We start from the raw sequence: 60,948 nt of genomic DNA on the forward strand, positions 1-60,948 counted from the left end.
CACCCATCAAATCTATTTTTTATTTCCTTTTAATATCTAAATGTCTTTTTTATTTACGTTTAATCTCCAACCGTTTTGTAATAATAATGTAATAATTAAATTAAATTATTAATTAACATGTGATTAGTGTAATTATAAAATATGAAAAAAATAAAAATATTTTTATTAAAAAAAATAATATTATATTATTATTTTGATAAATTTAATAACTAATTTAACGTGAAATTATAATTAGAGAGATTTAAATTTATAAAAAATATATATTTTTATCAAATTTTAAAGATAATTTTGATCAATGCTAATGCTCGTGAGGCACCTCGTGATACTTCTTTTCGTATTTCATTGCAACCTTTTACGATCCCTCTCTTTCTTTACTTGTCGAAAAGATTTCCTCTCTCTCTCATATATTCTTGTGCAGAGAGCCACTCTCACCAGAACACTTTATCTATCTATAAATACCTTCTCTTTTCTCTCTCTTTCTTCCATTGCTTTCGTTCTGGTAGTGTTTTCTCCCTGGCTGGTTCGACTGCGAGAGAGGAAAGAAAGCGAAAAAGAGGGGAGCGTTTTTTGAGTTTTGTGTTCATTTTTTTGTCTGAGTTCAGTCTGTGACATAGATACGATAATGTCGGCTTGCAGAGAAGAAGACCCTCGTATCCATGGCATCAAAACTAAGATTCGGGTCGTCCCCAATTTCCCCAAACCAGGTTCGGCTTGTCATTTCCTCTCTTTTCTCTGTTTGCTTGCTGAGAAAATGTAGGAAATGAAAGTAGATGTTGGAGTTTTTTTTTAGAGTGATCTTTGAACGCTACTAAGCGCCCTTGCTAATAGTATAGTGTTGTACGGTAGGTTTTTCACGTCTCTTCTTTTTCATGTTTTACGACCTCATAAGAGAAATTCAACTAAGCAACACCTTGTAAAGCTATTTGGCTCGATTGAAATGGGTTTCCATTTTCCTTTTGAAGAAGTAATGGTCCATGAGACAGCGAATTCAAAATTTCTCTATCCCAAAACAGATTGTTCAAACGTTTATATTTCTTTCAATTTCGTTTCTGTTTCCTGGCTACCGCCTGATATCAGGTTTGTTTTTAATTCTTCTTCTGCTTCATTTGTTTGGGTTATTTGGTTTCGCATTTCTGTTATTTAAATGGAATAAATGGAGCTGAGAAAAAAATGGCCAAAATGGCAGGTATTATGTTCCAAGACATAACTACTCTATTACTAGATCCGAAAGCCTTCAAGGACACAATCGATTTGTTCGTAGAGCGATACAAAGGCAAAAACATTTCTGTCGTTGCAGGTAATAAAAAAAAGACCCTCCTTTTTAGTGGAAAACGTTTTGATTTTCGTGGGTTAGGATTTTGATCAAAATCTTTTTGGGGTAGATCTTTTTACATTACTGTGATAAACTTGAAGGTGGTGGGGGTCTATTGCTTACGTCAAAGTAGGCCTTGATGATGCCGAAAGTGCTATCTCTATCCCTCTCTTTTTCCATTACATAAGTTTCTGGTTGTCTTTTTGAATGCTATCAAGGGACATTATGGAATGGAAGTGACTGTGTTTTTGGGGGAGTATTTTTTGTTTGACTATGGGTTTTGGCAGTGGGGTGCGCCATTGATTGCTCCCTCCGAAGTCATTCTTGAGCGGCTCATATTTGCGCTCTCTCTCACTCGCCCTTTCTCTGAACATGTGCTCTGATTCAATTTGCATGTATGGTGGTTGGTGATGGATGCCCACCTTGTTAAAATGTGGACCCGCCTGATGCGAGTTTCAATTGGGCTGGTCTTTTGGCTCCATCCTAATTTGGGTTTTACATTTCACTGTCAATTGACTTGATTCTATGCCTAATTTGTTTTTAAAGAAAATTATTAATGTTCCTACGGTATGATGACTTGGTATTCCCATGCTATCATAAAATGCATTGCCATTAAAATTCTTACATATGCATTAATTTTAAGAACAAGACATCATGTGATAGGTTGAGAGTAATAGGTATCTAAACTTTGAGACTACCTAATAATTAGTTCTATTTTTAAGGGTCTTTTTTTCCTTTCCATTTTTTTATGGTTTTCATAATTTATTTTTTCAGTTTCAGCCTTTTGAGATTAACCCAAACTTTAATAATTAATTCATCAAGTTACAATAATTTTATATTTTAGTCCTTGGTTCTTAATTGCCCTTTATGTAACAGCAACCTTTGATTTCATAGATATTTTGTTCTTAAAATTTGATAAATACTGATGAAAATTATAATCTAATGGCAACAAAGTGTAGCAATCCTGGTTGCAGTTGGTTCGTTATGAGTACATCTTGTTACCTTGGACCCTGCGGAAAAATCTGTATATACTAACATTACATCATAGATTACAACTAACATTATAAACTATCATTCAATAATTGATATTTCTCTGCGGAAAAATCGTACATCAACAAGGAGATCATCTATGTAGTATCTCATTATTGATAGGGTCCTTGGTCTCTCTCTCTCTCTGTTTTCTGTTGGTCTCTCAATTCAGAAATGGTTCACATAAATTATGTGTTTGGTGCTCGTGTTTATGAATCTGTTTCTTAGCGTGCTTTGTGAACTGTATTCTTGTCTAGAATTTACAGGAAAATCTATGGAATATTCTCTTGCAAAATTCAGCCTCAGATGAATAAGATACAGTTCCTTCCCCCTTACATGAAAAAGCTAGGAACTTCTTGTCTCTTTGTCGTTGTGGTTGATATTTTTTTGTTGATTGTGTTGATCATTACAAGATCTAATCTGTTGAGTGCATCACAAGCGTTTGTTGCAAGCTTGCACTCAACTACCATCAAAGTCCGAAATTATGGCCGTTTAGCTTGAACTTTTAACCTTTGAGAAGATGTGACGAGATTATGTTCAACAATTGCCAAGATGTGTCTATTTCATTATCTTTTTCCAGCGCAGTTCATAATTGTGCACTAGTTTTGAGTCTGTGTCACTGTCACTTTTCCATTTTTATGACTATTGATCTTTTGTATTAAGGAACTTTCCAATAATTGGTATTTCCAAGCCAACTGTGTGATTGGACATTAGTTTTTTTTTTCGAGAATAAATTATTTTCAAGGAAAAAAATGGATGCTTTAAGGAACTTTAGGACAAAAGCACAACAACTAATCTAGGCTCACACCCTTCTGACATTTATTTTTGATATACCAGTGCCGCTACCACCCATAGTAATTTTGTTTCCCATTGGACTTTGTAGTTTGTATGGTCATAAAAGTAAAGTTATTACCATAACATGCTCATTTCTGTTGTCAATTTTTGACAAGATTCTCAGTGGTTCAGCACTAGCAATTGAAGGGTTTCTGTCCTTTCATTTCAGCATACAGCTTGTCATTGGAAATTTGCTGCTGTGGCTTCCAGTTTTACATAATTCATTGAATTTCCCTCTGCAAAATTGATGTTACGTGGACAGGCTTTCTCCAGTTGACAGCTGGACTGAATAATTTCTAATTGGTCAAATATGTCAGTTCATAAGATAGTGTGAGATCATTTTGTGATTCGCATTCCTATTTGATAGCTAGGAGAGTCCAAAAAATCTTAGCCCACTTGGTCAAAATCAACATTTTGTTGTCATCTTCTACATTTTGTAGTTGGGTGGTACGTTTTGAATTATTTATGGCCCTGGAGTTTTTCTTTGGTCAACTGATGGAGCAATAATTTGACTAGAACACAATCTGAAAATAATTTCTAAAGGGAAAGGGGTGGTTTATAAGTTATTTCTGTTTAAAATTCATGGGGAAAGTATTTCTAATGATTCTCTAGGTTGTGGTACTTGGCTACAGTTGAATATTTATTTGCTCTGATCGTGGTTCTTGGTATGAAATTTAAGTTATGAATCCAATATATGGATTTCCTTGGATATGGGCTTCAAGTCATGGCCATTGACTTCTGTTTTTCCTAGTTAGGTGGATCTTTTTCAAAATTCCCGCGTCCTTGTGTATCACATTTTTTTCAGCGCAATAATTTATTTATTTATTTATTTTTTTTATGTTACTTATCAAGACAGTCTTGGCCATTGAAATGTGTATGCTTGTATCAGTTAGGGGTGCTCCTGATTCTACAATAGATTATTTCTGATTTTCGAGTCCTTGTTAGGTATAGTTCATGTATACACCTTGTGTACTTGGCTATGCCTATTATTATAAATAAAACTTCTGATTGCCAATCGATAAAAGAGTTTCTGGTTTTTGAGATCATATTCTTTCACTCATTGCTGATGCAATCATTAGAAGGTTTGTGAGATTGAGTTGTGTATTATGTATGCCTTAGTTCTGTGTAAACTTTATATGGATATATATTTTGAAAATGTATTATTGGGCTCACAATGCACTACTCATCTTTCTTAGTGCCATGTAAGGATTCAATGTGTTCTAAATGTTATTATTAATACTGGTACGTTACTGTTGTTGTTTATATTAGAAATTGCATCCTTTTACCTACAAAAAAGAGAAAAGGTTATTGTTTCTAAATTGCCCCTTCACCAATGAATTTTTATGCAATTTTTGGATCAATTAGGGAGAAGATACATAATATTAGCTGTCTATATTTTGATATCTTTTATTGTTTTTTTCTTTCGTTTTGTTCTGTCTTTTTTTATTTTGTGGATTTTGAATATAAGTATATTGCTGTTCTTGTAATTATTGTATGCTAATTTTGATATCCAAAATTTTACAGGTGTAAATAACTGATCTCTTGCATTGTGTTCTGAAATTTGAGTGCCCTGTTGTTTTGTTTTGTTTTGTCCAGGGGTAGAAGCTCGTGGATTTATATTTGGTCCTCCCATTGCTTTGGCTATCGGGGCAAAGTTTGTTCCTTTAAGAAAACCAAGGAAGCTGCCTGGTACTTTTAATCTTGCTACAGTAAATTTCTGTGTCTCTATATGAGTGTATTATTATCCATTTCAATACTGCCCAAAACTATTTCCACTTTTATACATGTTTAATGCCAGTCTTTTCTTTTAGTAGCTTGTTGGTTCATGTCAATGCTATTTGATTCAATTCATGGCCTTTTTAAGAAACAGATATCTGCTTCTTGCGGTAATTCTGGAAGTTGTAATTTGGACTCATTTCGTTTGGTCCTCAATATTTTTGCCGATTTTAAATTATCAAGACTCCAAACGTTTTTTATTATTTTATTTTTTGGATACCTAGTGCGCAGAGATTACTGAAACTGCACGATTATAGGAATTTGCCATAATAGTGAGCATAGGTGGTCCCAGTCCTTACAAATTCCATTGCATGTGAAGCTGTAATCTATTTTTTTCGAATTGATTATTTTAAATTACCATTTTAGGGAATATCTTCGGTATCTACTATTCAGATACTGTAAATTCTCCAACTGTATGCTGACATGATGTGTGTCGGTTGTGTTAACATGATGTTCGGGTGTTCTAGAATCATGGTCTCTCTTTGGATTTAGAACATTTAGAACATTAGTGTGTTCATAGGGTTCTAATATAATCTTTACCTTGATGGCAGGTCAAGTTATTTCTGAGGAGTATATTTTGGAATATGGAAGGGACTGTCTTGAGATGCATGTTGGAGCGGTGGAACGTGGAGAACGTGCTTTGGTGGTTGATGATTTAATTGCCACTGGTGGCACACTCTGTGCAGCTATGAACTTATTAGGTAATTGCATTATAAATTCTTATTGCCATCGTTGGTGGATACTTAACATGCATAGATATTTTGCTTCCTCAGTGAGAATAAATGTATGAAAATTGATTCATATCTATCAACCGGTGATATACTTTTTTCCTTTCCTTTTCTGCTCTGGAGAGCCATTATCTAGTGTGACTTGGATAACTTTTTTTTGGGAGAAGAGGGCAACTAGACTTGCTACTTTCATGGTTAAGAATGCCAAAAAGAAATTGCATGTGTTTTTTTCATGTGGCCTGTTCTTGTGGGTTCTCACTTTCAGAAAAATTTTGATGTGATTGGTTGCTTCACAGAATGCGTTGGAGCGGAAGTAGTTGAATGTGCATGCCTGATTGAGTTACCTGAGTTAAAGGTGTGCATATTACTAAGTGCTTGTGTTACCTATCTAGTTGCTTTCTCTGAATTTATATATAGAGAAATGATTGGTGTACATAGAAATCTGCATGGATATGATTTAAATTTGCTGAACGCTGCAGGGACGTGGGCGCTTGAAGGGTAAGCCATTGTATGTTCTAGTGGAGTATCAATAATCGTGGAAGATGTACAATTTGCCTGCAATTGTTCACCATAGGGATATATTATTGGGTATATCCAATCTGGAATCTGATTTTCATCTCCCCCCTCTCTCACCCTTTTTTCCTTTTCCCTCTTCACCTCCCCCTGTCTTACCTCTTTCTCCCTTTTTTTCACTCCAATTTTAAATGGATTTTGATGTACCTGGATTATATTGATAAGTAGCATAGAACATTGAAATATGGAAAGGGGTTTATTTGAGAAATGCTTGCGGTAGAGCACATTTTTTCCTTTTTGAAATGAATTCATATACCTCTCAAGGGTCTCTTATGGCTTGGATATAGCTTTCATGCCATGAGACTGTTGTTAGGCCTTCTTGACTTTGACGCCGACAGGCTTCGAGCAACGGACGTCTCTTGAAACATTTTGCAGCCTCATAACACACTAGATGCTCATTCTCATAGTTGCACATTTCTCTCAAGCTTGCTATAGTTTGAGGCCTAGTTTAGTTTTGCAAATTTTTCAATCCATCTCATCTCAGTATTCAAATACCGTTGAAACATAAATATTTTACAATTTCAAATTTTTAATTTTTTATTTTTTCATCTATTTATTATCTAATTATTATAATTTTTCTAAATTTTCAAACAAAAATAAAAAATAATTCAATTTTCTTAAATTTTAACATAAAATAATATTAAAAAATAATATTCTAATTTTCTTTTAATTTTAAAATTTTTTGTTCAGTTTTTTCTCTATATTTTTCAAAATTTCATGAAAATCTTAACTCAAATTATTTTATTATTTTTCATTTAATGTGTTATCAAAAAACTCTTCAATCATAATGTGGGCAGATTTTATTTTCCAGGATACGTTACAACAGGTGTAACTGAACTTTGAGATAACAGATTTGAGCTGTGAAATAAGGAATAATATTACGCTCATACTGCTTATTTACTATTTTTTTTTGTATTTAATTTTTTTTAATTTTTAATTTTACTTAATAGTTAAAGATGTGACTATTTGTAAAATTATATATTTTTTTAGTTTTTTTTTAATTATTAAGGCTGATAAAAAAGTACTTAAGAAAATGATAAAAAAATAAAAAATTTCAAATATACTATAAGTAGTAAATGAGTAATAAGAAGCTAGTAATCCTATTATTACCCGTGAAATAAATAACCTTGAGCATTCATACTGAAGTTTAGGCAGATTCAAGAATTACTCTCTCGTATCATTTCAGCATTACAATTTTTTAAATTTTTATGTAAAATATAATAAATAATTTAATTTTTTTAAATCTCAAAATAATAATAATATTAAAAAATAATATTTTAACAATATTTTATTCAACTTTCATATAAAATTATCTCATTTTATCTCACTATCCAAACCCCAACTTAATGATACCTCATGTTTTGGCTCCGTTCGAAGGGATCCCTTGACTTGCTAATTTTAAAAATTAAAGTATTTACATTTGTCTTCCTATTAAATGAGTCATCGTGTCCAAATTTCTATCTGTTTTTTCTTTTTTTCTTTTTAAATTTTCCGTAAATATGTTAGGTGTACATGATTTAGACATGTAATGTTGGAAGTTTGGTTTGAGTGAGGAACCAATGCATTGGGCTGTTGTTATGTTGTTATTATTAACGAAGACAGGTAAAGAGACGCAGATGATCATCTGATGGCGTGACTTGCGCCGTGCTTTTGCCAATTAACAACAGGTTCCGTCCAGCAGTTACAGTTATGGAGACCCCCTTGCTCTTTAACGGTCCCTATCCTCTTGTATGTGTTTAAATAAAAAATAAAAAATGACAAATTATATGTTGTTGTGTGGTGTAGAGGATGATAAGTAAAATTTTTCTAATTTTTATTTATTTTTGTTGAAAATGATAAATTCTCGTTTACCCTCTCAAATTACTCTCTATTTTCTAATTTGACCAAAGTTTCTGAGTTCGTCAATTTACCCGAAATTCAAAAATTAAGTTTCAGTTTCTCTTTGTTGATCTGAACGTACGTTGGATAAATGAAAAATATGTAACGTAACGTAATATGTAACGTCGAGAACCTGCTTAAAGGAAAGCTAATAATAGATTAAATATGGCAGGCTTGATAATTTTGTGTATGAAGTGTAAAACCTTTATAATTTGAAGGTTCAAAATATATTTATGGTTATTTTTTTTTTTTAAAACCCAAAAGCAGCTGTGTTTGCCATAGCCATGCATGTTTCTCAATAGATTTTGCTATACATTATCTACTATTCACCCTCCACACTTCACACCTGACAAATTTTTTTTTTTTCATAAGGTGCGGAGTGTAGAGTAATAAATAGTTACTGATGCAAAGAATTATTCTTCTCAATAATATTTCAGACCATGCACCTAAATGCTTGAATGTCCATTTAAAGAGTATCAATTTAGCTATTGCGTTAGATTAATTTGGAAAACATCTCATCCACTGTTAATATGAATTAATCTTCTCATCAGCCATTGTGCCAAACCCCACACCCTACCCTACGTGTGAATCGGGTTTACTAACAAGTGAACTGTAAGAAAATAAGAATAACAAACAGAAATTACAGATGGTATACAATGAGACGATTGTTAATTTGTCTCTCAGACAAATATTGCCTCCCACTCGAATTGAGTTTTGCAAAAGAGAATCTGTCAATTCTGTTCTTAGGATATAACACTGTTTATATAGTGTGCAGATTGCAATTTCTGAATACTAAACCTTAGAATGAATAGATGCAATAGCAGCAATAGCAATGTTTCAATTTGAATTTAAATGAAACAGTTACTATTTGAAAATGTATAGAAATAAATGTAATTGACAGTTAACAATAACTGTCAAAAAAGATGAAATTTCGTTTATGTAAAAAATTCTATCACTTGCGACAATGCGTATGTGCTAGGTACATCTAAAGCATCAAGGCGTCTATGCGTCATGCGCGCGCGCGTGCGGTCAGTGCGAAGCACTAGGTGACACTACTATTGTGTGTCTATCCTTGTGTTCCATATTATGTATAGTGAAACTCATTCACTTATAAACCACTAAAAGTTTCCTTGTCTTTTCAATGTAGGATATTTGAAATAATCCAATAGTGAACCGATTCTGCGTTTTCCCCCTTCCTCGGTGAATCCACATGCTCCCTTCTTTAACCTCCTCTCTGATTACCTACGAAGCTTCTTCTTTTCTCTGTATTTCCCCCTCCCTTCTGGCTTATCTCCCCGTGCTTCATCTCTATATTTCCCTGCTCTGTATTTCTCCGTGCTTCTTCTCCCCTCCCTTGAGGGGAGAGAGGACTTGGGGAGATAGAGAGAGAGAGAGAGAGAGCTCAATGAGAGAGAGAACTTGATGAGAGAAAGAGGGGGTGGGGGTTTAGTGACAGAGAACTTGAGAAGAGAGGGGGGTTTGATGAGAGAGAGAGCTTGAGGAGAGAGAGGTATATATAGCTATGCTGTTTATAGAGCTATAATTGGCTTCTACGTTTGACCATTATAAAATGTAGTACTATTTGAGTGTAAGTACTCAACCTGACACATACTTTGCAAGAAACTAAGGAAGTTGCACAAATATGATAAACGGGATCACATGCATGATTCCACTCTCTCTCTAGAGTTTCTCCTCACTCATGAATTCCTACTTCTCCATTGAGTCTCATTCTACCCTCACCCATCCCTCTTCTGCAATCCTTCTCCTTACTCTATTAGCTAGCATTAATGGACTCATTAATTTCACAGACTGAAGATCTTTCATGGCATGATCTCAAGCTATAGAACCTGCAGTGGAAGAAACAAAAAAACTTTAGAGTTATAAGCACTAATAGCTCGCCTAGTAGTTGCACGGCCACTAAACAAATTTGCTATTCATGCTAGCATAAAGGCCGCATGGAACTTCATTAAGAAATTCCATATTGAAGACTTAGAACCAAATTTATTTTCATTCACCTTCCAATCTCCCCAAGAGGAATGTTTTCATTCATTCATTTGCTAATCCTCAAGTCGTGGCCTCCTAGGTCCACTTTGCAAGAAATTCGATTGAATTACTCTCCATGTCATGTGCAAATACACGGACTGCCTTTGGACCACATGACCCTTGACAATGCCACTCAAATAGGAAAAGTTGTAGGCAATCTCCCAGAGGTTGAAGAAAAGAGAAATGATATTTACAATCATGGAATACGCAAGTATCGTAATCTTTTTTAAAAAAATAGTAAATATGGGACCCATATAAAAAAAATTAATTTTTTAATAATGAATCTCACTCTTTTTTTAAAATAATTGTGCAGTAGTTGCGCACTCTACAACATTACTTTGTAGAAAATGAACAATTCGGAATTACTTGCAGAAAATATATAAGGATTAAGGTGGAAATCAATATTTCATTTCCTCTCAAGCAGGGATTCAATCTACCGAGAGCCAACAATCTTGGGACTTGGGTTGCCCTAAAATATGAGAGATTATCAGGTTTTTGTTGTGCATGTGGTAGACTGAGACACTTTCAGATATTTTGCACATTCCTAAAGTTCATCCCATCACACCTTCCGTTCGGTCCTTGGCTTCGTGCTGAAAACCCTCATCTGATCCCTCACACCCCTAACCAAACAGAGGAAATTCAGCAACGTTCGGCCCTGAATCTCTTCCCCTCAAAGCACACATCGCTGAGTATAGAATCTCAACAAATTCAAGGCAATTTACTCCAAGCACAGATGGCAAAAGGCAAAGGAAAAATGGGGGAATTCATACCTGAAGTTGCCGATGTTCACTTTCCCAAATCACACAATTTGGAGTTTACCTCTGGAGTTAGCCTGAACAAAACCGGATGGAACCTCGTGGACTTAACGTTGAACCAGCAGAAGATTTCACCGAGACTCCTAACTTTTCTGAGGAACCTACAGGCAATCGAAGGGACGGAGCTACAATTGCATTACAACACTATAGCAAGCTTGAGAGAAATGTGCAACTATGAGAATGAGCATCAAGTGTTATGAGGCTGCAAATGTTTCAAGAGACATCCATTGCTCGAAGCCTGTCGGCGTCAAAGTCAAGAAGCCCAGTATCTATTGCTATGATATCTCCCCCATCATCTATTAGTGGATAGAATAGCTAAAATGCTGAGCTCTCCTCCATTAATTGGGGAACCACAACCCCCGAAGAAAAAAACTCAAGCAAACCCACCCATTTGTGTAATCGACATATCATCTGAAGTGCCAATCCAACCCACCACAGATGACTCAGCTTTGGCCCTCATGCATTTGGATATGCAAGCTGGCTGTACGGACAATACCAAAAAACATAAAGAGCATCACAGATCCATCCCCTATCTCAGATCACATTCACCAATGTCTAGGAAATCCTAAAAAGCTGAAGAGACAAGCTCTAAAATGCCTCCAAAAGATAAATGAGGGAAATGGTTTGGAATTGCAAGGGACTAACTCGACCTAAACCAATTAGATCCCTAAGGGATAATATTAGAAAATATAATCTGGATATTATCTTTTTGTCAGAAACCATAGTACCTGCTGAACGTACCTTATTTATTATAAATAGTCTGGATTTCCATCTTTTTGTATATTTTCTTGCCTCAAGAAACAAATGAGGCATTTTGTTATTATGGCAACCAGGTGTAGATGTTGAACCCATTAATATTAATATGAATGATATATCTATCTATTTTGATCTACTCTGATCCTTTATATCAATCTTAGCTTGTAACCTTTGTCTATGCCCCTACTCAATGGCGATTTTAGGCAAATTTTTGGAACACATTGGACTCAATTTATAAAGCCTTTCCGGGACCTTGGTGTTGCATAGGGGATTTCAACGACCTACTTAGTAAATTTGAAAAAGCTGGGGGCACCCATTTACATATACTTCAGTGGGAGGATTGAGGAATTTAATGGAAACAAATGGCATAATTTACCTTGGATTCACATGCCCATCCTTCACATGGACCAATAATAGGCAGGAAAGAGCATTGATACGTGAGAGACTAGATCGTGGCATTGTCAACCAATAATGGACGTTGTTATTCCCTGACGCCAATTTGCAACATCTCTCTTCTTCGGCGTTGGATCACAACTCATTAATCTTAAATACCACAGTACGCCAAAGCTGAACTTACTCTTTCAAATTTGAAAAATCTTGGATCCATGAACCTCTCAGCTAGATAATCATACAAGAAACATAGAACAAGTCTTTTCAAGGCACCCCGACGTACATACTTTGCAGGAAAAACATGGCCACAAAAGAAGCGCTCAAACATTGGAACCGAGTCCAGTTTGGGAAGATCCAAATCAACATTCAAAAAATAGAAGACTTGCTTCTTGAAATACAGTGTAGCGATCCATCCTTTTATAATCAAGATAGGGAAGAACAACTTCAAATTGACCTCCAGAAGCAATTGAAAAATGAAGAAAGTATGTGACCAAATACTGCTTTACAAGTCATCTTCATCCATAATGAAATATCTTGGACTCCCTACCTCCTTCAATCGAGCCAAAAAAGAAAGTTTCTAAGAATTAATAGAGAAAATCAATAACAAATTAGAAGATTGGCAGTCGAAATTACTTTTACAAGCTGGCAAAACAATGCTAATTAGAACAGTAGCAAGCCCAATCCAGTCATATCAAATGCTATCTTTTATGCTACCAAAATCAATTTGCAAGTCACTGAATAAAAGCTTCAAAAATTTCTAGTGGGGCTTTCCCAACAATTAGGCTCAAAGGCTAACTCTAAAGTCGTGGAAATCTAACCAAAAAATGAAGAGCCTTCCTTGACTAAGGTTAATGAAGGATATGAACCTTTCGCTTCTAGCCAAAACCGGATGGGAAATGGGCAAAGAAAGCACGTGATTATGGCATGATATTCTCTCAAAAAAATATCTCAGGTCTGTAGACTTTTAGAAAGTTGCAACCAAAGCATCGAACTCATGGATATGGAAGAGACCCTTGAAGACAAGAGAATTACTTTCAAAAGGTAGATGCTATCAAATATTTAATGGAATACCAGTCAATGTTTGGTCAAAATCTTGGATACCCACATAGGAAGATTTCAAACCAAAACCACTTTGGCATATGAACGAGGTTCACCCTCAACTGAAAGTTTCGGATGTTATTGTTAACAATTTGCGTTGTTGGAACATGGAGAAAATGAGAACTTTGTTCGAGCTAGACAACATCACAAAAATTCAAAAAATTCATATTCATTTGTGTAATCAGAGACAGGACTCTATGATATGGACTCCCAACCTCTCAGGAAAATTCATAGTGAATATTGCTTATCACTTAGCAGCAAAAAACATATATACTATACCACTGCCAAACTTTCCCACTTCCAAGTTCAAAAAAATCTGGAGTTTGAAAATTCATAATCGCCCCAAGCGCCACTCTGGAAAATAATGTGGAATATGCTCCCAACAAGAAATTGGCTGGAAATGGTTATCCCAAACTTTCGACTTGAAAACTATCCCCTTTGCAATAAAGAGGATGAGACCTAACTCCATCTTTTTATTCAATGCCCTTTTGCTCGTATACTATGGAAACAAAGCTGCTACCGTTAAACCTTGATCTCTTGCAGCTAAATTCAATATCAGAATGGGTTCTAATTACAATCATTCCTGCGATACTGGGACTAAATGCTTCGAAGAAACATCCCTTTCAGCTCTTCGCGGTGATAATGCTCAACTTCATTTGGAAGCAGTGAATGAGGTAGTCCATAACCATATTACCATTTCGATTGAAGAAGCAACTGTCCGGCAAAATTTTATCAAATCTACACACAAGCATGGAAGTTGAAATGAAAAGACCATCAATCACTAAGATGGGTACCTCCACCTTTGAATCAATGGAGCTTCTCTTTTGATGCTGTAGTTAGAGACTCCTTTTCCACCGCCTCAGCTGTATATCGGGACATAGAAGGCAATATTGTAGAAATATGGGCCTCAAAAACTCCAACCACTAATCTAGTCATAGCAAAGGTGTCAGCAGCTCTCCTTGCTTTGCAAGTGGCAAAAAAGCTTCACAAGTGTTCATTTACTCTTGAAGGTGATGCACAAATTGTTATTGATGCCATTAATAACGAAGCTCCTCCTTATTGGCAATTAACTCCCATCATAGATGATATACGTCAAAATCTTCACCCGAGTGAAGATTGGAGAGTAATCAAATTATATCGTTCTCAAAATCGATGTGTGTACTCATTGGTACAATGGGTAGCGACCAATTTAATTTTTGGTCGTATACCCCCTTTCTAGTATTCCCGACTATATCTTATATATAGATAGTGGCAAGGACCCTCTTGAAACTATATGTATTTTGTACTCATTTCTTAATATTTAGCATGCTTGAAACTATATGCAAATGCAGATGCTTTTTTTTTATATATATAAAAATATATATATATATAAATATATATATATATATATAAATATATATATATATATAATTATATATACCATTTCATCGTTGAATGCAGGAGTTTTCATATGCTATTTGAAAAATGTATTTTTTTTTATGAGTCTCGCTATTATCACGTGGTGTATTGATGTGTAAATAAATGTGCTGATAAATGAATTTCCTCAATTTTAATTCCTTTCCCACCTAATATTGTAGTTGCTAATATTTCAGCAATCCGTAGCAGCGAATTAAGATGACTTTTCAGGTTATCAAAATCCTCCTTAATCATTTGATGAGGAAGTAAATAATTGCATTCCGGTATAGCTGCCCACCTTTATTTTATATCGAACCATGGACATGAAGATGATGATTCATTCCTTCCTTCTTTTATCAGCCTGTTGTATTTTTTGAAGCTGATGGTCAAATCTAAGTTATATATTTTCCACTTAAAAGAAATTAAACTTCTGAATGTAAAAGCTAGCATATATGAATCGACATACCGATCAACGATCATGGCCTCAAAACTTATATACATGCAAAGCAATAAACCATCAATTATGGCCGGAAAATCCTATTACCGACATTTATTTATTTCTCAAAATTTTAATTAATTTACCAAAAACGAAACTTATAGCACCTATATAATACAACATCACTCTTATCAACCTAATTAAGATATTGACTAATCAATTTATCAATCTAAAATACCTTTTTTTTTTTTCGTTGAAATTCACATTTTTACAAAGAGAAAAGCTCCCAGCCAGATGAGTTTGAAACCCATTTTCGCACCAACCAATAACAAAACGTCATGTAGGCATTCCAAGATGAGGAACTCTACACCCGCATGCACTCGACGCCTCTCCTTTCTCTTTGTCTCCCTCCCCCATATGCGTTTGTCATTTCGAAGCCAGTCCTCTCCTTTCTCTTCGTTCTCTCCCTCTAAACCAACATCTGAAATTTGCATTGGACTATTTAACTTAATCCAGAGATTTTCTAATGTTCTTTGTTTGAAATGGACCAAAAATGTTCACTTTCATGGAAGAACAAGGTTGTGATTAAATGACAAAAAAAGTAGAAATTTTGACAATTTCGTGAAGAATGATTTGCATGTACAACACTTCAAAATTTGACTAAGAATTTCGAAAGGGGGAAACGCTTATAGTCTGGAGATTTTTGTTTTTATGATCATTATATTTTGGAGGCAGAATTACCAAAGCAACCCATTCAAGCCAACAATCTTTTCCGAAGAAGAAGAATAACTATAGCCACAAATGGTAGCATTCAAACAAAATAAAGATGAGTGCAGGTTTGGTGTTGCCGGATGCAGGTTTGGTGTTGTCGACATCGCGTCGAGTAGGGCTTTGTCGGGGAGAGGAAGGGAGAGGGAGAGAACAAAGAGAAAGGAGAGGGTTGGCTTTGAAATGAGGGATAGGGAGAGAAAGAAAGAGAGGGCATCAAGTGCATGCGGGTGAGAGTTCCTCATCTTAAAATGCCTACATGGCTTTTTGTTATTAGCTGGTATGAAAATGGATTTCAAACCCATCCAGTTGGGATTTTTTTTCTTTTACAAAGGGTCTAGCGTAACTTATTTATTTATAATTTGTATCTAACGTTACTCTTGTTAAAAATATTAAGAGCGGGAAATTATAAAAAATCTTGATCCTAAAAATAAAAATTGTATGCAAAAAGAAATTGTAAACTGGTTAATTAGCATTTATCAACATAAATTTTCATCAAGTACTTAGAGAATACCGACCACCAAAAACGGAAAATGAAAAAATTTTGTTGATGAATGCAAAGAAGAAAATTCATCAAACCCCACCAAGAAATTTAAAAGTCAAACAAAATAAAAACGACTTGGTATTTTTACAATTTATAGATGATAAGAAAACAAGGCAACACCGCACGAGAATCCAACACTAGCAACTCCCCGTTGTCGCCGCTCACCGAGTCGAACCCGACTCGGTCATCCAGCAACGAGCCGACTCTGAAGTTCTTACAGACCCGACCGGAAATTACCCGGCATACGAGCATGGCCCTCCTTCCTCTCCCACCGCCGGCGCACTCGTGGGCCCCACCGCTATCGGAAAAAGTGCAAATCGCCGATCCCTTCGCCCCCGGAAACGTCCACGCCCTGCCCCGCGAGTCGTACATCCCTCTCCCCGAGGTGGGGCCCAGACAATGGAACCCCATCACTTCGTTCCCATCCGCGACGCACCGCGCATTCTCGTCCCAAGCAGCGCCGTCCTTCGGACCGAACGCTCCTGCCCGGGACTTGACCGTCTCGCGATATTCTTCGAACCGGTCCACGGTTCTTGACGCGTTCTGGACCTTGAAAATCATCTCGATCCCACCCGTAAAGGCTTTGGGGCTCCAACTCGTTTGGAAGATAATCTCTACGACATTACGAGAAGGGTGGCCCTCAGGGAGCTCCATCAGTGCCGGGAGGTAAGGGTCCGGAGTACGGGCATGCCCAGCAACAGAATCACTCAACCTAGACCTGCTTGGTGGGGTCTGAGTCTCCTCGTCCTTAAGCTTCGAACCAGGCTGCCTCTTGGCCGGCGGCGTGGATTTCGGCTTGTTGTTGGGCTTGTGCTTGGTTGTATCGATCACGTCCTTAATGCTCTGCACACTCTTCCTGCAACTGGCGCTGGGTAATAGGTTTTTCGGGGTGGGGTGATAAACGTCATCGAACGCTCTGGATTTGCAGTGCAGCGACTTGACCCACCCGCTCGCCATCCAAAACCAGGGTTCAGATCCTCCTCTTAAGCAAAAATCTCTCTCTTTCCTCTTTCTCTCTACAACAGAGAAAATTGGTAGAGTTGTCTTCGTTCTGGTTGGGTGCCTGCGTCTGCTCTCATGTCGCTCTGGATTAGGGCTCTGTTATGTTTTTTGCTGTGGTTGGGCGTTGGAAAAGAATGGGATGGGATGGCCAAGGCGCGATATTAAATGGTGGGTTTGACGTGCTTACGACAGGCAATACTTGTAAATTACTGCATTACCCTTCTGTTGATCTGAGTATTACTCACGTGGACTCTGTCTCTCGTCGCTCTTGTCTATTCCATTTATTAGGGAGATCAAAACTTCCTTCCGTCAATCAAGAGGTTTGTTTTGGTCATTATTGTATTCATAATGGTCTTTTTTCCATAACTTTTTCAGTTTTGTTTCCTCGATTTTAATTTTGTGGAAGGGGAGACTCAATTAGACCAAATTAAGAGCCTTAATTTGCCCATTTTATAACGTGAGCGGTGCTACTCAGCTCATTCTTACCGCGAGTTATTTTTGTAATTTTTTTATTCATATGTTTTTAATATATTTAACAAAATAAAAAAATATATCAATACATTTAAAATAACTTTATTAATCATTAAGTAAAAAAAGAATTTATCAAGAGGTACATTTGAGCATACTATTGGGACGGCAAAATAGCTTATTGTTACCCTTCCTTTAAAAATATTTTATTGAAAATAATGTTAAATACAATTCTAATAAAACGGTTCTATGCCAGATGAAGTATACCGATATTTTGTACACATAGTATTAAAATATATATTTTTTAAAGCATTTTTTTGTGTAATTAAAAAAATATATAAAAAATAAAATATTAAAAAATAAACAAGTAAATGCTAAACAAAAAGCTAAACGGTACAAATGATAGGTATACTTTGTCCATGCACCTATCAGTTTCCATTCTATTATATACAAGTCCCATGCACTCTATTATTGAAGTTTATTATTAAAAAAATAATTTTTTTATGTGTATTTTAAATTTATCTATTTTTTTTTTAAAAAGAGTGCGTAAAGCTTACATATTCTATAATTGTAAATATTATTTCTCTTTTCTTATTTGATTTTTTGTTTTAAATTAACCCACAATTTTTTTGTTTACTCTTTCTAACGGTACACTTTCTGTCTAATTCAAGGTTTACTAAACAGGCATAAGTTTTTGGTAGAAATTAGATTTGGGCTATCCACTAAAGATCCCTGACTTTTTGTGTCACCCACATTAAACGCTTGTATTCATTCATTCCATTACAGATTCTTCTTCTTTTTCTTTTCATTTTATTTTTGAGAGAGTATACGGGAATTTCATTGCTGTTATATATACAACTTACTTGTTTATAGATTCAGTTGTTGGTGAAATAGCTATTTAATCTGCTCAAGTCGTTTTCTCAAAGAAGTTTGCCGTGCCATCCAACTTTGAATGGTTCTTTAAATCAAAGCAACAATAACTATTTCAGTCGTGTTGGTGAGCTTAAGTTTTCGATAAACAGAAAAAGCTAGCTAGGCACTGAACCCACGATTTTGTCTCTAGCCTCTCCTTATTCACACAATTCAACCACTCCATTAAAGTCCCCCAAAACAGAGCATTCTTCTAGCAAAGCACTTTTATTTTATGCCAGAGATGATCAGCTTGCCATTCAAATAGGTAGCATGCATGCATTTTATTGAATTGTCGTTACATATAGAACTATTCTTTAAATTCCCTATTCTTAAAAAAATAGAAAGAGATAAGGGAATCGTGGGTGTGGAATCTTTTATAGGAGTTTGAACTGGAACAGGTAGGAAGGGGAATAGAAGAATAGAAAGAGAATGGAAACTGGCAGAGAATGCGTCTAAAAAAGCACTGAAATTCAAACCAGCAGTACTAAAACGACAGCTTTTCTTCAACTTGTTTATTATTTTATGAACAGTACTACATCCAACCCTCATTATAGGCACCAAGTAGCCATTCAGTGTGACATTGGGATAATGCATATATGCATGGCTTGTACTTAGATTGGAAGGAGACAATTACATTGAGATAATCAAGCCCACGAATAATTTTATACTTTGCATTATATATTAATTGCATACCAAACACCAAGGGGTCTAGAACTTCAGGATTCGTGATGGATATGGACAACCCATTGGGGAAAAGTTTCAAACTTAAAAATCAAACAGTCTCCAATTGCTTTATTCTATGGTCATTATGAGGTTTTTTATGGTGTTTAATGAAAAGAAGTGCATGGTTTTAGAAGGATACGCGATAATAATAAAAAAAATGTTTGGTGGGTGGGAGTGGGACTTGGGAGGTTGGGGCTGCTGGTGGAGACTTGCCAGCCTTTTTTCTCACGCCTGTGGAATTTATCTGATGATCAGTCCCGGGAACTGCGTTCTGTATATCTGGGCGGCGTGCTTCGATTTAACAGCCCCATAACTTCAAATTCAGACTTCATTAAGGTCTGTTAAATCGGTAATGCTGTATATAGTTTTAAAATGTGTAGTTGTGTATTTTATTTAAAAAAAATAGAGATAATTATTAAAAAAATAATTTTTATAGAGCACATACGAGAATTGTACATTTCAAGACTGTAAATATCATTTCTCTTGTTAAATATCTTCTTCTTGTATATGGCATTCATTTATCATAAATGAAAATTATCAATAAAATTTAGATACCGTCATCTTTCTTAAAAAAAACGTATCTTCTTCAAAAAGATAATTTAATTCCGACTTTGGACTTTCTTTTTGTCAAATTGTGTAAATTTTGAAGGCTACATTTGTTAAGCTATGATTATAAACTGTTATTCAAGTCTTTCTTCGTCCATTCCGTGCAAACCCGCAAGCTTCATTTAATTATAAGATGAATTAGCACGATCGAGGTGATGATGACAGAGATCAAATTTATTGCGTTTGGCTCACCTAGAAGACAGAATAATATTGGATGCAATTTATAAACTAATAATTATATATATATATATATATAGTGCATTAAACATCTACATAATTTTAAAACTACCGAATGTAACGAGGTTGTTATGACACCGTGTTGAATCCGCCAACGTTTTCAATTCAGATCATTTTTGTATCAACAAGCTGCAGGTTACTCATGCTTTAAAAAATAACTACTTTTTTTTTTTTTTTGTTTCTTAAGGCAAATGATAATACATTATCATTAGACAGACAGGAGAGGTACCAATACAAATGGTAGGGCAGCATTAATTAAATTGACTAATTAAACTGTCACAAAATTAATTAAAATAAAAGTCCATGACTTGAAATGGCCGCTCCAATGTTTTTTGACTAATTAATTCCAAGAATATTTGGTCGGCACAAGGATGATTTCTCAGTCAGTCCATATATAATCGGACAGCTCTTGTGTGCCTAAAAACTTATAAATGAAAGAAAGAATTTTGAGTTTCTTTTTAAAGATTATTACTTCCTCTAAAACTACATGCATGAAATAATAATAGTTCAATTATAATTTTACCATTAATGACTTAATGAGAAATAAAGAAAAAAACAAAGAAGAATAAAAAAGCAATTATATTTCTTTGATTATATATAATATTCTTTTATAGAATATTGTGATATTCAAATGGATAATTTTTTTGTTGGTTGGTCAAAATGAACTTAATTAATTATCATTTTTTCCTGTTAAGATCAATGGTACATATATATATATATATATATATATATATATATCGAGGTAACGTTAATATTCCTTTCTAGTTGTTTCGAAATGTCATTTAAAGCCAGCCTCTCGTATATAAACATATTTATCGGACCACGTACATGATCGATCAAGTCTTTGGATGATTCTGAAGATGATCAGATTATAATATTATATATGTCATAAAAATTGAGATTTCAAACTATTAATATACAACAGTACGACGTAAGTACACAAGATATTCAGAAAGGCTGGTCTCTTACCGCGCGGGCGGGGGTGATATTAATTCCTGCATGCAGTTAATTATAAACTCAAGAATAACCAGAGAGATTTCAAGATTTTCTCGGTCAACACCACTTTGGAGTACCTGAAGAAGGCAATGATATAAATTGAGTTAGAAAAATCGAGGCACCTCTGCCATTTATGCAGCTTGGAAGTTGGCTCTCGGCGGCCTGCTCCTAATCCAACCATTTTGTTTAAGTTGTTGAAAAGCTTAAAGTCTACTCTTAAAAAGATAGATACAAAGTTGGAAAAGGAACTCAGTCTGGTACAAGTGATTTTCAGTGTCAATATTGATTTTGACTGCTGGAATCATGCAAAATACTTCAAATCTGCAATAGAATCATGCGACACGCTGGGATTTTCTGCAAGGTACACGTGGAGAATTTGACGTGTATTATTGAAATGTGATTAGCAAGCTGAGTTCGTAAAGGAGGAGGGTTGGGGGTGGGACCCCTGTGTAGGTGGTCTGGTCCCTCGTGTTTAGTATTTACTAACTTCCAGGATGTTAACATCTGATTATCTGTACTACTCAATGTTGCGTTGGATTCATATATCACGTTTCAGATCTATGGAGTTACTCGTGACATTGGCCTTACAATATTGTCTTTAGCTGGGTCGACCCCATCTCAATTTGGTATATAATTATTGGGTTATGGCTGTCTTCACTACTCCGCTCCAGAGTCGGGACAATTAGCTCTCACCCGTGAATTATCCTAAAATTGATATCACTGCACAGGAATAGAAAAATAAGAAAAAGAAAAGAAATAAAGAAAGAAAGAAAAATAGGCAGGCAGTGCTGGTTTTTGGCAGAATGAAAGAAAGCTGTAACCGCTCAAAAAAAAAAAAAAAGAGCTGTAACCTCATTGATTTTGTCCTTTTTATTGGCTTTACGTACGTCTGATCTTCAGCATCTTTTTGGAAAATATTTTCATATCTTACTATATCTAATGCAACCTAAAATTGTTAGTTGGAAGTTTTCTTAATGACCGATATTAAGGAAAAAAAATTGCTCTTTAGTATATCATAAATTAATTACAAATTAATGGTATTAGAAATTATAACAATCACAAATATATAATATGCATGGAACAAAGAAAAATATTCCACCATTAAAGAAAGAATAATAGGTCGTTGAAGATCAGGCACATGCATGGTTAGATTTGATTAATACATTTGAAAGAATAATATGGGCTGCTCTCCGAAGTCGATGGTTTAATTAATTTGAATTATTGTTCTCCAAACTTTGTGTCAAATGGCCATGTTATACAGTTCATTATATTTTGTAACACACCTCAAGTTGCTTAAAGAGAAATATATAGAAATTGTTCACTTCGAGAAGAGCACCTCCATTGAAGAATGGAAGAATATGATAAGAGAAAGAGAAATAGAATTTACATTAACTTTTTGGATAGATGAATCCTAGAGCCCTTCGCTCTTACATAAAGAAGATGACCCCTACATGGACTCAGGCTAACACAACTAAATGCATACAAGAAAATAAGACTAAGGACCCAAGTCCACTAGCTACATTGTAGTCCAAATAATCTGCTAAATCACAATAAAAGCAGTTGTAAAAGGAATTAAACTGGCCCAATCACATCATTCGTGGACTGTGACAAACTGTCCCCTATAGAAGCACCTTGTCCACAAGGTGTGGTGTCATTGCCCACAATTGTCCCACCACCCAGGTCAAAAACGAGAATTTTCTTTGTACTTCCTATAACTCTCACTTGTTTCAGTTTCTTTCTTTCCTCTAGGATCCTCTTCTCTTCCTCTAGCTGAGTGTCTTCTAAACCAAACCATTCACAGGCTTGTGGGAGTTCATCTTGAGTGATGTATCTACTCCTTTCCTTGTGAAAGTGTGAGAAGGTTGCATGCAAATGATCCTCCTTCTGGATCTTATTTAGATGGAGTAATGTTTCTATGAACTCCCCATAGTCTAGGGTACCCTTGTTGTCAATATTTACAACTTGCATCAATCTACTAATTTCAAAATCCTTGAAAATGCATCACACTCTATCTAAACTGTTTTTTAGTTCCTCAAAGGTGATTTGTCCATTGCCATCTTTATCTATCATCTTGAACAATTCTTTCAGACCTGCAATTTCCTCTTTGGACAAGATTTCGGCAATGACTTTGATAGCCATTTTCTTTAACTTGTTCATGGCAGAAAATTGCTTCAAGCGAGTTAGAACTGCAGATTCAAGAGGCTTATCCAAAGTAACACCATCAACCTAAACCCAAGGTTGACAAAGAACTTCATGGGTTGTCAAGGTACCATTGTTATCAATATCTACAGCTTGCATCAATCCACTAATTTCAGAATCCTTGAAAATGCATCGCACTTTATCTAAACTGTTTTTTAGTTCCTCAAAGGTGATTTGTCCATTGTCATCTTTGTCAATCATCTTGAACAATTCTTTTAGACCTGCAATTTCCTCTTCAGACAAGCTTTCGGCAATGACTTTGATAGTCATTTTCTTTAACTTGTTCATGGTAGAAAATTGCTTTAGGTGAGTTAGAACTGTAAATTCAAGAGGCTTATCCAAAGCAACACCATCAACTTGAACCCAAGGTTGACAAAGAACTTCATGGGTTGTCAGTCGCTTCTTGGGATCTCTTACAAGCATTCTTTGAACTAGATCCTTTGCACTTTCTGATATACTGGCCCATGGTTCTGATATGAAGTCAAGTTCCCCTTTCAGGACTTTCTCAAAAAATCCTTGCTAAAGGATCCATAATCACATGGACAGCCAAACTTAGTGACATGCACTGACGACAAGATATAACATAGCATCTGATATTGAAAAGGGAAAAACAAAGATATGCTCCCTCCCTTTATCAAAGGGCTAAAAAACACCCATGAGTGGTATTTCCTCGAACATCTAAGGGGCAGACATCTTACATAGTAAGAGTATATAAAATAATGTCTCTAGAAAATCCCATCAATTTTATGATCTCAAAAACAACATCAAAACAAGCAAACATCAAGTTTCTATCACATAAAGGGTGTCTGAAGGGTAAAGGAGATCCCAAAATTCCCCAGAAGTAAATTAGGGTGAACTTGATGGCCCTAGAAAATTTAAGGAAGAACTTCCTACCTGGTTTCCACCATTTATGGGCGCGTGACTAACCAAAGAAGAACACTGGAACTAAAGGGTGCCCCATCTCCATGGCTATGCGAACAAATCCTCTTCTCGTCTTGAGGAAGGCAACCCTGCTCCATAAGTAAGGTCTCCTGTAGTCCTCTAGCAATATGATGCAACTATAACTAGCATCTAAGAGGGAGACAAAATTTTTCTTTGCTACCGGAGTAAGACCCAACCATGTACATATGTGCCTAAAAAAAAGTTTGTAGAACACAATCGTACTTGAGAGGATCTTTATCTTTGAGAATGGCATGAAACCTGTGAGGTCAGCAAGTGCAACAACCAATATTTCTCGCAATAGGAACGATGTTGTATCTCTCTTTTGATCACTCAACAATGCGCCCGAGACAACCCCAATCTTGCTCATAGTAAACTTTATCTGGTGCCAGTGGACCACAAAAATCCAAACAATGTTGCTATCATGGTAAATGGCGAGGGAGATGCGGTTGTCGGCAACTAGAGGCGAACAGATTGCATGGAGTAGACAAATTGCATAGAGCAGAGACTACATGAAAAAGAGGAGTAAGGCAAATGCTAAGGATTCTAGTGGCGATGCCTTGTTGACCTTCGGGGCATCTAGATAATCTTCAATATTACCATTTGAACCCTTCGTTTCGTGTTCTGTTCCCACCTCAATCGACAATATCCCTCATCGATCTGTTTCCATTCGATCATTAGTGAGTCGTGGGTAGAGGCAGGGATGATTAGGGTTGTCTGCATTTTTTGAGGGTTTGTTCTTCGAAGAGACACAGAGAATTGGGAATGAGAGAGATATATGGTGAGGGTGGGGAATGAAAAAACTGAAAATCGATTCCACCAGGATCAAACATCCATCGGATGGCTAGGTGTTCCCCTTTTTCGGTCAATGAATCGTTAGTGCTAGGGGCGATTGACATAAAGGAAGAAAAAAGAAAATAGTTTTTGAGAGGAGGGAAGGAAGTGAGAATCGGAAAGGGAGATTAGAGAATGGTGGAAATGGTTTCTGGTTTTTAACAGGATTTATGGTTGCTATGCATTTTTCCTTTTCTTGCAGAGCATAGAGTTGGCTTTCCATATTTGAGAACTTTTCATTGAAGTTGTTCTGAAAATTTTTAAAGTTGTTCTTGACATCTGTAAATGTCTGCAAAATAAACGTTGTTGTGATTGTTCGACTTGCTCTCTGATATTGAATAAGGATGAAAGAATTTTTTCTATTTCTATGGATTGACGGAGCCGATGCCAAGGAAAGTTTGGCTCTAAATACCACTTGTACTACACCTCAACTTGCTTAGAGAGATATACATAGAAATTGCTCATTTCAAGGGGAGCACCTACATTGAAAAAGGAAAAAGATGATAAGAGAAATAGAAATAGAATTTGCATTAACTTTCTGGTAGGGGTGCTACCCGCCCCTTACGGGGCGAGGTGGCGAGTTTCGTCCCCATCCCCGTCCCCCGCTCCCGGAGTGCGGGGGCGGGGTACCCCATCCCGGCAAATAGGGATCTGTCCCCCCCTTCCCCCTATTGGGCCAAAGGCCCGAAGCAATTTATGGGCCAAAGATGGCCCAGAAATCGCTGAAATAGGCCTTGGGCCATAAATTAGAAGTTAAAAAAAGAAATAAAGTTACATGAATAAAAATAATATATACATGATACAAATTTATATAATTAAGACTCTAATGAAGTACTACTACAGTCTACAAGTCTACTACCTAATAAACTAATAAATAATAATAATAATAACTAAGCTATTACAAAAATAAAATGGAAAGTCTAAACAATTACAAAATTACAAACAAAAAAGTGTCCAATGGACATTTTATTAACATTACAAAATTACAAATCAAATACATGATACGTACAACTGATTCAGATTTCAATATTCTAAGAAATTAAGAATCTAAAAATAGATGCGAGTTGTTTGGGTCTTTGACTATGACATTTGGGGCAGCCTGGATGGGTAGTCTTTTGAGGCTTGAGCACATATTCATATTGCAGTAGAGGTAGACATCATCTAAGTCGTCTCATGTGTTACTATAACAATCAATACTAAAATTAATACTGATGAATCAAAATGGATATAAATAAATCAACACAATACAATAAATAAATCCCTTTGAGAAAATATTCATGATTTCACAACACAATAAAAAATTATAAAATCAATTAACACACGACATAAAAAAATCATAATAATGCACCACACATAAAAAAAAAAAAAAAAAAAAAAAAAAAAAAAAGCAAAGTGCAAAGCCAACCCATAAATTGATTCAGGGGTGATTTAAGGTTCCAAATCCGAATACCCAGAAATAGTAAAATACAAACTACAAAAAAAAAAAAATAAAGGATAAATTTCAAACACATGCACAAATCAATTCACAGCACACAAATTCACAATCATTCTCATCCTCCATCTCCGATTCAACCCATCATTCCTCTAGTCTCCAATCCAAAACTAAAAAAATAAAATCTAGGGTTTCGAATGTCTTACCTTTGAGTGGCGACGAATGCGAAGTTTCAAAATTACAAGTTCAAACGACGGTGGAGTGACTGGATTCCTGATGGTGCTCGTGCAGTCGTGCGAGAGAGAGAGAGAGAGAATAGATCAAGCAAGAGAAACAAAGAGACTGAGAGAGCGTGAGAGAGTGAGAGACAGAAAGAGAATGAGTCTAAGAGAGAAGAGAGTTCGAGAAAGATGCAGGGGGAGGGGGGAATTCAACTAAAAGTGAGACGTCGTTTCACTTACTTATAGGTTATATATATGTGTGTGTGATTTTAATTATATATATATTAAGCGAGGCGGGGGAAAAGCGGAGCGAGGCTTAACCCCTCTGTCCCCCGCCTCCGCCGACCTCCTAGAGTGCAGGTGGGGCCCCCCGCACCCCGCTCAAGCGGGCAGAAACCCCCACCCCGAATGGACCGGGGTGTAGCGAATGGGGCAGGGCAGGGCAGGGCAGTGGGGTGTGGGGCCCTGCTGCCTGCCCTTACTTTCTGGATAGATGAACCCTAGAGCCCTTGGCTCTTACATAAAGAATATGACCCCTACATGGACTCAAGCTAACACAACTAAAGGCATACAAGAAAATAAAACTAAGGGCTCAAATCCACTAGCTACATTGTAGTCCAAATAATCTGCTAAATCACAATAAAAACAGTTGTAAATGGAATTAAACTGGCCTAAGATCCATGGCCCAAGCACTTCCATTCGTGGACTGTGACATATTTGCAATATTATCTTTTTGCCTCTCGATGGATCGTGATTTAAGAACTTGTTTGGAAGCACTTCAACTGGTATTTTATGTTGCTTTCAAACTTTGCATGTTAACCATGCAAAAGATCAATATCCATCATGAACATTGGCTTCTCATTTTATTAAATATCACATGATTGATTGATGCACAGTATGGGAGAGACAAGCACACAAATTGTAAAATTGATATGCAGCTAGCTAACCGGCCTACATTTTCTAGATAAGAGATTGCTTCCGTTACCGGGAAGCGGCCGGCATGCATGCAGTTGACCTGAATGTTTTGTACAATGACACGAACCATTAAATCAATTATTAAGTCATAATATAAGTTTGAAAAGATTATATGATCAACATAAATGTGTAATTTTCTAATCAATACAGATCGTTTTAGACATTGCATTCCAAACTATTAAAATTTATACAATACATTGTATGATTCAACGTAACAAAAGTTGACAAATATATAGTATTCATCGTTAAGTTTTAACTATATATTATGATGAATGAAAAATATCATGTACTGATGACGAACAATTTTAATAGATGGTGTACATTATAATTTCTTTGCGAGTAGATGTCGCTAATGAGTAATGTGTAGCGAAAAAAGTACGGAATTTCTTATATTTAGAGGGTGAAAAAGTGCGTTTTATCATTTTCTTATCTCTTATTGACTCCTATTTTGGAAATATTTATGTTAACTAACACCTGAGATTTAAAAGGAAATTAACCATATCCCTGTGTGGATTAGCTGGTCCAGGCCTGGGTCTGCGTGATGGGGGCCTAGTTAGCGAATGCAATGCCCATCTTAGTAGATGCTGAGCCCGTCTTAGAGTGTCTCTTTCTTTAACGTCAGCCCAATTTTCTAATCAAGCTCTGGGTTGACTTCCGGCCTCTCCTGGCGATAAGTATGGGTAGCGTTTGGCCCAACATGGCCCTCAGGGATCAAGTTGAGACGGAGAGACGAACAAGAGTCTCTTTGGAGTGGCGGAAAAATGGATTGAGATCAGAATTAGAGCACTCCTAATGCCTCTTGTAAAATGCATTTTTCTTTAAAATATAAAGAAAAATGGCTAAAAATCTCTTATATTGAATCATCTATTCTATTCATATTTTACATTCAGGTAAAGTAAATCCTCTACATGTAGAGGTTACTATTCATTCCTCTAAATAATTTTTTATCATTTCTCTCACATTTCATCCTCTTTATTTTTTATCTTATTTCATTTTTAACCATTTTATCACTTTTGCACAAGTTACACTCTCTATCTCTCATCTACTCTCTAGCACTCCGTTTATAGTCCTTTCGACTTTTATGCATGCAGAAGTTTTGATATTGTTAATAATAAAAACATGTATTTTTTTTATCGTTTTACTCTTTTTTTAGATAATTTAAAATATTACATTATACATAAAGAAATATTGCAAATATATGATGTATATAGAATATGATATTTGAAATAAATAAAAAAGATTAAAAAGTATAATATTTAAATGATATAAAGAAAAAATAGATAAACTGATATATGACGTATTGTAAAAGTCAGTATGTAAAATAAAAAAAGTAAATTTTATAATGATGTATTTTAATAGATAGGATAAAGAAGCCAAGTGCTCTTCTAACATTTTTTGAAGAATAAAGCTAGCACGACGTTACAGATCATTCAAATGCTTGAGTCTGTTGAATGGCAACACAATTCATATAATGATGGTCCATTGAAGCATAGCTTTTCTTCGAATGTGGCAGTCAAATCTTGGATGGTTTCTGACATACTGTTTCGTCTATCCCGTGTGCTTACCACCTACTGTCAATTTGTCTTCTTTCTTAGACATTGCGCATCTGACACCAATGCGCGCAGTAGGGTTTTGCTCCACTCTTTGAGGTTTTAGATCACTTTCTCATTCTCTGATCGGATTCGAATCGATTAAATTGCTCAGTCATCTGTTATTGCTCTGCTCTGCCACATGATCGAGTTGATTCATCTGTCTTACTTGCTTCTGTGGCAGAAAGTAATTGAATGGGAAAGAAATGGTAGGAAATCTCAGGGAAGTCAATCTTCTCCTGCAAAAACATAAGAAAGTGCACATCTGTAGAGTAGTGTTTTAAAGTTTAGTAGGTGAAAGATTGGTTGCCATAGCCTGCTTGGGATGTTTAAGAATACGTTTCTATGTTTCATTGACTCATTATTTTTGCTGGATGTATTTCATTTCTTTATTATTTCTGATTTGAACTATGGGTTGGTAAAAAGAAAAAGACTAAAATTTGCCTAATCATTCATAAAATATCTGGCTTTATGCATTGAGATATGCTTTATCCAGATTCAGTGTTATTGGTTGACTGATTAATTGATGCTTCTTGCATTCCTTTTGATTTTGAGAAAGATAATCAGATAATAATAGTAGGTTGATAGTTATCATTGCAATCTGCTGGTTGCATCATGGCCTAGTTGTTGCTATTATGATGGAAATGTGATGTACATCCAAAGATAAAAAGAAAGCTAAATCAATACCTGATCTTCCAGTTCATTGACTTGACAAGTTGGGTGGACATTTCTTCTCACAAAGAATTATAATCCACCCACCACTTAACCTTGGAAAAGGGTATATTCCCCAGAAAAAGAAGAAGAAAGAAGACCACTGATGAGTAATGATTGATGTTCTTAATTTTTTTTTTCTCTCACTAAGAAAGAAATACACATGCTTTTTTAGTTAAGGTTATGTTTACTGTGTTTTGAGATTGCATATTGCCAAAGTCTCTGTTCTTCTACTTGTCGATTATAATAATTTAGGTTGTGGCCTACAGCTAGGTCTGTGCTGGGGTCCAACCATGGATGCTGCACTTTGAATATATTTGTAGTCTGTTCAGAAGAGAATTGTGGCAATTTTGTTAAAACCATGGACCTGTGTATCAATCTTGTCAATTTGTGGGACACTTACATAGTTGCATACGCGCTTTTTTATGATCGTTACTTGAATCCAGAAAGACCGGCTTTCCTGCAAACTAACCTAATCTATGTTGGAGTACAGACAGCTTTAATAGAAGCAAACAATCATTGAAAGCTAGTTAGATTAAGCTTGTGTCGAGTCCAGATTGACTAGGTTTGCTTTTAATTTTAACTTAGTCCAGTCTTCTGTGAGCAAACAGAACTTGATCTGTTGGCATGCAGTAGACCATGGAATGCAGGGTCACAACACACAGAGGGAAATGCCCAGTATACATGAGCTCATTGTCATGGCTTTTGCACCAATCACTGAAATGAACTATTTCTTGTGAGACTCTTTAACTTTTCCTCTCATTTTAATTGAATTAGTTAACTTGTATAATCAAAGATTCAGAGGTAAGGTCTCAGTCACCGCGTTTGATTGATGTGGCTAGTGTACAACAGTACCCACGTGTAGGCTACTAAAACCACTCATGCTGCTTGATATTTATGAAACTTTTCTGTATTTTTTATTTTATTTTTGAGGAAATAATGTAATTAACGATGGAAACAAATATAATTCTTTTTAGAATTCTAGTACATATTGTCATCTTTTGTGTATTTTATACATTTCATTTATATGATTAACTAAAATAATTATTTTATATTAAAAAAAGTGACACGTCCAATTACATTAATATAATATATAAAGAGTATATAAAGATGACTGTACATAAAAATTTTATTATTTTTAATATAAATTTTTAGGACAAGTGATAATTTCATATAGTATTGTAGTAAAAATCTTGAGTTCAAATTCTAACTCTACACTCTACTTATTTAATTAAATATTTTACGTGTTGGATCTATTCATTGAGGAAGATACTGGCCCACAAGTGAGGAGAGTATTAAGGGTACATTTGAAATTTAAAATCATCTCAACTCATCATTACAATTTTTTTAAATTTCAATACAAAATATAATAAATAATTCAATTTTTTTAAATCTTAAAATAATAATAATATTAAAAAATAATATTCTAATAATATTTTATTATTTTAATTCAATTTAATTTAATATCTAAACGCGATTTAAGAATATAATATAAATAATAAAAATTTATTTATTTTTATTAATTTAAAAATAAAGCAAAACCGTACCTGAGCTACTTATGCACTGACCAGTAGTCCAGCCACATGGACTACGCCAGGTCTAAAAAGGGTCAATTTCTGAGCTGGAAGCCTGCTCTAAATATTTAATGATATGTAGCTTGGGAATGCAGCCCCATTAACTGCGATTCAAACATGCAAGGTGTACAGAATTTCTTACACATGCATTAATATGAATATTTGTATTGGGAAGCAGTACTGGCAGTAGGAACGTAGGCATTGTAACTTCAAAAATGATTTTGGACAGGGGCTCTTCAGCTCAGAGTTTGATTACCTTCTGAGCAAAAAGCTATCTGCTTTTGACTAATGAGCCAAATTGGATTGCGAACAGTACTGAGGAGGACTGGAATTGCCTTGCATGTTTTTTCTACTTTATCAGTGTCCCCAGCTGATTACTGCCACAATCGGAGGACCTGGGCAGAGGTATTCAGGCCAGAAAGACTGACACTATTCAAACAGAAACATAGCAAGAGTTAGAGGAGACGACGACACTTCATGCGCATCATTTGAAGCTCTGACATCTTAACCCCACCACTTTTTTTTTTTTTCCTCAGATAGGCTGAATTACTTTGCTCAGAGAGACAGAGAGAGAGAGAGAGAGAGGTGCTTTTAGGTTTAGAGTTTAAGCCACTCGTTTAATCATGTCACGACCATAATAAGATATTCCCTGCGGATTTATCTTTGGAACTCAGTAAAATGGATCACTTTGTACTCGGAATTTCGGAATGGAAATAGATGCAGCGGCTTATTCCGACTTCATGTAATAAGATAATCTACTTTAAATTACTCAATCTTGGCCAATTACAAAAGCAGCTAGCTAGCAATATCGTTTTTAACCATATTTGCAGTTGGAATAAATTTTTGTTGCTATCCAGACAGAGATAGCATTTTGTCTTTAATTGTTTTAACCAAGGCATTCAAAGGTATGTACATTTTCATAAGTCATTAAAAGCTACAGTTGCAGTACTGCATTCAACGTCAAGCACTAGGTGTCAGATACAAAAAGCTCGAACTTCTGGATGTGAGAATAATGAAAAACAATAAGTTTATTATCTTATTATTATCTATTTATTATTCTTTTTATATTTAATTTTTTTAAAATTTTTTTATTTTACTTAATGATTAAGAAGTGATTATTAATAAAATTATATATTTTTTAAATTTTTTTTTAATAATTAAAGATATTAAAAAAATACTTAAAATAAAATGATAAAAAAATAAAAAAATTTCAAATACATGTAAATAATAAATGGGTAGTAACTCTATCACTACTTGAGATTAATTGATCAAAGAGTAATTATATTCATAGTCCGGTTTTGAAATCACACACTACACACTTATGACATGGCAAACCCGGTTTATGAAATTGTCCGGTTTAAATCGTGAATCCCGAACTCTCCTTCGTGATTCCCCAATCGCCCTCTAAGAAATCTCTCATCCCTCTTCCTCGTGATTCGTTCAGCTTTCTACCCATCTAAGAAATCCCCTCTCCCTCTTGATTTCCAGTTGCCCATCCCCTCTGAGACTCACGAGTATTGCTCACCTATCAGAACAAAGATAATGAAGAAGTATGGAGCAGTATGGCAAGAGAAAACTTGTGTGAGCTGAGTGCCGCCCCAAACGATCGTTTTCGTCGGTCGGTAATCCTGGTCGGCTGTTTGTTTAGAGAGAGAGAGAGAGATTGCCATAGAGAGAGTACCTACATTGTTTGTTTTCTGGTTTCTGCTTTGGTAACTATGGCAGGTGAAGTACAGAGTTTGTAAAGTTAGAAACCGAATAGAAGAACAAAATATTTGTGAACTCTGTTGTTTTTTTCCTAATTCCTATCGTATTCAAGATGTGTTTGGATACTTTAGCAATTTTTTTTTTCTTTGTAGTCGTTATGATTACATGGGTTCTTTGAATTTCTGGAACTTTCTGGTTTGATGAAATTGTTCTTTTGGGTTCTTTTGAATTCAACTGAGTGAGGAAGGGAAAGGGGATTCGGCTGGGTTAGGGAGATAGTAGTCTAACGAATCGTTTTGAAAATTAAAAAAAGAAAAAAAAAAAAAAAAAAAAAAAAAAAAAGAAGCCAGCTCAGCTGGAGTGCGGTGTTGGAGAGTTAATGGCCTAAGAGTAGAATTACTCTTGATCAAAAGATACCTGCTGCATGTAGCATCATGCATGCGACAGAAATATTAATTCAGCCAGTAATTTCCATTTATTTCTTGATGATAAATATTAAGCTATATTAAAATTCAAGCAGGCATATCTTTCTGTTCAAAAGAAGAAAAGATCATTTTAACCATTCCATATCTGATAATTTCTGTACGGCCCTCAAACATGTGGAACGATATTGTTATATTTTATGGTTAATTAATGTATATAGCCATTTACTTTAAATTGTGAGATATTTTTTGTTCGTTTCTTTAGGTGACAAATGGGTGTAAGAATGCATTAATCTTGTTGATGAATAATTTCATATTATTTGTGGAAAAGGTCTTGGACATATTTATAAGAAACAATCAATCATTTCTTGTAGAACTGATTTTATGAGATGAGTTAGGTATATGAATTTCTTCATAGTATCAAAGTCTGTCATAGGACAAATGTGGGTCCACACTACTTACCTCGTGACAAGGATAAAAAAATACTAGCATGCACGTGTTATAAAGAACGAGTAATCCTCTCTTATAGAACCGATTTTATAATATGAGTTAGGCCATTAATTTCTTCAAATCTATCAAAATTAATATAACTGTCCACAAATAAATGTTTTTTTAGTTATATATATATAGAATTCGATTAGATTTTTATCAATTTCCGTGCAGATTCTTCTTGTACATGCAGGGGATAAGATAGCATTATGTCCGGTACGTCAAAAATTCAGAACTTAGAAACTGAAATATTTCTACTCAACACCAGCATGCAGCACACATATTTAGTACTACCTCATGTGCATAGCGCGCATGATGTCTTCCAATGTCGACCCCATATACGTTAATCACAAACTAGTTACGGTACGACTCGCGACCGACACCTTTAATTATTTAGATCGGATTATGAGCGACTCATTAAAAAATTGAATTTGATCCGATACAAATATTGTCACCCATATGTATGACATGTCTCTCCATGACCCCAAATAGGCTACAAACTTGTTCATTACGGCCTGCAACATGAGTATATATTAAAGACCCGCCCGCATTGTACTCCGTTTTGCACGTAACATGAATAAGGACGTGACAATGATTAATTTATTAGCATTACTCACAAAACAGGAAGACTAGGGAGGAAGTTTCAAGATTTTCTGTTGAACACGCGACCGAGAACAAAATTCGATCCTGCCCATTAAAGTAGGTTTCTCATGTCCCCAGTAGTACGTACGTGCATGTCAAGCACAACTGTGTATAGCTAGACTAGGCCTATCTAAGAAAGTTTAAAGCGTATGGTCTAAAATTAAAGCTGGCCAATCACATGACACCGATCGATCGAGTTTTCAAGTCGATCGAAGACCCGACCCTGTCACCAACAAGGAAATTGAATGACCTGTGTGCAAAGATCTTATATTAACGTACCCACTACATTTTGTTTTCCCTGGAATCTAGAAAGATCGATGGTATGGGCAGGCACATGCTTTGCTGGGCAGACACATATTTGATATGATAGAAGGACCCGAGCATAGAATTAAGTAAATATTGCTGCATGCATAGAGGACATGAGCAGCTCATCTGTGGGGACGATTGCTAGTGCTCCAATGAGTTGTTTCCCAACTGGAAATTTGGTGATCCCAATGTAGAAAAATTGTTCATTGTTTTGTACTGAAGAAACATGGATTTGATTGCCGTTTGTTGCTTTCTAACCCACCCTCAACCTACCGTCCAGTTAGCTGCGTACGTACTGCCATAATTCATTATTTTTCCCATTCTCTGGATCTAATTAAGTTTTCCATCGATCACTCCAGCTTTATTATTCTATAAAAAAGGTGGATCGGTTGAGGGTTTGAAAGCCACTCCTACACGTATAGTAGATGACCCACCAGCAGCCTCTGACAAATCTAAATTTGGTGCGCGCTCTAGGTTTTGAACTTTGAATATTTATATCTCCATAAAGTAAAACAGCTTCAGTAGTACCCCCCCCCCCCCCCCCCCCCCCCCCCCCCCCCCCCCCCCCCCCCCCCCCCCAATAATGCATGTGCGTTTCAGAATGCAGTACCGTGAGAATGCTGAAAAATATCCATCTAATTCACACTTCAATTATGGAGCAAAAGAATATGTATATGACATGCACGGGTCGATCGGTCTTCGATCATATATAGTACAGCTAGCCATTTCATTTACGGCAATAACACATCACATATATAATTGCAACATGGAATCCAGAACCCTACATCAAGTACTGAATATATAGATCAGCTTAAGCATCAATGGAACATATATTAATTAAGGTAGTCTGGAACAAATAATTTGTGCCTGTTCTTATATATGTTGGATATCAAAGAATACTAATGTTCTTATATATGTTGGATATCAAAGAATACTAATGTTTAAGATCAAGTAAAATGCTGATTAATGTTTGAGCTCGATCCCAGTCCGGTTCTCTCAAATCTCTCCCCTGAACATTTTATAAGCATGTTTCTATCTTAATTAATTAATGTTTCTGGCACCTCCATGTCGAGGTGCCAGAAAGCGTGGTAGCTAGAAAAAGAAAAGATTACTGAACCTGGTCCATCCGAATACAGCTAGAACACGATCGAGTCAGAAAAAGATTAAAGACTTCCCCTTTATATGCTTTATTGTCTCATCCTGCTCGATCGGTTCGTCGATCGCTTGCTAGCTACCATCATTAATTAGGTACCGAACATGACATATAATGCATAAAGCTTCTTTTTCATTATGCTAATAACTTAATTAAAATGCATGATTATCCCATATAACTTGGTAATGATGCTTTCACACTAGACTTGATGCCCCTCCAAATGGAAAGGTCGCGTGCATGGCGGAGTCAAATTTTTCGGATCACGGGGTGCAAGTTTTGAATTTGACCACTTGGACGTACTCAAGAGAATGATTGTTCGATCTCAACAGTTAACTATACTACAACAATTAAGTTTATTTTATATAATTAATATATGAAAAATTAATATTTATATATTTATGATCAGTACTGCATGCGCAGTTTCTTAATTAATATCAAAATATAAAAGTTCACATAGGTAATTGAGCTACAGAAATATATTCATAGACGTGACAGAGAGTTAATTAAAGAGATGTAGGCCAGGCCCAGAATATGTGGGGAGATATATAGAATCATGATAGCTATATAGGGATGGTAACGTTTTTTTTCACAAGAAAATTAATTAAAACATTTACCTTGTATTAATAATTTGTAGGGTACTGAATTATGTATTAATTTGTAAGAAGTGCTTTAGCTATAAAGTATTACATACAAATAAATTTATACACTTAGATTTATTTTATAATAAAAATAATTTTATAATTCAATATAACACGTTAAGCGACCAAGTAATTGATTTATAAGTTTGTTTTGACTTAATAAGATTCTTTTGTTGGCTGTCATGAGTTTTATTGCATGCAGGTCAATGATGAAAACATGGATACTAGGTTGGAGGTGGGGTACTTATTTTCGAAGGTCGACAGAGTCCGTAAGGCCTATATTTACTTTCTTTTATGTAGCTAGCTTTTCTAAGGCGAGCCAGGGGTTGCACCCTACCATGGACCCCAAGCCAAGGCTCCGCCATTAATGTTGATAACCCCTCCCATATACATATGAATGCTCAGAAAAAGGTGTACCCAAAATCAGAATAAAGTGGACATTCATCCAGTCCAGTACTTTCAGAAAGGTCGATCGCATGCAACTCGGATGAAAATAATAAAGGTTATAAAAACGTCGACCTAGCTATCGCCCTGTCTAGCTAAACCCTCAATTGCTACACTTCTTTTGTTTTTTTTTTTTTTTTTTCCTGGAAGCCTTGAAATGCATGCGCCTGAACTCTAAATTTTGGCACCATAACTTGAGACGGAGGTTTTTTTTTTTGTTTTTTTGTTTGGAAAACTATAAATATTTCTAGCTTTTTCTCCAGGTGACAATTCATTTTACAGTACTGGATATGAGTCATCGTTAATAATTCGTTGCGATAAAGCTGTTGCTTCAAAAGTTCAATGCAATTATACATGGCCAGGCATTATAAATCTTATGAGTGCCAAAAAGTCAAATATAAATGTCCATAAACATCCCATCTGGCATATTATATACAAGCTAGCTAGCTGCTAGATGCTCGATCGAGCAAGTGGCCGTATATATGATAGGTGTTTTACTATTTACTTGTGCATGGTAAGAACTGGGCCTTGCGAGTTGCGACGTTCATGAACCATTTTAATTTGTGGGGTTATTATCATTATTTTTTTTCTAGTGATCATCCTGTTTTAAGATTCCATTCGATCTCTATGAGTAATAAGATAAGGAAAGGAAAGCGATTGAAAACAAATAATTTTAGGAAAGAGTACTGCTTGTGTGAATAATTCTACTTATCATCCTTACATACCACACATCACACATATTTTAATTATTTTTTTATTTGTCATATAACAAGTATGTGATGTATGGATAATATAAAGTAAAACAACACAATTAGTTTAACAAGAATAAAATAAAAAATAACAATATATAAAGTGTGTGATATGGAATGACGAGTAATATCCCTCTGTGTGTGTATATATATATATATATTGTGCTACACATAATAATTAAGTGCTGCATTAACATGACCAATTAATTCTGGCTATGTGTGAAATGTAGATAAAACGTACAGAAATAGATAGAGAAAGTCTATGGTGGCATCACATCAGAATACAGTGTCGTTTGGATTCAAATATGAGTTGAGATGAGTTGAGATGGATTGTGAATAGTAATGAGATGGGTTGTAAATAGTAGTGAGATTTATGAGTTAAAATTGATGAATAGTAGTGAATAGTAGTAAGATGAGTTGAGATGGATTGCGAATACAAACTGAACAGGTCCTTTTGTTAAGGGGTTATCCTCTCGGCCATTTTAAACACATGAGCATCATGTGGATCCCAGATTCCCCCACACCCTATCAACCTCAAAAACCATGCACCCCCTGCTCTCCTCCCGGCCCGGCCAACAAGCTTCACTGTGTAAAGGTCATTATTTTATCTTGTAGATAGTATAAAACAAATTAGCATTGTACGTACCCATCTCAAATCAGTGCAAGTTGCTTTCCAAAAAAGAGAGATTACTTTATGAAGTAGGAAAGATATAAAATAGAATATGACAATCGGTTTAGGACGTTGTGGAAGTGAGATTTCATGTTCCATAGCGACACTTGAGAAACTTAAAACTTGGACTTTTTTTCCAGATGATGTATCGGAAGCGACTTATGATAGGGACCATGTTAATCTCGGGTGGGGCCACTTTTATGGGGGTATTAACACACTCTTAATACAGACACGTGGCTAGCAGATAAATTGGATAGTTTTGGTCTCACAAAGAGATGACACCATTATTAATTTATTTTTAGGACTCGGTGTCTGTGATTTGATTTGCTCGATCTCCTCCTCTTGTTGCTTTTTAATTTAACTGATCTAGGGGTAGTACTCACGATTCTATGCTTTGCGGGCCGGCTACTTGTATAAGCTCATTATAAGCATCTGATGATCAATTCGATATCTATATACTTAGTCTCTGTATTCTGTTTACATGGCATATGTAGAAAAATAAATAAAAATAAAATAAGTCAATTAATGAAAAACAAAAAATAAGGCATATAATATATATATATATATATATATATATATATATATATATCAAGGGGTTGGTTTAGTTACACAAAACCAAATTAAGTATCTTATCTTATCTCATTTCATATAATCATTATAATTTTTTCAAACTCCTACACAAAATATAATAAACAATTCAATTTTTTCAAATTTCAAAATAAAAATTATATTATAACAATATTTTATTCAACTTTTAACAAAATATATCATCTCATCTTATCTTAACTGCAACCAAACGAGGCCTAAGTCTGTGCGACCAAATATTGTCTGAGTGGCACCCATGCTAGGTTTGCTTAGAGCCACTTGAGAGCGATTTAAGTATGGTATTTGAGGCAAGTAGTGATTTTAAAAGATAATTTTTTTAAAAACTTAACGGATAGAAAGATGTAAATTTAATCATTTATATTTTGTCTTAATAGCTGTACGACCAGATTTGAGCTTTAAATTTTTTTTATAATTTTAATTTTGAAAATGGATTTTTCTTTTTTATTATTCTAATCTCTTTTCCCATTGTAATGTGAAAGCACTCTCAGTGGCATTCTTAGTAGATCATTATCAACTATTTAGTAGCAAAATGACAAAACTGATCAAAACAAAATAGATAAAAGCAAAAAATTTAAAATTTGAGTATACAGATTATGCATCTGTTTTAAAGACAAACCACATAGAGCCAGCCCCATGAAATTATGATTTGATCATCAATAGTACTGCCAAATACCAATGTCTATGTCAAAAGGTCACAGTATATATCAAAATCTTCTATAAATGGGGGTTAATATCACTTGGTTCCTCATATATAAAAGCATCATCATGATCATCTCTCTCTATCCCTTTGCCACTTTAGCATATCATGAAAGGTATATCCTCCAATAATGGATTGAGATTCTGAATTTCTTTATCTTATCCTATCTGTTTATGTCATTTTCATTAAACTCGTCCGAGTATTCAGAAACTCGTTGAATTCGAATCAAATACCATTCAAATAAAAGGAATAAAACTTAGAGTTCGATCCCATGTCTTAGCTAGAGAAGATGCTTAAGGCCGGGTGGTACTGGAATTGTGGCTCTGAAATGAGCCCTATAAACTGCATGTCTTAAGCTTATATATAACTCCGCATTCACACCTTGAATTACATCCAATGCTAATAAATTTTTTTTTTAAAAAAAAGTAATAATAAAGAAGTGATATAGCTTAAGGCCACTCAACATAGCTAAGGAACATGAGTGCAACAAGTGAGTACCAAAAAGTCCACAAACCCCATCCTGGGAAAGAAAAGATCGTGAGGTCACAAGTGCAAAAATTGATTAACCAGGGGTGCAAAGGCAGAATCCGATGGGAATTGGCGGAATAATTGTAAGGAAATTTTTCTCACTTCATAAGCTCACTGGGCCTCAGCCAAATACCCGGCCCCAGGGCCCAAGTTTATCCATGAAGCAATGTACCTATAAGGAAAAGTAATCAGGTGGCTAATGGGACAGACATGTCTGACATCTCTCAGCCACGCTCCAACCATGAGGACTTGTACTGGGCAAAATAGGAAAGAAGGTGAACTCTCAATCCTCTGACATAGGAACATCAACGGACCACTAGGGATAAAGCAAATCAAGAACCACGCCACATTAACGGCACTACTATCCGAGTTACACGCCACATTAATGATGTCGTCGAAGAGCCTAACAAAAGAAACAGTACGAAAGATATAAACTCCATAGGGACAGACACGATCTGTCCCCCTCCTAGGCTCCCGGTATAAATAACAATTCTGAGGTACGAGTAACGTTCTCTGATCCCTAGACGCTCTCACTTATTTACAAATTTTCAAGAAACTTTACTGACTTTGGCATAAGAGACTCATCGGCCCCAATGTCACCCTCTCTCAATTGCATTCTTCTCTATTTTCACAGGTTCAGTTATGAAGACCGAGTTGCTGAAACCTGACTCAAAGGCGTATGAAACACTACGTTAACAATCATCATAATCGTCTCTCTCTATCCCTTCTGCCACTTTAGCATATATATCATGAAAGGGATTGAGATTCTGAATTTCTTTAGCTTATATATATATATATAAATAACTCCACATTCACGCGGCCTTGATCAATTACATCCAGCGCTAATAAATTTAAAAAAATAATAATTAAGAAGTGGAACATATATATATATATACTTTTTTATAAGTTCATTTAAAAACAAAAATTAAAAAGAGTACGATTTTTAAAATAAAAATTCCCATTTTTCTTAAAACGCTCAACTCAAAAGACGGTATAAATTAAAGAGGACCATAATTATTTACTACCACAACATTCAATTGAAAGGGGTGTTATTAGCTGACATATGCATATGTTGGCAAGACTAGGATTGTATTTGAATGTTGAATTAAGTTGAGTTGAATTGAGTTGTAATGATAAAATATTATTAGAATATTATTTTTTAATATTATTATTATTTTAAATTTTGAAAAAATTAAATATTTAATTATATTTTGTATTAAAATTTAAAAAAATTATAATAATGAATTGAGATGAATTTAATAACCAAACGTACCCTAAACAAAATTATTGGTTACGAAGGGTTGCATGAACAATATGATTACACAAGCATATAAAGATAACGATAATAATTACAGTAATGATAAATGTATAATTTTTTTATATAATTATATTTTAAAATAAGAATATTTATATTATATTTATAATAAATAAAACCGAACAAAACAAGTTTCAACCAGATCGTTCTGCTGCTCGGGCCGGAGTCAGCTGGCTTTGACTGAGTTTTAACGAATATGTTATATTTGTGGAAGAAATATAATATTTATAGCCATAGAATATATAAATATTGTATAATATTTTTATAAAAATAAATTAATATGAGACGTATATAAAAAAAAAAAAAAAAAAAATTAATAATAATTTATATTTTTTTTAAATAATTATATAGTGTTTACGTACTAGTATTACTCTTTACAGTAAAACGTACACTGACTAGTTTTTTCAGTGGTTGTTGTTTTAAAGGTAAGATTCTTCTCATAAAATTGTACGAACTTATTTGAAAGCAACTTTGGATCTTGAGGTCACGTGGGGGCTCCATCTTCAATATTGATCAGGTACAAGGTGGTTTAAGATTTGGAAAATGATAAAAGATTACTTTTCATTTACTACTAATTTACTCTCTTTTTTATTTTTAATTTTTTTTAATTTTTAATTTTATTTAATGGTTAAAGAAATAACTATTTGTAAAATTATATATTTTTTTAATTTTTTTTAATGATTAAAAATGTTAAAAAAATATTTAAAATAGAATAATAAAAAAATAAAAAAATTTGAAATATAACATGAGTGAAGAGTAAACCGGTTGAAAGGGTGGCTTTACCCTTAAGATTTTTTTTTTTCTTTATAAAAAGCAACTTGTACTGCAAACCTGTAAAATATCAAGGACCCTTTATCCTTTTACTGTAAGTTTGGTCGTATATTTTTCAAATAGAAATAGTGATTTTATATTGTGTTTTGTTATTTTAATTTCATATAAATTAATATGTCATGTTTTAAATGATCCTTATTTGAATGATTAATCTAAAAATTATTAAAAACATACCACATCAATCAGTTTAACTAAAAAATATAAAATTAAAAATAAATAATAGTATTACTTTTGACGCTAAATGTTCATATACTAATCTCCAGTCAACTGGATTTTTAACTTTCTTTTTAAACATTAAATAAATATTGTAAATTATCGTGATTTGACGTAATAAGTTAGATTTATAAATTATTTTTATTGTAAAATAAATTTAATATATCGTATAAAGTTATATCAATTTATAAATTTATATTTATAAAATATATTTATAATTGTAACACCTATCTTTTAACAATTTACTCCATTTTTTCTTTCTAGGACTTTCTTGTCAAAATGATCGGTTGGTGCATATATTAATTTTATTCTATTTTGTGTGTGTATATTTTATGTTTAATATTTAATTTGTGGGTGTATCGAAGTTGGTAATATTCTAAAGGCATTTTAGGGGCCTGCGCTGAGATTTGCGTCACCAATGAATGGCTTAGAGTACAATCCGTGTCATTTTTGTAAAAATAATTCGAATATCTTCGTGTTCAGTGGCAAATTTCTCACACGCTCTCTCAAGGCTGTGCAGACCACAGCTATCTCATGTCACAAGTATAACATGCCATGCATGCCGATGATCTTAATATTCTAATTACCAAATTATACTGACAAAAATTATATTTAACAAATATTTAATAATTACAATTATTATTTCTCAAATATTAAATAAGTTGATCATGTAAATGGTAATATTTTCAAACGCTCATAGTTCATATGAGACTTAAAATTATAGATTTTTTTTTTTTTAAATTCTGCCATTGTTCTAGCATGTGATTGTGAGAGCTTGTTGACTCGTATCTTAAAAAATTAATCTCAAAAGAAATAAAGTGAATTTCTTTTGGTTTATGATCTGTAAGTTGGTGAAATAAAAAATATATTAAAGAAACTATTTAAATGTCCCTTACAAGTAAAACTATTTGTAAAGGACGTGTTTCACACTACTGGCTACTCAAACGACCTATAAAGAGCAACCCGACGATACTGGTTGCCCAAGATAAATCATGATGCTTAAGTTAAAGAAGTAGTTTCAATATAATATCTCAACAATACTTAGAAGAATATTTGTTACCTTCGTGTACCATTTATAAATATGCACAGGTACATATCCAGGAAGTCTTTAACCATTCGTTTCCTGTATTCATCTCTAATTACCCCTCAACCAGAGATGAAGAGATAACCGCTTTGATTTATAGGGGTTATCCATATCAAAATAATTGCTTTCATCATGGACGTTATCACCTTACAAATGATGTTGTCTCCCTTGTTGATATCATGCTCCTGTGAGCTGTTAGACCACAGCCCTGTAGGTCAACATAGCAAGTAATTGGGTCTGCTTATGAGCTTGGTATCTAGAAGACCCAAATATTCACTCCACTATTTAATTACTATGTTTACAATTATGTAATTATAGACATGATACACTGTTAATTAAATTGTAAGGAGAGAGGAGTGGAAGGCCGAGCCACATGTGCCTTGTTCATATTATATTATTATTTAGGATATAAGCTATAGTTAAAAACTTAACAGAAAAAATGTTTTATTTATAAATAAATTTTTAAAATTAAACTTACAAATTGATGTGTTTTAATACAATACATGAGATTGTAAAATTATTTTTATTATAAAGTATATATGATGTTGTATATATCTCTTTTTAAATTATAGAATTAATTAATTATAAAAAAATCCATATCTTAAAAAACTCAAAACCTATAGCAAGATATTTCAGATTTATTGCATACTGTATATATATATAGTATTTGACATTTGTTAAGAGTAGTTTGAGCTCAAACGTTGGAGTATGAAACAAACATTTGTCCTTTTTTTTTTTTTTGGGTAAAAAGAATGGCTCAACGTTGGGTATGAAACAAACATTTGTCTTTATTAAATGAGTAGTGCAGTATTGGAATGTCTAAGTGGCCGCTAATCATTTTGAAAAAAAAGTAGAATTCATTATAAAAAAGTTAAATTTTTTTATATAAATTTTGTATTTTATTTTTTTTATGTAGATCTCGTGCATGATATTTACGCATTCACGATTATAACTATTATTTCTATTATTAAATAAGATAGTGCAGATGAATTAAGACATCTTTGTGGGTGTTTTCATTGGGATCGATTCTCGGGATGTATTCTTAGTAGTTTAATAATATTGTGAATTTATTTTTAAAAAAAATATTTGAAAATACTCAAATAATAAAAAAGACCAAATTATGTCGTCGAGAGCCATCCGAGGGTGTAGCACGACTCGAGGAAAAAACCAGAGCCAGAGGCCCAGAGGCATCTTATAAAAGCTTGGAAGGTTCGAGGAAGAAGCCTACAGAGTCGTAGGGTCATACCCTAGCTCATGTAGATGGAAACTGGAGATGGAAATATGAACCATAATTGTCTCCATACCTGCATTTTTGTCATATTTATTTATTTATTATTATTATTATTTTTTGCAAGTTAAGATAGTATAGATAAACTAAACGGTTACAATGATACAAGATTTAGTAGGGTGGGAGTCCCCGACAACCTTCCCAAAACAAACAAAAGCAGCACCAAAATAAAAATAAAAATAAAGATAAAAAAAAGGGGTAAGTCAAAGACTTGACAACCCAGTCCCATAAGGGGATGCCGCTCAAAAGCGGTTTTGACATAATATGATAAACAGACTATAAATCTACGACTAAACGCCGTAGTCGAGAGGGGTGCGCTGCATTTTGTTGATCTGGTCCAACTGTAAGAAACTATCACGACCATATCATCTTGATCGCTGGTTAGGAAAAGTAGGAATATAAGATAATAACAACTAGAAGATCCAATATACCGGCAAAAGGCCGCCACCGACGACAGTGGTGCGTGTAAGGCATGCGCCACATTGAGCAAGAAAGGAGCAGACGGGTCTGAAAAATCCGAAGCTGCTGGCCATTGTGGTGCCGCGCGTGACGGCTGGAAACCCCGTCTGGTGTGGTGGTGCGTGGGACTTACGCTCACTGTAAGCCGCGCGTGAGCCGTACGCGCCACTCATCTTGACAGATTTCTACCTTCGTCTGGTAGATCGGCAGTTGGAGAGACCAATGGAAAGGCACGTGGCGGTCGAAAAAGGCTAGCAAGCAGCAAATCGGAATAACTAGTTACTATCGTCGAAAAAGATTCAAAAAAATTGAAAAAAAAAACTTATAAACTACGACTGAGTAATCGGAAAGGAGGAAGAGATGAAGCTCCACCCCCTCTAGTGGCGATGGTGTGATAGTTGGCTTGGTCGAAAAACGGGAGAGAGGAAACGAGACAGTCAGAAGGAAAATTTTTGTCATATTTAACCCATCCTTAATCGTCTCTCCATTGCAAGAAGCTTTACTTTTCTATCATTATTAATTTAGTGGGCAATTTATCCATAATTGAGAACGTAATTTATGAAATTAGTAGAAAGATCAGGAATTTTAAAAAATAATGTAGAAAATATAGTCACGAAAAGAATAATATTATATATATTTATAATTTTTATTTATAAGACTTATTTTATTAATTTTATTTTTAAATTTAAATTTTAAATTTTATAATTTTCAACATATAAATTTACGCATAAAATGTATAATATATACAAAAAATTTATGCATTTTTTTCAAATATAAATAATATTTTTGATTTTATAAATTTACGCGTTTTATAAATTTTTTTCAAATATAAATAACAATTTTGAAATAAAAATATATACAAAAAATCTCATGATTACGCATTAAATGGCATTGATAACGATGCCGCAGTAGTTAGTCATTATGATCATTGGGCTGCAGTGCCACCCAGACCAGACCAGAGTCACCGTCTTCATTCAAACTCACCGTACACTCCAATCACGCTTTTTTCTTTTCTTTTTTACCGATACTTCCGCACCCAGCACACTCCATTCCTCCAAAAATAATACCTTCCTCTCTCTCTCTCCTATGACTATGGATACGTTTGTTATCGGATTGATTTCAATTTATTATTATAATTTTTTTAAAATTTTAACATAAAATATAATAAATAATTTAACTTTTAAAATCTCAAAATAATAATATTAAAAAATAATATTTTATCATCTCAATTCAACTCAACTCAACTCAGTTTAACATTCAAACGCAGCCTAAATTGACTTGACTAAATTGTCTAGGTTTCTTTTGGTTAATAAACTCATCTCAACTCAACATTACAATTTTTTCAAATTTCAATACAAAATATAATAAACCATTCAACTTTTTCAAATTTCAAAATAATAATAATATTAAAAAATAATATTCTAACAATATTTTATCATCTCAACTCAACTCAGTTCAATATCTAAATGCAGTATGAAGGGATGGTTTGGAATCGATGCACGTTCTTGTGCACCCAGACGGTGTAGCCACCAGCCGCCACCTGGCTCACCGGGGTTTTCTGTCATTGGCAAGATGGTCCCTGACCATAGAGGTTTCTTTCCCCATCACTCCCCGCCATCGTCACTGGCACTTACCACAAGAGATTATACCAACGCAACTGCACGTTGTGAGTTCCTGCCGCCTAAAGCCACCCTCAGAGCCTTAGAGAGGGACACCAGAAAGTGCGGGAGCTCCTGTCATCGACAAAAACGTTCCCGATTACAGAACTCCCATTGCATAGTTACTCACCACCAAAACTCCACTGAAGCTCATCGCCAATGGTTCTCGCCGCTCCGAGTTGCTGCCAGTCATGTGGTTCCTCGCCACAATGACTTTAGTCCCACATGGTTCACTTACCCCACACGAGTTTCCCAACGCATTGCTCGCCAGCTTTTGGCCTATAGAGTGTTGCTCGCCAGTTGTGCACCACACGAAATGTTCCTTGCCATCTGCTCACCACGTAGTGTCCCTCGCCGTACACAGTATTTTCCGCGTCATACACATGAATTTTGCTCGATGATATAGTCCAATAGAGAGTCGAGTTACTTAACTTGGAGTTGAACTCGCCTCGCTTCCAAGAGATCAGTAACCAAACAAAAATATTCGAAGGCAGAATAATTTTCATTATTAGAAGTTCACTCAAGGATGAACAATTTCTCCAATCAAAAATTATCTAGCAGCAAACTTGCACTCTATCACTCAAATGAAGAAAACAGATCTCGAGGAGACCTCTACAAATGAAGGAGGAACTCTCCAGAGGCTCGGGACGATTTCTCTATGTCTAGACTAAATTTATCCATTGTATTGAGCCATATGTGAGGCTATAAGTGATTGTAAAATTATCAATCATAATGAATTTTACTTCCAAACAATCTATAAATGTAGAATTTTGTACCAAATCACGTAAATTTCTATATATCTTTTTATTTATTCTTATTTATTGATTTATTATTTATTTTGAAGATGAATGCAAATAACATCGTAGAATAGGAAATGATGCTTTCCTTCCACCATGTCTGTTGCGCAAAATAGGCATTAAGACTCTCTCGTCGCTTTTTTCTCTTTCCGTGTCTTTCTAACGCAAGAGGAAGAAAACGAAGAACAACCATTTCTCAAGCTGAGAACTGTGTGATTCAACAGCATTTCATTGCTGACTGCTCCTCCTCAGACCTCTCTAACTCCACTGCCATCTCTTTCTCTCTCTGATACATAGTGCTATAATATATACACACACATAAGTTTATATAAAACAAGCTTGCCATCAATTCAAGCAATAAAAAAGACCTCCTTTCCCAGTAAATCCCTCTTACCTTCTCTCTCTTCCCCAAAATCTCTCTCACTTTGAGAGCTCAGCTCGCTCCTTCACAGGTCCCCTCTCTCTCTCTCTCTCTCTCTCTCTCTCTCTCTCATTCATTCTTGGTTTCCCCAGCTAGCTTTCCACTTGCAGATTTCTGTCGTCTGCGATGGAAAACTGAACGTGTGAGGATAAAATTTAGATCTTTTACGAGAAGAAAAAAAAATGAGAGTGAGAGAATTGCACCCACTCTGCTGCATCTCGCTGGAGAGTCCCTGCGGCAGCCTCGGGGACCAATCGGCGGAGGCTACGGCGTCCTCCCTGTCCAGGGCGAGGAGCTTGCCGGCGAGTCTCGCGTCAATTCCCGGCGGATCTGACGGCAATGCGGGACGATCCGAGGCCACTGTCGCCGGTGTGCTCTATAAGTGGACAAATTACGGCAAAGGATGGAGATCCAGGTGGTTCCTTCTGAGGAACGGAGTCTTGTCCTACGCCAAAATTCGGCGCCCGGAGAATCTCAATCTGCTGACGCCAACGACTGATGACGTCAGACTTATCGGAGAAATCTCCACCAATCGGCTTTCGAGAATGGATAGTGGGAGAAGGAAGCACCAGAAAACCGTTGGCATTGTCCATCTCAAGGTATAATTTGCTGGAGTTTTGGCGGTATAGCACAAAAACAAATTTTCCATCGTAGGAAAAATTTCGATCCCAAAAGGTCACGAAGGAGTCTCACCAATTCTGTCATTTTTTATCTAAAGATTTTCCCTCTCTGGTTCTGAATTCTGCCAGATAAAAAATAATAAAGAATGAGAAAAGAGGCGCTCTGGTATCCGAGCGAGGAAGCGGAAGAACCAGGGTTTCTGGCACTTCCTCTGTTGTGGGTCTGGTGATTTCAATTTCAATTTTCAACTTTTTTACAGTTTACTGGTTGTCAATGTATAGTGGGTCACATCAGCAGGTGGTGAGAGAGTTTGTGGATAGGCTGCGTTGTAAAGACTAGGTATTACCCTGTGGTCACATCAGGGGTCGATCATTATTGGTTGGATTTGAGCTCTAACTTACAGCTCTAATCGGTCTCGGCCTGTTTCGTTCTCCGCTCTGCTTTCTGAGGTTTTCCCATCCTTCACATTGTTATCTCATCCTCGTTTAGTCCAGTCGTCTTTTTCCTTGTCGTAAAGCTTCCAATACCATTTCTTCAGTCAAGGTGAGGAAGTTGTGTTTTTTTCCCCTCTTTGGGATGCCGCTTCCTTTTGTCCTTGAAATATGGTACTACCATCATATAGAAAGACGTGAAGCCTTCTTCTCCCTCTTTAGAAAAGGGATAAGTGGAACCTTGCTGTGATCGGACGGTAGAGATGATATGTTTTCTGTGCAATTACTGAAGTGGGTTTTTGTTTGTTGCCTTCTTTTGGGAGTTTGTTAACTTCGTTTGCTTTGACTTATTGTGGCGTTAATTGGGGGGACTGAGTGGTTCCAAGTCGCTTTTTGAGTTTTATTTCGAGCTATTGATATCTGAGACTTGGGTCTGATTTGTAGCGGTTGAAAACAAAAGAAAAATGTGGGGACTTTGAGACCATTCTGTCGGATTTCATATTCAAGTCTATGCGAACACTGTTTAGGAACGAGAAAATGAAAAAAACGATACTTTTCGGTGATTTTAGGCATTGTCTCGCAGCAACAGACTATCCCTACTAGTTCCCAACGATGCCTCCATCTCTTGTTCTTTCTGGCTTCTTTTGCCCTTGAAAATCCTGAAGCTTTTAGTGTTTTGGAGATGTTCTTGGTTTAATATCTGGATCTCCACGCCGGCGTGGTGAAAATACTGTGGGTTTAGTTAGGAGTTTGGGAGCCTTGGTGCTTTTGCAGTGAAGAATTCGGCTGTTAAAGGAGATAGGCTTCGGCTACCACTTGGGCCGTTTTCTGGTTGGTAGATGGACCGAGTCTCATGTGGCTATGTCTACAATTGCTGCATATCTTTAGCAGACTATTATTTACATTATCTGTTTTCAAGGATAATATCTATCTTCTACTTACCCAAAAGGAAAATCTATATTTTATTTCATTTTCAAGATAAATTGTCTGTGATAGTTAGTCTATTAATTGCTATTGCTTTATTGAATTTATGTTACCCTGAAGAGATACATTTTCATTCCATGTGGAACAATGTCATGGTGCCAGCCTGATATTTAGAAAGATTCATTTGAAACTTTTTTTTTTAGCAGATCTCTTCTTTCCGGGAGAGCAAGTCTGATGATCGGCGGTTTTATATATTTACTGCCACGAAGACCCTTCATCTGAGAACTGATTCAAAGAGTGATCGGGTGGCTTGGATACAAGCTTTGGTCTCAACTCGGAGCCTATTTCCACTTCGACCACTGAATGACAATTTCTCCCTGGTACCAAATGATTTGTCCATATCAACAGAAAGACTTAGGAAACGCTTGCTTGAAGAGGGAATAAACGAAAACCTGGTAAGGGATTGCGAACAGATCGTGCTTTCAGAATTCTCTGAAGTACGGGGACAGCTTAAAGTTCTTTGTGAAGAGCGATCCAATTTGCTCGACACATTAAGGCAGTTTGAGGTAAACTAGTGATTCCATTACTTTGTCAATTTGGGCTGCGAACTTGAGGGTACTTTTAACCTTTTTTTGTTTTTGTTTTTGTTTTTTTTTGTGATTGCTAATAAGTTCAACCTACAAAGCCTCGTGTCACAACGTGGTCCTATTGAGTATTTTGTTGAGGGGCTATATCTTGTCAAGTCATAGGATATCATGCCTTCCTTGCATCCTTGATTTTCCTCACAGAATCTTCCAAATGGTGCCGTTACTGTTCTTTGTTAGATATGTGCGAACCATTTAACCAATTTTTTGCTGTTTTTATTTTTTATTTTTGGTTATATTTTAACATGTTCAATCTGCATTTATCTCCTCGTTTGACTCACCCAACTTGATCCGCCTTGCTCATTATATGGGTATGTTTCTTGACTGATAGTAGCCCAAACGAGGGCCTAGCTAGGAAGGCCATGATCCCCCCATATTTGAAAGACCTCTATATCTTTTTGGCAACGAGCACCTGCATTTTGAATTAGTTTCGACCATTTCTTTATGAAGTGGACATATGATTTCTGCAATTAGCTTGTGTATCTACTATATTTACTTTGCACATGCAGGCAGCTACTATCGAAGCTGAAGCCTCTGGAATTCATGAAGGTGAATACAGAATGACCAAACATGAGTTTTCCGGTCTTGGGCGTGGAAAATACAGTGGTATATAGTTTTCTTCTTAGATATTAGTTGAATGTTTGTTTGGTGGTTGTTTTTTAATGAGTAAATTTAGTTAGTTTTTATCTTATTATTTATTTATTTATTTTGTAACAATTAGAAACTAATTCCTTGTTGAGTAAACAGATCAAGTTGAACCTATATTTGGGTCATTTGATCAAAAACTCTGGAAATGGAACATTGATGGCTCCCTTCATATACATTACTTGAAGACATTTCTGATAGAACTTTAGCTGAAAATTCCTTTTTAATTTGACAACCCAACTCACTAATAAAGTATATACTTCCATCACTCCCTCCTTTGTATGTAGACTAGTGAGCTCTAGCTGTAAATGTTAATAACCTGTACGTAGGTGTCCATGTCAATACTTATAAAAAAAAGGTGTCCATGTCAAATTAGTGCTGATGTACAATACTCGTTAGATCTTTGATGTTTTCCTCCATCTAGTGTTTAAGATCTATCCTGACCTAGCAATTTAGAATGAAATGGCTGTATTTTGATCACTAGCAGTTTATCTGACAATTTCACTATTTCATGGTGTACTTGGGGGTAAGCTCTCTCTCTCTCTCTCTCTCTCTCCACAGTAAGAAAAAGATCTTTTTTTATTATTTTTAGAGTTTTAACTTTTCCCTTGAATGATTTGGTTAAAGTTGATTGCCAATTTGTGTATTTATCTAGAGTCACAATTGACAAGACCAAAAGTAATTTATTGATTATTTTCTCCAAATTTATTTTGTTACTTTTGTCTGTAAGTTTTTGTTTAACTATAAAATACAGTTAACAGTAATGATAATGAATTTGGTCTATTAAGTAATTTTTGGATAATGCAAGGAAGTGGCCAATTTCCCACTGTCTCTTCGCACTAATATCTTGGTTTATGTTATAGTTTCTTAGCATGTCTACATATATCTTGACATTTAAAGTTTATAGAGTGCAGCACAACTGAATCATCAGATGATATTGAGAAACATGAGCTTGAGGAATTGTCGGATGGAGATGAAATGTGCTTTCATGATACAAAAGACTATTTTATTGAACCGACTGCTAGTTGTGGGCTTACAAAAGTAGTTTCGAATCACCTGGATAATTATAGAGAAGCTCAATGTGAATCTGATGTAGAGAAATTGCAGAGTAAGAAGGAAGGTCGGAAGTCCAGATATCTGGACTTTGAAAGGCGGAAAAAGCTTCCCGATCCAGTTGAAAAGGAGAAAGGGTTAGTCTCTGGTATTTGATCAAGGACAATGTGGGAAAAGATCTCACCCGTGTTTGTCTCCCTGTTTACTTTAATGAGCCACTATCTTCTCTTCAAAAATGTTGCGAGGACATGGAGTACTCGTTTCTTTTGGATAAAGCATATGAGTATGGTAGAGTGGTAAGATTGATATGCATTCCTTATTAATAGATAAATTTAGTTTCTTGGTATACATATTTCAGGAAAATGACTTCATGGTTGTCCATGCAGTTGAATCATCCTAGCCACTCTGCCTATCCTTCTTTTCTATCCTGCATTATTGTCTTTTAATGGGTGGTTTGTGGATTTGGAGGGGAAGTTGATTGGATCCATATTGTTTCACCTTGTAATCAATATGAATTACTTGTGCTTTTGTTTTTTAAATATTATAAACAAAAACATTTGAATATAATATGGCATTACTCCTGCAGACACTGCCTATCATTATACTAAATGCTAATTTTCTAGTGTATGAAAGACGTCATGTTATCATTGCTGTTTTATTGATTACATGAATGTTTGAGTGGACCTCATATTATTACGGAACTTATTTTATCTTCATAAACTACTGTTACAGTTACTATGTAAGCATTCCAAGCTTGGCCGGGTTATGAATTTGATTTTTCCATGCCTTTCATGAGAAGATACAACTGTTATTATTATATTTGAAGTTTTCCCTACAATTTTTTATCAGTTACCTCTACATCATGGTCTTGTATACCTATTAGCTGTGCAACTTGGCTTGGGTTGATTTGTTCACAAGATTAATGAATTAAGCTGACAAACTTGGTTTTAGAATACTTGCCTCATAACTGAATGTAACTGGATATAGACCCAAAGCGAACCAAGCCAAATATCTTCCAGTTGGTTAGGGTTCCACTTGTCACTTTTTACTTGAGGAACAAAAATAATGACATACTAGTGTATTAGAAAAAAGAGGGTGATAGAGGAAACAATATAAGATAATGCATAGTATTCAGCATAGAGTTCTTTGTAGATTGACTGGGTGTTGGATCTCTATTTTCCTATTGCAACCTGTATATAATTCCAGGACATGTATGATCATGATATTATAGATACAACGTTTGGTTTGGTAACTCGACCCCTTCGTTAGAGAACTGAATTGAATCTTTTAGGTCCCTTTTGGCCCCATAATAAAAGCAAATTAGTTGAGGAGCAAACCAGCCCTAAGTTCTAACTGATTGGTTTGAGTGCAGTACTGAAGAAATCTGTTGCACTCCTGACTCTTATAATTGGTGATGTTTTTGTGAAATAGAATATGCTGAAAGTTTCTTTTTTAGACATTTTACATGTTTAGTACGGTTACATGCTTCATGAGAATCAAAGAATTTAACTGTTCAGAAATTTATTGAATCTGACGTTTTGCTTCACGGTCCCATGTATTATGCAAAAATCAGGGGAACAGTCTCCAGAGGGTCCTGAATGTTGCTGCTTTTGCGGTTTCTGGATATGCTTCCTCTGAAGGTCGTCACTGTAAGCCGTTCAATCCTTTGTTAGGGGAAACATATGAAGCTGACTATCCTGAGAAAGGAATTCGATTCTTCTCTGAGAAGGTACTGTATCTAAGTATCCAACAATTTGCTTCTTTTCTGAGAAAAGCAATTAACAGCAATTGTAATGTTCTTAAAATGGAAAACATGTGTAATTATTAGTTTCAGACAATCTGGCTTCATAAGAAATTTGATAGATTTGAAAAAAAAAAAAATACTTTACATGGAACTTCCTCTACAATAAAGAGAGAATCCGACCTATCATTTTCCATAAACTAAGAAACTCATCTAGTAAATTGTGAGTAAAGGATAGAGCCCTCCAGACAATGACAAGGACATATGGCACAAATCACAATTCTTACCCATGAAAGAAAGATTCCAGAAAGAAAACGACAGGTGGTCTGCCTTTATGTAAATTGGTAATCAAATGACCACATGCCACAAATTCCAAACATAAACCATTACAAAAGGCTACCACTAGATACACTTGGAGGAAAATGTCAATTTCAGTCCAATGACTATATACCTATTTTAAGGAATCTTCCATGAATATTTTCTTTAGGAAGATTGAAGATTCTGTATGTGGCTCAAGAATAATTAAAGAAATCAATTATTTAAAATGCAGATGTGTTCTATGAGAATCTAAGAGACATGAGCTGGGGACATACTTACTCACCCGCAACATGTAGTGTCTTAATCAATTCACGAAATATACACTTTGAGTATATATTATTCTTGTATGTGACATTGTGATCAAGCAATTGACCGTAATCTTCAATTCAAAATATTAAGATATTACGTTGATTGAAACAGGTCAGTCATCACCCAACACTCATTGCCTGCCACTGTGAAGGCAGAGGGTGGAAATTCTGGGGTGACAGTAACCTCCGCACAAAATTTTGGGGGCAGTCAATTCAGCTTGACCCCGTTGGAGTTCTTACTTTAGAGTTTGATGATGGTGAAATTTTCCAGTGGAGCAAGGTGTGTGCTGCTGCCTGATTGTGTTTGTTCAAAATATTGACTGCTCAATTTGCTTGATCTTGGATAAAATGTGGTAGGGTGCCGTCCTATCAGGATTGTTGTGGCATCCCTCTTTTTTTGCGTACTTTTATTGGCTTTCTCATTGATTTGAACCGTTTAAATATCTCCGGTAAACAAAGGTTGAAGTACTTTAAAGCCTGTACAAATTATTGAAGTAAAATGATTAAATCAAGGTTGAAGTACTTTAAAGCCTGTACAAATTATTGAAGTAAAATGATTAAATCTCGTGGTTAGTTTTGGAAGGCATATTTTGGTGCTTATCAAGGCCACAAAAGCGTATAATTTTTTAGTTAAAAAAGCACTGAGTCTATAATTTCTTTATAATTTCACTAATTTCTCTCTCATATATGTTCTCCTTAATCTATTAGCTAGAAAGTTAAAATGTAGTAAAACCTGACTCAAAATATGTATTAGTTAGTTCATTAGGGGTACTCTATTATGGGCTAGGTGTTCTCTCTTGTATACACCCAGTGTACTTGGTTACACCTATTGATATTAATAAATTTTTACTTATAAAAAAAAAAAGTATATGTATTAGTTAGTGCCTTATCAATGTTGACGGGTGTTTATTTCCTTTCCATTTGTTTTTAGAGATATTCTAACACATGATCATGCTATTTATAGGTCACTACTAGTATTTATAATCTTATCCTTGGTAAAGTGTATTGTGGTCACCATGGGACAATGCACATACGTGGTAATCGCCAGTATTCATGCAAACTCAAGTTTAAAGAGCAGTCTATTCTTGACCGGAATCCGCGCCAGGTTAGGGATGCATTCTATTTATTGGGAATTTCATTTTATATGCTTGATTGTTTATGGTACTTCTTAGTTCTCTAAGTATCGGGAACATTCTAGATGCTTTTAATTCTGTTAACTGCTTGGTGACCCTCCTGTATATAGATCTACATGTTTTACCCCTAGTCTGGATACAAGATTCGTTCAATTAATCCTATATGTACACAGGTACATGGATATGTTGAAGATGTTATTGGAAAAAAAGGCTGCCACTGTATTTGGGAAGTGGGATGACGGTATGTACTATGTTAATAATGACGGGAATGGCAAGCCAAAGGATTGTACTCCTGCTGATGCATCATTGCTATGGAAAAGGAACAAGCCGTCTCCTAATCTTACTCGATACAACTTAACTTCGTTTGCAATCACACTGAATGAGCTGACACAAGGACTGCAGGTAGACACGATGTATTAAAATTGAGTTTTCATGTGCGTTTTCATTTTCCTCGTATGCATGTCTAATTGTTTTTTATAGTTGTGTCTGATCCTGGGTGTTTGATCACGGATTAAGGAGAAGCTCCCACCCACAGATTCGAGGCTCAGACCAGACCAGCGGCATCTGGAAAATGGGGAATATGAGAAGGCAAATACAGAGAAGCAGCGTTTGGAGAGAAGGCAAAGAATGGTATGCTTAGCTGCTCTTTCATGTCCAATTGAGCACAAACATTGTAGCTTCATTTGCTAATTTTTGTCCCTGTTTCATGTTTTAGCAACTCAATGTGGCATCGTCAAATGTCTGGCCAAATTTTGGATAGGTTTTTGCTTTTAATGGGTTCTTGACTGCGTACCTTTGGTCCTGCTTGTCAAACTTGCTTTTGTGCAATCATAGTTTAACTAACAGTACACCTGAATGCGTAGTAGAGCTTTAGGTAGTTATATGTTTGTTTACTTTTACTGAGATTTGAGCTCAGGAAAGAATGCTGAATAGTGTGGAATGATATAAATTGGCACGCTTTTTGCCATAATATGTTGTTTGATTTTGTGCATTATTGATAAGATGTGGACGATTAATATAAGCAACAGATAAGAAAGAGATCTAGGAAACTTAAAGAGTATCAACTGACCTATTAGACAAAAGGTACCCAGACTTTGACAATCTTTCTTCGTAGTTGATCCTATACTGTTAGAGTGTATGTAAAGTTGTCTTGCTTGTAATGGTGCATCAGTGAATTCGAGGTTAACAGTCATATATTGTCTTGAAAATGCCGTGATGGGCATTGATAGCAGAATTATTGGAGAAACCATGGCAAGGCTGACTGCAACCAATGGAAAGTGAAATGAGTCCTGTAACAAGTCACATGATGTTCTGGGGTTTCTTAGTCATGCAGATTTCGCACAAGTCTTACATCCCTTTTTTTTTTGTTAGTAAAGAAGAAAATTTTATTAATGAGAAAAGGCATAGCCCAAGTCATGGGACATATACAAGCGCAATACCTATGCGTGAAGTCTTACATCCCTATTCCTCTGTCTCCACTGATTCTTGTCATGTCTTGGGGAAGAATGTAAAGACTGTTAAATTGAAAAATTGTCAATCTTAGTAGTGAGCATATCTAGCTTTAGGCAAGGCCTGGTTTATATTTTGTGGGCCCCCCATTTATATAAGCTTTAATGTTATTTCATTACTGATCCCATATTTTATGTTTAGAAAAATTATTGCTGATTCGTTGTACCCCTTGTGCAGTCAAGGAAGTTGCAAGAAAATGGATGGAAGCCGAGATGGTTCCAGAGGGAAGGTGATGATGGACCCTTCCGGTATGTTGGCGGGTATTGGGAAGCTCGGGATCAGGGAAAATGGGATGGATGCCCAAATATATTTGGTGAATATAATGAAGACCTTGTTGATCCTGTGGAAGTGTCTTTATCATAGTTCAGGTGCGTTCATACTCTGGTTCAAGCCATGCCTCTTCACAACCTTTCCATACTTTGCTATCTTTTGCTCCTTTTTAAAATCCAGTTGTGTGATTCGAACCCGAGTCTTAATTGAAGCAGCACGATTATACCTCATTAATTTTGGTGGAAGAAAAATCCAAAGCCTGTATCTTGTTTACGTGGTATTTTCTTTTCAGTGAGTATTGACAAAAGAAAAAATAATCCTTCTAGTCACAGAAAAAAACGAATAAAGAAGAAAAAATAAAAATAACTTCTCCTCGTAATCATATTCTCAGTGACCACGTGATCAAACGTGCATTATATCGCATGGTAAAAAGCTCTCTTACCATTTCAGCACTGGAACTGTCCGTTGGAATTGCGTAGCAAGTTTTTAATAGACGTGATTGTGTTGTTAATGCAGGAAAAATAGATATCCTTTACAAGTATTGTTTAGATAGAAAACTGGGCAAGAAATATCCTGGTTCTTTTTTGAGGGTGCCAAGAGTTTGGTTTGAGGCTGATGAAAGCAGGCGAATCCACAGGGGCATTTAAGCGGAAGCTCTCATCTTTCAAGTCTACGTCAACTGTTTGTTAGATCGTCAGTAAAAGTGGCCTGATGTTTCATCTTTTGGACATTCTCATTGTCTGCAGTGTGCAGTAGATTGTGTAAAATGTAATCTCTCCCTCCCTCTCTAGTCATTAAACTGTGCGAGCCACGGGCCGAGCATTTATTTCATATTTATGTGTTCCCTTCGTAGAAATAAAAGAAACAGAGATGCATTTTTGCAATCATCGTGAAAGTTTAATATGATTGTTCAGGCTGTTAATAAATTCTCCTCTATTGACCATGAATGTCATGTCTACAATCCAACAAATATTGGCGGAAATGATCAAAAGATAATGATATTTTGCGATCAGCCTCATGTCATCATTCTCAATAAAGTTAGCCTAGTCCTTGTAGCTGATTCAGGCCGGTCTTTGGGTGGGCCTTTTGTTATAAAGCAATTGTTACAAGAAATCTGAAAGATGACCCAGAGTGTTGGACGATCTTAATATCTTATCTCCTAACTTTCTTTGTCCTCCGTGAATGCATATTTCACAGGCACGAGTTCTCTATTTTCATCCTTCTTTGTATGAGAAAGACTGCTTTCCAAGTTGCAACTGTACAAAATTTTAGCTGCTTCTCCCTTCAACCAATTCATCATCCTGTTCTATAGCTGTCTTCAATAATTTGCAGATTCTGATACACTTTTTGTAATGGGAATGAAAGGTAAAGGGCCGTTATGGTGCCATACCTAGCTAGGCGGAATAGTCCATCTACCTACGAAAGAAACCTCGTATAGAATTCAAGTCCATTGGTCCACGATGTTACCTAATGGAAAGTTTGTCTAGCTAGCCCATATCCATTGAACCACGGCGCTTTTGGTAATTTGAGGTGTTCCATTTTAAGGGAGTCTTAACTCATATAGATCATTATATTATGGGTTAATTATACTTTACCCTCTCAAACTTCCACTCAATTCATAATGTGCATTTGAAACTAATAATTGTATTAAAGTGGATCCTTGAACTTTCAAAACTTTCCAATCTCCCCCTTCTGTCTATCAGCAACGTCAAATCTAATGAAAATTTACTGTATGATGTAATTTTCATCTAATTTATTACCGTTGACCATATAAAATATAAAATAATATATGCTATCAATTAATAATAAATCATTAATCATTAACCATATATAAAATTATTTTATACCTAAGTTGCAAGCAATTATGAATAATCTATGTACACAATGAAATTATTTGATATTCATAAACCATATATAAATTGATAGCATATATTATTTTATATTTTATATTATCAATGAAAATAAATTAGATAAAAATTACATCTACATTTTTACAGTGAATTTTCGTTAAATTTGACGTTGTTGGTAGACGGAAGGGGAATTAGAAAATTTTGAAAGTTTGAGGGGTCTACTTTGATGCAATTATAAGTTTCAGAGACATGTTATGAATTGAGCGAAAGTTTGAGGGGGCAAAGTATAATTAACTCTTATATTATATATGCAGTGAAAGAATTTGCAACATTCTAATCAGAGTTCGCATAAAACTAAATTTCATGAGTGTCGTCCTGTCAAGCTAGCCAGCACTAGTACTACTGTTTCGTGCTGGGGGTTTTTGAATTTATTACACTCCACTTCATAACAAATGGGCCGGTGGGGGGTAACGCATTAATTATACAGTAGTAAGTAAGTTAATTGATCAGTACGGGAAAGAAATGTTTAGAGGTAATTGAAAGAGAGAGGTAAACCGAAGCGTAGACTAATTAATTGGTTGGTTGAAATCG

General features: G+C 35.3%; 3 protein-coding genes across 3 annotated transcripts; 2 read left to right on the forward strand and 1 right to left on the reverse strand.

The window, feature by feature from the left end:
* Positions 1-354: 354 nt before the first annotated feature.
* LOC121236025 (adenine phosphoribosyltransferase 3-like) lies at positions 355-6,460 on the forward strand. The gene is made up of 6 exons (XM_041132513.1): positions 355-704; positions 1,187-1,297; positions 4,772-4,864; positions 5,503-5,652; positions 5,976-6,034; positions 6,159-6,460. The coding sequence occupies exons 1-6, from the start codon at positions 623-625 to the stop codon at positions 6,210-6,212; spliced, it is 549 nt and encodes a 182-aa protein (XP_040988447.1). The 5' UTR covers positions 355-622; the 3' UTR covers positions 6,213-6,460.
* Positions 6,461-16,287: 9,827 nt separating this feature from the next.
* On the reverse strand, positions 16,288-17,626 carry LOC121236030. Its single transcript, XM_041132521.1, has one exon. It carries the CDS (start codon positions 17,330-17,332, stop codon positions 16,460-16,462), a length of 873 nt encoding a protein of 290 aa, XP_040988455.1. The 5' UTR covers positions 17,333-17,626; the 3' UTR covers positions 16,288-16,459.
* A 31,011-nt stretch (positions 17,627-48,637) lies between these two features.
* Positions 48,638-59,391, forward strand: LOC121234204 (oxysterol-binding protein-related protein 2A-like). The gene is given in 13 exon segments (XM_041130048.1): positions 48,638-49,509; positions 51,093-51,452; positions 52,040-52,136; positions 53,083-53,364; positions 53,367-53,524; positions 54,802-54,957; positions 55,708-55,875; positions 56,560-56,700; positions 56,902-56,931; positions 56,933-57,130; positions 57,245-57,358; positions 58,415-58,605; positions 59,024-59,391. Coding segments are annotated over 12 exon segments (2,307 nt in total). The 5' UTR covers positions 48,638-49,092; the 3' UTR covers positions 58,601-58,605; positions 59,024-59,391.
* The last annotated feature ends 1,557 nt before the right edge of the window (positions 59,392-60,948 follow it).

The sequence above is a fragment of the Juglans microcarpa x Juglans regia genome, chromosome 6D (genome assembly GCF_004785595.1).
Source record: "Juglans microcarpa x Juglans regia isolate MS1-56 chromosome 6D, Jm3101_v1.0, whole genome shotgun sequence".
NCBI lineage: Eukaryota > Viridiplantae > Streptophyta > Magnoliopsida > Fagales > Juglandaceae > Juglans > Juglans microcarpa x Juglans regia.

Coding starts and splice junctions, on each gene's coding strand:
- LOC121236025 (XM_041132513.1), top strand. CDS start 623: ATGTCGGCTTGCAGAGAAGAAGACCCTCGTATCCATGGCATCAAAACT. Junction 4,865..5,502: donor AAAACCAAGGAAGCTGCCTG/GTACTTTTAATC, acceptor CCTTGATGGCAG/GTCAAGTTATTTCTGAGGAG. Junction 6,035..6,158: donor TTGAGTTACCTGAGTTAAAG/GTGTGCATATTA, acceptor TGAACGCTGCAG/GGACGTGGGCGCTTGAAGGG.
- LOC121236030 (XM_041132521.1), bottom strand. CDS start 17,332: ATGGCGAGCGGGTGGGTCAAGTCGCTGCACTGCAAATCCAGAGCGTTC.